Source organism: Phaseolus vulgaris, chromosome 2 (genome assembly GCF_051622355.1).
Source record: "Phaseolus vulgaris cultivar YP4 chromosome 2, ASM5162235v1, whole genome shotgun sequence".
NCBI lineage: Eukaryota > Viridiplantae > Streptophyta > Magnoliopsida > Fabales > Fabaceae > Phaseolus > Phaseolus vulgaris.
In genome coordinates, this window is record NC_143499.1 from 21,990,740 (window position 1) to 22,057,563 (window position 66,824).

Below are 66,824 nucleotides of genomic sequence, written 5' to 3' on the forward strand. Positions count from 1 at the left end.
ACTCTTGGAACTCTTTAAAGGATCAAATGCGCCTTAGGTTTGTGCCACCACACTTTAGGAAAGACCTCATGTTGAGACTCCAACGGTTTCAACAAGGCACGCTAAGTGTGGATGAATATTACAAAGAATTAGAAACGCTTTTGCTTAAAGTTGAATTAGAAGAAAGTGAGGAAGCTATGATTGCTAGGTTTGTGAGTGGTCTAAGGAAGGATATTCAAGATGTTGTTGAGTTACAAGAGTATTCATCATTGGGTTCTTTAGTTCATCTTGCAATGAAGGTGGAAGCCCAACTTGCTAAGAAAAATTCTTTCAAAAATGCTCCCAATGATGGTTACTACAACAATTCTTGGAGGAACAAAAAGTCTTTTTCTAAATTTCCTTCCAAAGATTCTTCTTTCAAACTAAAGGAATCTAAGCCTTCTACTTCTAGGCCTAAATCCCCAATTAAATCGTCTAGTAAGAAATGCTTTAAGTGTATGGGTTATGGTCACATTGCGGCTAATTGTCCTTCTAAAAGAAATATGTTTGTGCATAATGGCATTGTCATGAGTGAGCATGATTCGGATTCACCTACGCATTCTTCACCTTCTAGGGCGTCTAGTGAGAATGAGAGTGAGAGTCCACTTGAAGGAGATTTGTTAGTTGTGAGAAGACTTCTTCGACAAGTTTCACAACCTTTTGATGAAAGTCAAAGGGAAAATATTTTCCATACAAGATGTCTTATTCAAAACAACATTTGTTCTTTAATAGTGGATGGGGGTAGTTGTGCTAATGTGGCTAGTACAAGAGTAGTAGATAAACTTGGATTGCCTACTATCTCTCATACAAAGCCCTACAAATTGCAATGGCTTAGTGAAGTAGGAGAAATTGTTGTGAATAAACAAGTCGTCATCCATTTCTCTATTGGAAAATACAAAGATGAGGTATTATGTGATGTTGTGCCCATGGAAGCTACACATGTTCTTTTGGGAAGGCCTTGGCAATTTGGTAGAAAACTTTTTCATGATGGCTTTACCAACAAACTTTCTTTTGATTTCCATGGCCACAAGGTTACTTTAAAATCGCTCTCTCCTAGAGAAGTCCATGAGGACCAAATCATAATGAAAAAAAAAGAGGGAGAGTGAAAAAGATAAAAAAGATAAGAGTTCTAAGCCTACACTTCTAGTGTCTAGGCATGAGCTTCAAAAGGGAAATAGTGGCTCACCATCCTCTTTTCTTAGCCATCCCTAGAACTCTTAAGTTAGAACCACTTGTTGATAGTCCTCATTGCTTGGAAAAATTGGTAGAAGAGTTTCAAGATGTGTTTCAAGATCCTCCAAAAGGACTTCCACCTTTGAGAGGGATTGAGCACCAAATTGATTTGATACCGGGCTCTTTCTTACCAAATCGTCCAGCCTATAGGATCAATCCAAGTGAAACCAAGGAAATTTGCCAACAAATTGAGGCTTTGATTGAGAAAGGGTGGGTTCAAGATAGCATGAGTCCTTGTGCTATGACTATCATCTTAGTGCCTAAAAAAGATGGCACATGGCGAATGTGTTCGGATTGTAGGGCCATCAATAACATTACAATTAAATATAGGCATCCCATACCTAGGCTTGATGATTTGTTGGATGAATTGCATGGTTCAAAAATCTTTACAAAGATTAATCTTAAAAGCGGCTACAATCAAATCCGTATCAAACTGGGTGATGAATGGAAGACAACTTTTAAGACCAACTTTGGTTTGTATGAGTGGTTAGTTATGCCCTTTGGTTTAACTAATGCACCAAGTACTTTCATGTGCCTCATGCATCATGTTTTAAGACCTTTCATTGGTAAGTTTGTTGTTGTTTACTTTGATGATATTCTCATTTATAACTTATCTTTGAATGATCATAGGATGCATGTTAGGCAAGTCTTAGAAACCCTTAGGAAGGAACATTTGTATGTTAACCTTGCTAAATGCTTGTTTGCTCTTGATCATATAGAATTCCTAGGGTTTGTTGTGAGTAGCAAAGGGGTCCATGTGGACAAAACAAAGGTGATGGCCATTCAAAATTGGCCTACACCGAAAACTTTGAATGAAGTCTGAAGTTTCCATGGACTTGCTTCTTTCTATAGAAGATTTGTACCAAACTTTGGTACCATTGCTGCACCTCTCAATGATATAGTGAAAAAGGATGTGATTTTTCAATGGGGAGAAGCACAACAAAAAGCTTTTGAGATTTTAAAAGAAAAATTGACTAATGCTCCCATCTTAGCCCTTCCTAGTTTCATTAAAACATTTGAGATTGAGTGTGATGCTTCAAGTATAGACATTGGGGCTGTCCTCCTACAAGAGGGCCACCCCATAGCTTATTTTAGTGAGAAATTGAAGGGAAGTCATCTCAATTATTCCACTTATGATAAAGAATTATATGCACTTGTTAGGGCTTTGTTTACTTGGCAACACTATCTTTTTCCTAAAGAGTTTGTGATACATAGTGATCATGAATCTCTTAAGTATTTGAAAAGCCAAAACAAGCTTAACAAGAGGCATGCTAAGTGGGTGGAATTCATTGAGCAATTTCTTTATGTGATCAAACATAAGCAAGGCAAAGTAAACATTGTGGCGGATGCACTTTCTAGAAGATATGCTTTGCTAAATCTTTTGAGTTCTCAATATCTTGGCTTTGATCACATTAAGGAACTTTATCATGATGACCTTGATTTTTCTCTCATCTATCAAGAGTGTCTTAAGGGAGGACACAAAGATTTTTTTTATACAAGATGACTTTCTTTTTAAAGGAAAACGTCTTTGTGTACCTCAAAGCTCTATTAGATTATCTCTTGTTAGAGAAGCCCATGAGGGGGGTTTAATGGGTCACTTTGGCGTTGCTAAAACTTTGGATGTGTTGCATGAACATTTCTTTTGGCCTCATATGCATAAACATGTTCATAGTTTGTGTGATAAATGCATAGCTAATCGCAAAGCTAAATCTAAGATGCATCCCCATGGTTTATATACTCCTCTTTTTATCCCTTCAATGCCTTGGGTTGACATATCTATGGATTTCATCTTAGGATTACCCAAGACATCAAAGGGAAAGGACTCCATTTTTGTGGTAGTGGATCGTTTTTCAAAGATGGCTCACTTTATTCCTTGCCACAAAGTGGATGATGCATGTCATATTGCAAACCTCTTCTTTCAAGAAGTGGTTCGCTTGCATGGGATCCCTAGATCTATTGTGTCCGATAGAGATCCCAAGTTCTTAAGTCACTTTTGGAAGATCTTGTAGGGCAAGCTTGGAACTAAACTTTTATTTTCTACCACTTGCCACCCACAAATTGATGGTCAAACCGAGGTGGTGAATAGAACTTTGGGACAACTATTGAGATGTTTCATTTCGGGGAATCCTAGAGTGTGGGAGAATTTACTACCCCATGTTGAGTTTGCTTATAATCGTGTAGTAAATTCTACCACCTCTCACTCTCCTTTTGAGGTTGTCTATGGGTTTAACCCCTTAACACCTCTTGATCTTCTTCCTATTCCCATTCTTGATGATGTCTTGTGCAAAGATGGGGATGAAAAGGCTTCTTTTGTGAAAACTTTACATAAAGACATCAAGAGGAGAATTGAGAAGAAGGTTGGCAAGTATGCTGAACTTGCCAATAAAAGGAGAAAATCATTGTTGTTTGAGGAGGGTGATTGGGTTTGGCTTCATTTGAGGAAAGATCGTTTTCCTACACAAAGGAAGTCCAAACTAATGCCTCGTGGGGATGGACCCTTCCAAGTCCTAAAGAGGATTAATGACAATGCTTATTAGTTAGATATGCCTGATACATTCCTTGGTAGTCATACTTTTAATATCAGCGATCTAACTCCTTTTTCTGTAGGTCTCCAGAATTCGTGGTCAAATTCTCTCCAACTCGGGGAGTATGATGGAGATCAAGCTCAAGTAGACATGGAGGCCAATCATCAAGAGCAAGAAGAGGTTGAGGCTCAAATGGAGGACGCTCATGGATTTAATAGCCCACCTCAAAGGCTTACAAGGAGCATGTTCAAGACTTTAGGAGCTAATGGACGTTTGTATTCTCTTTTTGTAATTTCTTTGTTTGAAGGTGCTTAGAGGGAAACATAAGAAACCTCTTTTGTAAAAGCATCTTTAGGTCTTTAGTTTAGGAAACTTAGGGGAGTGTGCGTTTAGTAGAGAGGTGTAGACGTAATAGGGAGGTGCCAAACTAAGAGAGGAAGTCACACCTTCCTAATGCTATAGTTGGCGCCAACTTTCATGTCATTTGGGGGGGAATTTGCATTTGTTTTAGCTTTACATTTCAGCACCTCTTATCCTATAAATTAAGGTGCTTCCTTTTTATTTTTCAGATTGGAAATTAGTATTAGTGAAACTCTACTCAATTTGAGAGAGAATCGGAGAGCTTTGTGCCTTCCTCATTTAGTCTTATCTTGAGTGTTCTTGGTTACCTCAAGTGGCGGCATAGCACACTCATCTTGGAGTCTTCATCCTCTAAGTGGCGTGATCATCCAACCAATCCATCCATCTTCATGAGCTTTTTCTTCTCCTTCCTTCCTTCTCCTTTTATGTTCATGTCTTAGCTTGTGTTCTTTGCATTTTCAGTTCGGTATTCTAGTTTCCTTTGCTGTTTTGCTTCGGTTCCTTTTACATTTGTTGTTCCTCTTTGCTTCTTCTTCATTTCTAGTTGCTGTTTTGATTCAATTAACAATACATGGATCTTCCATGTGAGTTTGGGTTTTGGTACTAGTCTTGGTGAGTTCTTGAACATAGAACCTTGATCCAATTCTATCAAAAAGTGCCTATCTCATATCCAACTCAAGTTGATTCCTAAGAATGTCAAGAATCATTCATATTGTGCTATTCGAATCACATCAGATGTTGTTGGCCAAGGAATTGGGCGCTTGAAGTTTGTTGGTGAAAAGTGACTCGCTGCTAGTAATCGGGCAAGTCACAGGTGAGTACCAGGCTAAAGATCCACAAATGGCTTCGTACCTGAGATACGTTACATTCCTGGGAGAAGCTTTTCCCATGTTCAAACTGGTGCATGTCCCAAGGGAGCAAAATTCCCGAGCAGACCTGCTGGCTAAATTGGCGAGCTCAGGCAAGGGAGGACGACAGAGGTCAGTTATTCAGGAGACCCTCAAGTCACCCAAGACCTCTGTAGATGGGGCAGCAGAGGTCAGACATGTGGAGGTCGGCTCAGTAAAAAGAAGAGGGCACAAATCGTTGACAAAAGAAACGTTGAAGGTGCCTAGGATAAGTGTTTATGGCTTGTCGGGAGAAGACTCGTTGGACCTTGATGGGGTAGCAGAGGTCAGACATGTGGAGGTCGGCTCAGTAAAAAGAAGAGGGCACAAATCATTGATAAAAGAAACGTTGAAGGTGCCTAGGATAAGTGTTTATCGCTTGTCGGGAGAAGACTCGTTGGACCTTGATGACACCATACCAATGTTATCTTTCTATGGGGATGCTCCCGGCAGAGCCTGTAGAAGCGAAGGCGGTCAAAAGAAATGCAGGAAAATATACCCTGATCAATGGAATGATGTTTCGTCACGGCTACACTCATCCTGTCCTCACCTGTGTAAGTGGGGATCATTGTACCCGTATCATGGCAGAGCTCCATGATAGCATTTATGGAAGCCATGTTGGAGGGAGATCACTCTCTTTGAAGGTCACTTACGCAGGGTACTATTGACCGACTATGAGGGAAGACTACATGAAGTATGCACAGCGATGCGAACAATGTCAAAAGCATGTTGATTGACATCATGCACCCCCCGAAAAGTTGCCATCAATACATAGCCCCTAACCTTTCCATACTTGGGGAATAGACATCCTAGGCTCATTCCCTTTGGCGATTCTTCAGATGAAATACCTTGTGGTGGCAATTTTGTATTTCACCAAGTGGATAGAAGTTGAACCAATTGCGCAGATAACCGCCCATAAGGTTCAACACTTCGTGTGGAGAAACATCATTTGTCGTTTTGGGGTTCCGAGACACTTGGTGTCAGACAAAGGTACCTAGTTTGCAAGTCATCAGTTGAGCAAGTTGTGCACAGAGCTTGGGATCAAACATGTGTTTGCCTCGGTGGAGCATCCCCAAACGAACGGCCAGGTCAAGTCCGCCAACAAAATCTTGCTAAGGGGCTTGAATAGCATGTTAGAGAAAGCTAAGGGGACCTGGGCATAAGAGGTGCCACGAATCTAGTGGGTCTACCAGACCACTCCCCAGTCCACCACGAAGGAGACACCCTTTAGTTTGGTGTACGGGTCAGACGCCATGATCCCTATAGAGATCCAGGAGAGCTCGCCAGGATTCCAGAACTTCTTGATGGAAGAATCTAACGAAGGGAGGAAGGCAAACCTAGACCTACTCGACAAGGTGTGAGAGCAAGCACGCGTCAAAGCCAAAGCCTTGAAGAGAAGGGTGGAGCTGAAGTAAAAGACCAAGCTGAGACCCCGACAGTTCCAGGTGGTCGACTTGGTAATGCGAAAGGCTCACCCTTACCAGTTGGAGAATAAGTTGTCTCCCAAATGGACTGGCCCATTCCGCGTGGTGGAGGTACTAAAAAACGGAGCCTACAGGCTCCAGACTCTGGAGGGTGGAGCCATACCCCGAACATGGAATGGGGCCAACCTCAAGTTTTATTTTAGTTGATATATTGTGTCTTTATGAAAAATTTGAATAATTATGGGGACACTATTTTTCCCTTACGAGGGTTTTTTAATGAGGTCGCCCAATGAAAAATTGTTCTTGAAAGATGATTTGCCAGGATTCTTTGTTAACACACGATATGGCGACTTGACATGTGATTTATCTGAGTAAGCGTAAAGTGTGCATGATTGATTATTAAACGAGGCAACTTATTCCCCTGGTAAGATTCTAGGTCTAGGTGACATGATGCTCGTACAATTCAGTAGGATTATGAGTCCAGACACCCTTAATTGGCTTAAGATTGTTTGGCCGAGGGCAGGTAGGCTAACCTACCTCGATGTTGAAGAGTAGACTTGGCGTGAAAGCCAACACCCAAGTCAGATACTCCAACCAAAGTCATTAAAAGAGTAGACTTGGCGTATGAGCCAACACCCAAGTCAGATACTCTAAGCGCAAGAAGAAATCATACCCTTGGGAAGATCCCAAGTTTAGGCGTTCTGAAATTGTGCCAGGTAAGGCGACCTGCCTTGGTAGAATAATCGAGCAGGCATTCTGGGCGGATTGTTTACAAATAAGGTGACCTTTTCTTGGTAAGATTCCAAGTCCAGGTGTTCTGAAGTTCATGGTGATCCTGATGGGACGACTTTTTCTCAGTAAGAATCTGAGTTCAGGTGCCCAGAATCATGTTTAGCCATAACTAAGATTGTTTGGCTTAAGTCAGGAAGTCAACCTGTCTCGGTAAGACTTTGAGTTCAGGCACCCTAAGTATCCACCATGACGTAGTATGCTCTCCTCTCAGTAAGATTCTGAGTCCAGAAGTATTAGGCCACGATTAGCTACAACTAAGAGTGTGTAGCTAAAGACAGGAAATGCGACCCACCTCGGCATCGTTGAAACCACTTGAGCTTGGGCGCTCTGAAGGCAGAGCTAAGGTTAACCCTGCGGGGTAGCAGTGCACCACGAATGTGTAAAGAGTACATTTGGTATGTAATTCAACACTCAAGTTAGATACTCCAAGCGAAGAAAGGCTATTACTTAAGAGTAGACATGGTTCAGAGATTGACACCCAAGTCAGATACTCAAGTCACCTACAATGTTGGGGTACGGTGCATGCAGAAAACGAACAACCCTTCCAAGCACACAAGTCCTATTCGAAGGATCGAAGGACCAAATTCTTGCTCATGTGATCAGTGAACACCCGAGCAAGCAAGACATTATTCGCAATCAATGGGTATGACTCATGCACAGGTTAGCTCTACAAGAGCATTGTGATTTCCCATATTCGATTGATGCATTATGTTGTTAAGTTAATTAGTTATATTACCACTTGATATTAATTGTATGCTAGTCGTTTTTACCAAGACATGCATCACTAATATACTAGTCGAGGTGAGCCAAATCTAGAACAAGATTAAATAAGTAAATTAATATACATGCAAGAGTTCAGAAAGTTAAAGTTGTTCTGAAGACTATAAAAGGCAATTGGCTACAAAGATGTGCTACTCATCCAAAAGTTGCCCATCCACCACCGTCTTGCCCAAGCCAAGTTGGGCGAAATCCATCTCAGGGTAGATCCCTGAGGCTTGGGCGACGACGTCTTCAAAGCCGGCCATGTAAGAGTTTGTGGCATCATCTGTAAGGGTTTCCCTTTCTTTCACCATCTCCTCTCCCTTCTGGATCAAATCCCAATTCTTCTTGGCCAGCTCCTCCTTCAGCCTCTCCACCTCGGCTTGAAGCTCCGCATTCTTGTTAGATAGTTTTAAGGCCTCCTTGGGCCTTTCATTCAGGAGAGCCTTAGCCTCTTGTTGCGATCACTAGAGCTCTTCGTGAAGCTTTCATGTTTCTGTTGAAGATGGGAAGCTTTGATGTTTCAAATCCTCATGGAGCCTGAAGCTGTGTTGTGTTTTAGGTTTGGGTTTAGTTAAGGTGTTTAGAATCTTTTTAAGATCAGTCTTGATTCTCAAACAAAGCTTATTTCAATTTGTTTTAAAAGATTAAAGTGTTTTTCCATTCAAAGGGAAAAACAACCGATTAAAGTTTCAAGACAATCGGTTTTTGTCACTTAGCTGGCAAAGGAGTTTTTGAAACTGTTTTTTGAATCCGTTGTATAACTGTTGAAACCATTCAACCAGTTAAATCATAGTTTCAACCGATTAAATGTAAGCTTTCTTAACATCTTTTTGAAAACTTGTTTTAACTGTTTCAATTACTTAAATCTGCCTTAAACGGTAGTTTTTCAAAGGTTATAAATATATCCTTTTTTCAAATGTTTGATATACGAAAGAGATAAAATTTTACACTCTGATTTGAGATCAATTTGAGATATTATCAACTGTTTGTGAAAAGGTGTTTTTCCAAGTTTAGCAAGATTGCCTTTGGGCTTTGCTGTGATTCAAGAATTGATCAATAGGGTTTCTGGTGTACTGTAATTCCAGGTGTTTTCTACCCTTGCTTAGTTTCTTGTAATTGTTCATATTACACTCTATAAAACTATTTGTAAAATCTTGTAAAGTCAGTGTGATTCTAGCTTGAGGTGTTGGCTGTGTGCAAAGAAGGTGAGTAGGCTTTGTGGGATTCAAAGTCACCTTTTTGTGGTGTGTGTGTTTGTAACCTGTGATTGGTTACATAGTGGAATACTTAGTGGAATACTTAGTGGTTTGACTGAGGACTGGATGTAGCTCAAGGATTGGGTGAACCAATATAAACCTTGTGTGTAAATCTCTCTATCTCTTCTCTCCATAATTGTTTGATATTTTTGCTATCATAAACAACTGGTTAAATCGTTCTTTTAACCAATTAAAATTCTAATACCAGTTTGTGTTTGACTATTTGATTGGCTTTCTGAATTGCTTATCTGAATTGATTGCTAAAGATTCATTCTAAGGAAAGTATTTGTGAAAATCTTTTATAAACAATTCACCCCCCTCTTGTTCTAGCCATCAATCCTAACAGTTTCCTGCTTGAGACCCCCAACCTGCTGCAAGAGCTCGGTGACCTCGTGAGACTTCCTCTTGGCCAATCCTTTCCACTCCCTCAGCTTGGAAATTGCTAGGCTGTTTGTGGCTAAGGCTTGTGATGAGCATATATTTATTCAAACTCATTAGCCTTATTCATAGATTATTGGATTATAATAATAAATAAATCTATTGTTTTAATTAATATTCTTATAATTGGATTTATTTGGGCCTTAACTATTATTATTGTTAATTTTATGTTTTTAGAGTAAATTATCCGGAGAAAGCATCTACCTTTGTGAATGGGCCAAATATGCAAAAGTCCAAGTTGCTTCTTGAACCAAAACAGGAAACAAATTATGAGGAGAAGAAAGAGAAAATAAAATCTACAATATCCCAGAAACAGAATTGGAAGCAAATCTTCTGCAAAATACAAGAATTTTGGAAAGATGGAAATTTGGAAACTGTTAACAAAATATAAACTACAATATTTTCCCAAGATCTTGGAGCCGAAAAACCTATAAAAGGACACAAGCATCAAGGAGAAAAGAGAGAGCTTCATAGGGTTTTCTTAGTTTTTTCTTCTTAGTAATTCTTTTGTTTTGCCTCTGCATGGAAGGATAAACCTTTTTGGTTGATTCCTTTGTAATTTCACATTGAGTTCTGACGTTTTGTTCAATAAAAGTTTCGATTTTCAATTCTCTATAACAGTTGTTTTTATTGTCTAATCTCTTGAAAAACTAGTTTTTGTGAGAGGTTGTACTTGAACAGATGATTGAGAGTCTTCCTTGTCTTAAACTTTGGTTTCTTAGTTAGTTCGCATCGTTCTAATTAATTTTTTGGGCGCATGATTCAAGAGAGAGGAGGTAAGCATTCCCATGGAGTATACGCATGGAACAAAGTGGGTATTGATTAAACCAGTAGACGCATGTTTTACTGGTGAGTTACAGTTGAATTAGATTGACGCATGTTCAATCTGGTTTAACTCTGTTGGAGGATTGAGAAAAGATTAATCTTTAGAGAACTTGTGAAGAATTCAATGGTGAAAGAACTTGGGGATCAACTTCTTTTTATTTTTTATTTCATTCTCTTTTATATTTTCTGCATAACTATCTTAACCCCCTTTATATTATTATTGTTATTACTAACTTTTCATTACTTGTAGACAGATTTTGAATTCGGTTAACTGAAACACTATTGGATTCGTTGGGAGACGACATGGGGTCATCTGGCCACAATTATACTATCATTTCTCTAGTGTTAGACAAGTCTACGCTAGATTCATATTAATTTGACAGCAAAACGACAACTATCAGCTTGTCCCAACCGCCTCACAGCCTGCTCCACCAAGTCGTCTTCCTCCAGGCCCTTCAGATTCTCCTTGGTCTTGGTGGGCAGCAGGATCTTCTCAAGGTAGAAAGTAGTATCCAAGTTGGGATCCCACAGTCCTTTCTCTGAAGCACTCGTGCCCTCACACTCTTGCACCACCACCATGTCATGAGGAGGAGGTGGGCTTGGCGGAGCAGCCTGCGGTGAAGGTGAACGCCCGTCTGAGATTGAGAGCTCGGAGGGTTCAACGATGGCTTTTCGCCTCCTTTTGAAGATCGATTCAGAGTAGGTCTCCTCATTGTCAGTACAAACAAGGGTGACCTCAACAACAACTTTTAGCTTCAGGTCTTTAGCAGGAAGAGCTTGGGCGGCTACCTTCATCTTCTTGGTTATAGCTGCCAAGTCTTTCTTGTTGAGCCTACCCAACATACTGTCTGCAAGAAAACAGAAGAAGTTCAACAAGCATATAAGTAAGTCAGCATCAGTAAGAGTAAAGGAAGAAAAGATACCAATATATGTTTTTAGTTCCCCTGGGATAACTCTTTGCTTATGAGGGTGGTTGTATCAAAAACCACCTTTAAACTGGAGAAGAAGAGGCACACTTCCTGGTCCCGCTGTGGCATGCCCTCTAGGCATCGAGCACCTTGGAAGCTTGGTTTCTGGGGCTAGTACAAAGGGAACCCATCTAAAAGAGTTGGGTCCCACTTGTTGCAACGTATTTTAAAAAATTTACCCTTGAAACCCTTATAAAAATGCTGGAAGAGCGATAACAATGCTCTCCCAGCCACCCCGTTGAAAGAAACCCAGAATTGGCGGCCCAAACATTTGGCCTCAAAGAAATACAAGAAGACCTCTACATATGACAAATGGCCGAAATGGGTACAAAGGATGGAAAAACCCCCGAACAAATGCCCAGCTATTTGGATGTAGTTGAGTGGGGCGACATTAATCTCGGTAAGGAGCTCTTTTTTGAAATTATACAAGGATAGACGAAGAAGAACTTTCTTGAAAATAGTGGTCTAAAAGTAACAAAAATGACCATCAGGGTCCAAGGACTCGTCACATTAAACAAGTTCGTCCTCCTCGCATGGCACTAACTTAAGACCACTATCGTTTTCCCTACCCAAGATACACTTTTTGGGGCGTTCGCTTTTCATATAAAGCACTATCTGCTCAGAAGAGGTGTATATAGAGGTTTCCTCCAAGAGGTTCTCAGGAGCCCAAGGGTACATGGTTCGGTAATCCATCACAACAGAGTATCTAAAACCAAAAACAAAAAACAAATACATAGACACATTTAGGCAATGAAAGCAACACGCATCTCAGATTCAAGAAAAATGACAAAGCTAAACAAAGATAACAATCAGTATTATCATAACAAAATGCATACAGAGCAGTCCCAACACAGGTAATATGATCATAATGAAAACATCAGGTGATGCTAGTGCATATTCATGTGTTGGAAGAGGTACCTTGATTCAAAAAGCGAGTGGAGGCAAGGAGATTTCACAGGTTGAGGAAGGACGAGCAGAGAGTCTGAGAAAAGGCGCGAGAGCTTCAAAGGGGAGAAATGAAATAGTGTGAAGTGTTGAAAGGTTTCGAACGTTAAGACACACAATATTGGGAAGGGTAAGCGACAATGCCTTCTAGTTGTTGATAAGGGTCACGTGTACGCTCACGGTGGAGTATGGTGAGATGTCCCCTTAGAAACGCTTCGTGCGTCGCGCCACTACCCGCAAGACACGTAAGCCACCAAGAGCGAGCAAGTAGCCTCTTCACTTAAGCAAGCTCAACTCGAGCCTGGGGGCTTGTGTACTAGACTAGAGCGCTCAGAGTTCAGCGCTCGATGGTCGGACCTCAGCACCTGCCATAGACAGGTCAGCTCGGCTCTTGGTCCAAGTTGGTGGGCCATATGATTAGGCCCAGATGTATGTATTAGTTCTTTTTTCGTATAACCCTTAGTGCATAAGACCTAGGCGGCTAGTGAGGGGTAGCTTTAGACCTCTGGGTGTGCTTAGTGCACAGGGGGTCCAGCTTAAGTAAACATTTTCTTTTAAAACCTAAGCCCATGTGTGCTAGAGCACGTAAAGGTTAGGTTGCATGTATTCAGAAGAGGAACGTAGCGCCATGCTGAGGGTGGCTACGTAAACATATTGGACCCCTGATGCTGGTACATGAGTTGGTACCCAGATGGTTATTTTGTTATTATTTTATGCACTCCATGAAGGAAAGATTTCGTTCTATTGCAACATCGTGAGGGTGTGCCCTTGAGCAGAATATTTTTCTGTTGAGTATGCTTTCAATTGAGATTATATTCTCGTGATAGAAAGTTGTTACTGTTGAAGATGTGAAGCTTTGATGTATCAAATCCTATTTGAAGCCTGAAGTTGTGTTGTGTTTTAGGTTTAGGTTTTGGTTTGGGGTTTAGAATCTTTGTAAGACCAGTCTTGATTCTCAACAAAGGTTATTCCAATCAGTTTTAAAGATTTAAGTGTTTTTCCATGCAAAGGGGAAAACAACCGATTAAAGTTTCGAGATAATCGGTATTTTTGTCACTTAGCTGGCAAAGATGTTTCGAATTTTTTTTTTTTGAATCAGTTATATAACTATCAAAACCATTCAACTGGTTAAATCTAAGTTTTAACCGATTAAATGTGTGTTTTCATAAAAGTTTTTTGAAAACCAGTTTTAACTGATTTGGTTGTTCAAATCTGCCTTCAACGGTAGCTTCTCAAGTAATATAAAACAAGTCTTCTTTTAAACGTGAAAAGATTGATGAAACAGAAAAGTTTGATACTCTGATTTGAGATTGTTTTGAGAGATTACCAACTCTTTGTGAAAAGGTTTTTACCAAGTTTTAGCAAGATTGCTTTTGAGCTTTGCTGTGATTCAAAGAACTGATCAATAGGGTTTCTAGTGTACTGTGATTCCAGGTGTTTTCTATCCATGTTTAGGTTCTTGTAATTGTTCATATTACTCTCTGAAAACTGTTGTAAACTCCTGTAAAGTCAGTGTGATTTTGGCTTGAGGTGTTGGTTGTGTGCAAAGAGGGTGAGTAGGCTTTGTGGGATTCAAAGTCACCTCTTTGTGTGGTGTGTGTAATCTGTAATTGGTTGCATAATGAAATACTCAGTGGTTTGACTGAGGACTGGATGTAGCTCTTGGATAGAGTGAACCAGTATAAACCTTGTGTGCATTCTCTCTATCTCTTCTCTCCATATCTGTTTGTTATTTTCCGTTGTCATAAACAACCAGTTGAATCGTAATTTTAACCGATTATATTTCTGTTATCTGTTTCTGTTTGGAAATTTGATTGGCTTTCTGAATTGCTTTTTTGAGTTGATTGTTAAAGTTTCATTCTAAGCCAAGTAATTGTGAAAATATTTTGTGAACAATTCACCCCTTTTATTATAGCCATCGATCATAACAATTACAAGAGGTAAACTATAAAAGGGACTTGAGATCCCAAGTTAAGGTATGTTATTTCTAAGACTGAAACTTACTACTTCTTGTTTCTTATAATCTTTGTACTTACTTGATTGTCAGAGTGCAATCAACAGGTAGAGCCCCCTCTGATGGCAGAGCCTCCAACCACACACAATCACATAATAAGGATGATGAAGACCTAGAAGTTGTTTATTGATTTAATTGCAAATATGGGTCTAATTGGGCTTTTGCTTATTTTTGTAGGCTCAATCAAAAGAAAAACTCTAGAGTGAAGGAATGTACAAACATATCCAAAAAGACCTTCAACTTATCAAAACATAAACTAGAGCGTTGGCCAGAAGAATACAAGAAGACTGAGTTTCTGCTAACTAGTCAACATTATTTGTGGGTCAAGCTTTAGCTTAAATAAATTGTATAAAGTAGTTTAGGATTTCTTGGGCTATGTATTGGGCCTATTAGCATAAAATAATTGGACCAAATATTTGGGCCAAGTAGAATAGGTTTTTGGGCCTGTATTTGGGCCAATAGTAAAATAGGTCCAATTAGTGTTAAAAGTGACTAGTTATGGTGGTAACAATTGGGCTTCTTTGAGCCCAATGTAACCCTAAAACGTCTAGGGTATATTGGAGGACGAAAATCACCTTGGCACGGAGCACATGGACGTCCACATGGCAACCTAGTAGTGGAGAGGTTTTAGCATGGAAGGTGTGAGCTAAACATGGAAAGCATGACTCCTCGTGGCACCTTCTCATTGGAGAGTTTTATTTTGAATTTTCAAATTTTTGCTCCAAAATGTTCAACCCTCTCTTCTATAAATTAAGGTTCTTGACTCATTTTTTTGGTAAGATTAACGAATGAGTGAATTTCTGCCAAAATTGCTAGCCATCTCACTCCCTTGTGATGAGAATCAAATAAAGGAGGCTTTTATTAATGGAGGAAAAGGACATCCACCCTCACATTTGAAGTTCTTCCTTCTAGTCTTCTCAAAATTAAAAGAAGACATAAAATAAAGATGAGGCCCAAGCCCAAAGCCCAAGCCCAAGCCCAAGAAGGCCAAAGCCCAAAGAGCCCAAGTCCATCCCATGAGGGGCAAGGCCAAGCTTTGAAATACTCTTGTATAGTTTTAGGAGGTGTGGTTATTAAATAAAGGTGTGTGAAAATGTAAAATAAAGTCACATTGTCCATGTGACTTAGGAGAGTGGTGTAGGTGTAGTTTTTGGGAGGTGTCATAGTAGAAAAAGGTCACACCTCCCATGTGACTTGTTTTTGGTGGGAATTTCAAATGAGTTTATTTGAAATTTCCCACTTATTTTTCAGCACCTTAGGCTATAAATAGAGGTGCTTCCTTTGTAAAATTCAGATTTGAATTTTATCTAAAGAAACTATACTCAAAATTGGAGTGAGCATTTGGAGAGCTTTGAGCTTCTTCTCTAGTCTTATCTTGAAGGACCATGGTTTCCTCAAGTGGCGGCTTCCACACTCATCTAGGAGCATCCATTCTTCTAGTGGCGTGATCATCCAACCATTCCTCCATCTTCATGAGCATTCTCTTCTCCTTCCTTTCTTCTTCTTCAATTGTTCATGTTACCTTGTGTTTTTGAGTTGTCTAGCTTTCGGTTTTTTCTATTTTCAGCACCTATATTCTGTTTTGTTTTTAAATTCTGTTCGGTTCTTTTGTTTAGTAGCTTAATTCTGTTCGGTTGATCTAGTTACTATTTCTTTGTTGATTCAATTTGATAATATTTGGTTCATCCAAATGAGTTTGGGATTTGGTACTTGTTATTGGTGAGTTCTTGATCTTAGAACCATGATCCAACTTCTAAGAAAGTGCCTCTACATTTTCCAGCTCAAGGTGATTCCTCAAAGTGTCAAGAATCTTGTTCTATGTGGCTATTGGAATCACATCATGTGGTATCATGAGTCTTAGGTTCATTCTTGTTTAATTGTTGAGTTGTGTGCACTTTATTTCAAGAGCTCTTTTTAATTTCTTGCAATTTAAGTTTCTGTTTTAGAATTTTAATTGAGTATTCTTGCTGTTTTTTTTTCTTTTGCTCCAAGTGTTTGTGGAAAGGTTTATGGCACTCATAATTCTTATGAGTATGGTTGCTCTTTTGGAATGGCATTATCCTTCCTAGAGTTTACCTTAAGCTTCCTTTCACTTGTTACAATTTGTGTTGTGTCTTTTAATTTTTGAATCATGTCAAGTTGTGTCTTAGTCATGTTATTCCATATATGTCATTACTTCTAGTAGTACTTTTATTGTTTTGATTGTTTCTTGCTTTGGTGTCATATAATTTTCTGAATTGATGTTGATCCTTTGTGCATTTTCTTTTTAGAATTGAGTTCATACTTGTATTCTAGACCTATACAAGTTCCACTACATCATTTTCTATTATGTCTTTGCTAGTTCATCATCCTGTTTTTTATTCCTATTAGGATTCCTCTGTTTCTGAAAAAAGTGCTTACTGTTTTTCCTTATTGCAACTGATTTACGTACTGTAAAATTCTGAAATTCTGGATTTGAGATATTCAAAGTGTTAGAAAAGAATAGAAAAAAGAATCATTCAAAAATATGAAGTACACAAAAAATGATAAATAAAATAAAAAAAGTGTACATTTCTGCCGAAAAAAATACGGTAATCTGGCAGCGATTTTGAAAAATTTATTTCTCTCAATTGGCTTACTGTTTTTAATTGATTCCAGTGCCATTTTTGAGTTAACATCTTGAAGTTTCTGTGGTATAAATTTCATAATCCAGTTCGCTCTATAACGTTCCAGTTAAATCAGTGAATATCAAACACAGTTTGCATTAAAAAAAAATTTCCAGTAGCTAAATTTTTTTGTTTTCTTCATCTACTCTAGTGCTTTTCCTTAGGTATTCTTTTGTGTGCCTACTTTTCTCATTGAGTTCTTTATTTTCTTGATTGTCTTTCATTCTTACTCTTTGAGTTTGTCTTACATATAGTATTCCTTTTGCAATTACCTTTTCCTTGCTTATACCTTTTCTTGTTTGTCTTTATTGTTTCTTTGGTTTTGTGGTGGTTTGCTCTTAAGATTGGTGTGCTTGCTTTGACATATTTCATTTGAGGATTCCAAGGCCTCAAGATCAGATTGGAGCAAGAACATTATTTCTTTGAGAGTGATATCTTTTTCAGCCTTAGTTCACTTCGGCAGTTTCATTACAGCTCACTGTTTTTGCTAATTTTTAACTTGTTTGCTGTTTTTGTGTGTTTGCTGTTTTTTATTTGCAAAATGGCTGGCTATTCAAGTGGTGCATCTTACAAACAGCATTCTCCTTCCAAAGCTTCAGTCCTTGGTGAAGAAGAACATAGAAGAAGGAGGCATCACCATCATTCTCATGAAGAGAGCTATAATCGTGACCAAAGATATCACCAAGTGTTCAACATTGCTTGTAAAAAAGTCCCTAGTTTTAATGGTGATAGTGATCCTAATGTGTATTTAGAATGGGAGACTAAGGTTGACCATTATTTTCATGTGTATAAGGTCCAAGATGACCAAAAACTTAGATTAGTTTCTTTATCCTTTTTGGGCTATGCCAAAGAATGGTGGCATAAAATTGTAATGGACATTATATATCGCAAGAAACCTCCCGTGGTTTCTTGGAATGCTTTGAAAGAGTGTATGCGCGCGAGGTTTGTTCCTCCTTCTAGGAAGGAACACTTGTTGAAGTTCCAAAGGCTTCCTCAAGGACATAGGATGGTAGATGAATACTTTAAAGATTTTGAAACAACTTTGACTAAAATGAATATGCATGCTAATGAAGAGTCAAAGATTAAATGGTTTGTACGTGGTTTGAAAAGAGATATTAGAGATTTTGTAGAATTAAAAGAATATTCTTCTTTAAAGAGCGTGTTTCGCAAAGCCATCAAGGTAGAATCATATCTTTTGAACAAAACTTTCAAAAATACTCATGATGATGATTTCTACAACTCTTCTAGGAAGGATGCAAACAAAATTTCTCCTTCCAATTTTTCCAAACAAACCATGTTTCCAAACAAAGTTTCTACTACAAATCTTTCTACTCCTAAGTCACCTACCAAAACTTCAAATATCAAATGTTTTAAATGTTTAGGTTTTGGGCACATAGCTCTTCATTGTCCACAAAAGCAAATCTTAAAGATCAACAAGGTAAAACAAGACCTAACTCACCCACCTACCACAAGTAAACAAGAAAAAGACAAAGAAGGCCAAGTTGACATGGGTCTTATCCTTTCACCTCCAAGGTGTTTTCCTTCCTTATCTTTTTCATTACCCAAGGTTCCTATTTCACCACCATCTTGGTTACAAAATGTTAGGGATGATTTGTTCATACCTCCTAATGGTTGTCACCATTTAAGATGTCTTTTTCCAAAACATCACATCATTCCCAAACAAATTTTTCCAACTTGGTCGATTTATAGAACCTCCTTTTTTGAAATCCCATTATTTACAAATGCTAAGTCATGTTTACATTTTTCTTCCACTTTTAATTGTAAAACTAAACTGACTTTGTTATATGCAGGGATTCAGAATTCGTGGACGAATTCTCTCCAACTCGAGGAGTATGATGAGAATCAAATAAAGGAGGCTTTTATTAATGGAGGAAAAGGACATCCACCCTCACATTTGAAGTTCTTCCTTCTAGTCTTCTCAAAATTAAAAGAAGACATAAAATAAAGATGAGGCCCAAGCCCAAAGCCCAAGCCCAAGCCCAAGAAGGCCAAAGCCCAAAGAGCCCAAGTCCATCCCATGAGGGGCAAGGCCAAGCTTTGAAATACTCTTGTATAGTTTTAGGAGGTGTGGTTATTAAATAAAGGTGTGTGAAAATGTAAAATAAAGTCACATTGTCCATGTGACTTAGGAGAGTGGTGTAGGTGTAGTTTTTGGGAGGTGTCATAGTAGAAAAAGGTCACACCTCCCATGTGACTTGTTTTTGGTGGGAATTTCAAATGAGTTTATTTGAAATTTCCCACTTATTTTTCAGCACCTTAGGCTATAAATAGAGGTGCTTCCTTTGTAAAATTCAGATTTGAATTTTATCTAAAGAAACTATACTCAAAATTGGAGTGAGCATTTGGAGAGCTTTGAGCTTCTTCTCTAGTCTTATCTTGAAGGACCATGGTTTCCTCAAGTGGCGGCTTCCACACTCATCTAGGAGCATCCATTCTTCTAGTGGCGTGATCATCCAACCATTCCTCCATCTTCATGAGCATTCTCTTCTCCTTCCTTTCTTCTTCTTCAATTGTTCATGTTACCTTGTGTTTTTGAGTTGTCTAGCTTTCGGTTTTTTCTATTTTCAGCACCTATATTCTGTTTTGTTTTTAAATTCTGTTCGGTTCTTTTGTTTAGTAGCTTAATTCTGTTCGGTTGATCTAGTTTCTATTTCTTTGTTGATTCAATTTGACAATATTTGGTTCATCCAAATGAGTTTGGGATTTGGTACTTGTTATTGGTGAGTTCTTGATCTTAGAACCATGATCCAACTTCTAAGAAAGTGCCTCTACATTTTCCAGCTCAAGGTGATTCCTCAAAGTGTCAAGAATCTTGTTCTATGTGGCTATTGGAATCACATCACCTTGTCTTGCCACTAGGATAGACACTTTAATCTTCTTATTCACCTACCTAAAGTGATTTGGCCCAACCAATCAATCTCCCTACCTATCATGATGGAAGAGTGCCTTCATTCTTGGAGGATTGTCGGTGAACTTTGCGGAAGCTTAATGGAGGATTACGGTCAAGGCCCTCCTAGAAGGTGTGGTTGCCTTGGAGGTGCATGCTAGGTGTGAAAAGAGAGTGGTAAGGCCATCTCTCTTTGGTAAAATGGAAATTGAAGATCAATAGTCTAACCTTGAGAGATTTTTGACAAGTAGTGATATTGGCTCAAATTTGGAAACTATTCACTATTATATTAATCTTCCAAATACATGAGACAAACCCTCTTATTTATAGTGTTTAGAGGGCTGAAAATTCAAAATAAAGTGGAGGGAAATTCAAATGAATTCCCTTCCAAAAGTGGCGCCTAAATGAGCACACGGGGGGGTGTCTAGTTTGTATGCTCACCCCCTCCATGGGCCTTCTAGACCGGCCTTGGTAAATTTAGAGGTTTTTAGAAACTCTAAGTTTACCTAGATTGGTGTTTTAGGTGCCCACATTTAATTCCAAGAAAATTACAAATAAAGTTCCTATGTTAATTTTGACAAGAATTTAAAGTCTACTCTACACTAGAGCTTATGACATTTGAACATGTATAAGAAGGTTTCTTTGCCATCAGTAGCAGCATTCCAGTCTTCTTGGATCCTCTTGGCCATATCTCTAATGGTTGGCCCAAATCTACCCTTTGGTGGGCTTGCATGTGGGTTTGTGCTTGGGCCTCTTCCATCATCCCCTCCCTCTTGAAAAGGATTTGTCCTCAAATCCAATGCTTCTTCTTCTTCATTGTAGGGGGATATTTGTGGCTGGATGGTGTCCATCATCCCCTCATTCTTTAGAGGTTTTGTCCTCAGATCTACAGGGTTGATCTCGAACATCAGTCTTGTTCTTGTTTTGACAACTATGCTCGTCCTCCTGGATCAAATGTCCATCTATAGGAGTCATCAAACAAATCAAATGAATTAGTTTCAACAGTTGTATAAAAATCAGTTTTATTAAGTTGTCATTCTTCTTGTTTTTCTATTGTTTTTGGCAACTTCTCATAATATTTCTTTTTTTGTCGTTGTATTTGTTCTTTAATCCTATCATGCAGTTTTTTTAACAAATTCAGTTTTTGTTATTCCTTCCTTATGAACAAATTCTTGTGGATTAGGAAGTGATAACAACTTAAAAGGAAAAAGAGGATTAAACTCATATACAACCTCAAATGGTGAAATATTAGTAGTTTTATGAACTACCCTATTGTATTCAAACTCGATATGGAAAAGATACTCTTTCCTAGAGTTGTAGTTGTTTCTCATGATTACCCTAGGCATAGTAGAATGAGCTATACTTCCAACTTCATTTTGACCATTCGTTTGAGGATGATAAGAAATTGAAAATTTCAACTTAGTTCTAAGTGTTTCCAAAAGAATCCTCAAAAAATGATCTTCAAATTTTGGATCTCTATCTAAAACTATGCTTGGAGATAAACCATGAAGTCTTACCACTTCTCTAGAGAAGAGCCTATCCACAACCATAAAAATTGAATCAAAACCTTTTGTTGTCCTAGGAAGTTCTAATATAAAATCTATGCTTATGTCTTCCCATGGAGCACTTGCAAAAGGTAAAGGACTATAGAATCCATGAGGCATTGCTTTAGACTTAGCTTTTAAACATGATATACATCTAAAACAATGTCTTTGGACGTCTCTTCTCATATGTGGCCAAAAGAATTTCCCTTTTAAAAGCTCAAGAGTCTTATCAACTCCAAAATGGCCCATGAGACCTCTTTCTTGAGATTCCTTTACAAGGAGTTTTCTATGTGTTCCTTGAGGTATACAATGTTTTCCTTCTTTAAAAAGATACCCCTCAGACATATAAAATCCTCCTTGTGCTCTATGTTCACACTTAGCAAAGATGGATGCAAAATCATGATCTTCTTTGTAAAGTTCTCTTATGTTGTCAAACCCAAGAATTTGGCCTCCCAATTTCGAAAAGAGGGCATGTCTCCTTGAGAGAGCATTAGCCACAATGTTTGTACTACCCTTCTTGTCCTTGATAACATAAGGAAATTGTTCAAGGAATTCCATCTATTTTGCACGGCGTTTGTTCAACTTATGTTCACCTTTCAAATATTTTAAAGACTCGTGATCACTATGAATGACAAATTTTTTAGAAAATAGATAGTGCTCCCAAGTCTTTAAGGCCCTCACAAGTGCATAGAGATCTTTGTCATAGGTGGGATAGTTGAGGGTGGCTCCATGAAGTTTTTCACTACAATAAGCAATTGGGTGTCCACCTTGCAAAAATACAACAACTATGCCCATTCCCGATACATCACACTCTAGCTCAAAAGTTTTTGCAAAATTTGGTAAAGCTAGAATGGGTGCATTAGTGAGTTGAGCTTTTAGCCTCTTGAAGGCTTGATCTTACTTCTTCTCGGTCCAACAAAATGGAGTGTCCTTCTTCACTAACTCATTGAGTGGTGAAGCTAGACTTGAGAAGTTAGGCACAAATCTTCTATAAAAGCTTGCTAAACCATGAAAGCTCCTAACATCTCCTACATTTTGATTTGTTGACCATTCTTGGATGGCTTTGATTCTCTCGGGGTAATCATGTACCCCATTTTTGTTAACTATAAAACCCAAAAACACTACACTATCAACACAAAAAGTACATTTAACACTATTAGCAAACAAACTATTAACTCTAAGCACTAAGAAAACTTCCCTAAGGTGTCTTAGGTGGTCTTCTAGGCTTTGACTATAGACTAATATATCATCAAAATAAACTAATACATATTTACCTATGCAATCCCCCTCTAAGGATTCTTTTTTCAATATGCTTGTAGGGGGTGTTGTGAGATACTCTTCATTCTTTCTAGATTCCACTTCTTTTTTTTCAAACAACCCCTCACTTGGTTTTTCTATTTCTCTCTCTTTTTTTTTCTCATTTTCTTCACTCTCACTAGTTTCTTCTTCTTGGCTACTATATTCATCTTTGTCCCTTAAGATCATAGATCTTTCATTGGAACACTGAGATGCTAAATGACCCTTACCAAGACATTTCACGCATTGAATTTCTCTAGCTTAAGTGTGTGAGATATTCTCGTTTTTGGGTAGGTTTTGGGAAGGTTCTAAAGATGTTTCTTTTATATGCTCTTCCCCTTTTTGGACCTCTTCCTTGTCATAAGATACAAAGTATGAACTTTGTTTTTGACTTGCTTGTTTTCTCAAAATTTGTTTTTCAACTTTAATGTTAAGTTGAATAAAGTCATTTAAATCTTTATATGGTAAAAGTTCAACTTTGTTTCTTATCTCAAGTTTGAGACCACTTAAAAACCTAGATATGGCGGTATGCTTGTCTTCATTAATCCCTGCCCTTATTATATATAACACCATCTTTTGCCAATATTCTTCTACACTTCGATTTTTTTGATGAAGTCCTTGGAGTTTGTCCATTGACTTCCTATTGTAGTAGGGGGGAATATGGCAGCGTCTTAAGGCTCCCCTAAGGTCATTCCAACATGTAATGGGAGGGTCCTTATGAAGGCGTCTTTCTCTCTCAAGGGCAGTCCACCAATATATAGCATTATCTTGGAAACTTAGAGTGGCTAAGGGTACTTTTCTTTCCTCACTTACTCTATGGCAAACAAACAATTGTTCTACCTTCATTTCCCAATCTAGGTAAGCTTCTACGTTTTCTTTTCCATGGAAATAAGGTAGATCTACCCTAACCTCTCTTGGGCTCTCTTTTCTTTCCTTTCTAGCTTTCCTAGGGGGTGGTTGATAGTGTTCATTAATTCTAAAACTTTGTTCCCCAAAAAATTCATTACCCCTAGAGTTAGATGCATGAGAACTCTTTTTAGATTTGGTGAATTCATCTCTTTCTTTAACCATTTTCCACTTATCTTGTATCAAAGCAAATTGAGCATCCCTTTCTTTGAGTTGGGTCTCATGTTGCAATTGTCTATATGAAAGTGCTAGAACGTCTTGTGCTATTTTTTTCAAAAGAGATTTGATAGACTTTCCTTCACTTTCATTAGAATGACAAGAATGAGAAAACATGGTTAAAGCTATGTGTTGTAAGTAATTTACCCAAAAAAAGACAAGGAGAGTAATGAATGGTAGCTTTCCAGGAAAGAGAGGTGGATCACTAGGATCTCTTAAGTACCAAGTCTTTCCTTGCCAAAATCTATCCCTCAAGACTTTTCACAAATCTTTTTCTAAGTAATTTACTTAGATCACAATTAAGAATGAAAAACACAATTTTTATGCAAAAAGAATGCAAAGCAATTAAACAAAACAAAGCAAGTAAACAATGCAAAACAATTAACTAAAACATAATTAAAGTTTACTAACTAGAACCACTTCGTTAAGTTAATGTCCAATGGAGATTTTCCTTAAGTTTTCACTATTAATTGTATAATAATCTCAATCATAAATCTAAAGTGTCACCTAAATGAAAAATCCTAAAATCAACTCACATCAGTTAGATCATACAAGTTTGTATACATCAATTCCATTGTGTCTTTGAAGTTTTTCAATTCTGTGTTTTTATTCCAGTGTAGGTTTCCTCTATTTCACTAAATCTGTGTTGGCTGAAAACGTTTGTGAAAATTAATTTCGTTGGTCAAAAATTCTGAGATTATGTATTTAAATAGTTTGAAGTGTTAAAAAAAGGTGAAAAAAAATAAGTGTAGCAAAATTCAAAATAAAAAAAAATGATAAATGAAATACGCACAAAGTGCAAAATTATGATTTTGAAAAAAAAAAGTGAAGCGACAGTGATTTTGAAATATTTATCACAATTAATTGGCGCACTATTTTGGTACAATTCCAGCGCCTATATTGAGCTAAGACAATGAATTTTCTGTGGTTTAAATTTCACATTCATATTTGAAGTATTTGGCTCAACATAAATTTTGAAAGTCACGCAAAATTTTACACAAAATTCCAGTAGTGCTATTTTTGTTTTTTTTTTCATCCAATTTTAATACCATTCTCTAGGTTTCAATTTGATTACTACCTTTTCTTGTGACCTTAATTTCTTTTTTGTCAAATTTATTGAATACTCTTTCAAGTCTTGTCATATATCAATTCCCTTTGTTGTGGTCCTATTTTTTTAAATTGAGTTTTGTTGCTTTAAACTTGTTTGACCTCTTTTTGGTGGAAGCAACTTAAAAAGTGTTTTGGTGAGTAGTGGAACTAAAATTTTTGGTGAGAGCTATATCACTAAAGAGGTGCAGATTTGAACATTCAAAGTTGAATATCCTAAAGAGGTATAACAAGGGACAACAACAAGCTAGCACAAAAAAATAAAATACACAAAGGAGCTACACAGTTAAGGAGTGCATAGAATAAGACTTTAATTTTGTGCATCCAAATTTGTTGACCTAATTTCTTTGTATTTCTTTGAGTTGTAATTTGCATTACTTTGATTAATTAGTGGATTAATATGTCTTACACGGTGAGTGTGTCTTCAAGGTTCAAAGTGCCAAGAAGCCTCAGGATTCGACTAGTTTTAGAGCTTACTGGTTAACAATTTTCAATTGTGTGTTTTATTACTCTGCATTTTTTTCTTGCATAAAAAATTGTTTTCATCTTTGATTGTGCTCTAAATGAATTACTTAGAGAAGGATTTGTGAAAGTATTGTGGAATAGAATCTGGTTAGGAAAGGCTTGGTACTTAAGTGATCCAAGTGATCCACCTCCCTTTCCTTGGAATCTACCTACGGTACTCCACCTATCTTTCTTTTGGTAAATTGTTTCTAACACATAACTTTCAACATGTCTTCTCATTCTTCTAATCCAACTAAAAATGATAGAAAGTCTATAAAATCTCTTTTAAAACAATTAGCCAAAGACTTTCAATCACTATCACATAGACAATTGCAACATGAGTCCCAAATAATAGAAGATAAAAAAGAAAGGGATGCTCATCTTGCTATTTTAGAATAGGAGTTGAATTGTGAAAGAAAATGATGAATACATAAGAAAAACAAAAAGATCTTCACATGCATCTAGTTCTAGGTTGAGTGACTCCTATGCTGAGGAGAGTCTGAGAATGAATGAATATTATCAACCTCAACCTAAGAGAACTAGAAAGGAAAACCCAAAGGAGACTAGGATAGACTTACCTCATTTCTATGGAAAAGAAAATGTTGAAACATATCTAGAATGGGAGATGAAAGTAGAACAACTTTTTGCTTACCACCGTGTTAGTGAGGAGAGGAAAGTACCCTTAGCTACCTTAAGTTTCCAAGGAAATGCTATGTATTGGTGGACTATCCTAAAAGGAGAAAGACATCTCCACAAGGACCCTCTCATTACATATTGGAATGACCTTAGGGGAGCCTTGAGATGTCGCCATATTCCCTCTTACTACAATAGGAAGTTTATAGACAAGCTCCAAAGACTTCATAAAAAAATCTTAATATAAAAGAATATTGACAAAATATAGTGTTATATATAATAAAAGTATTCTTAATGATGTAAAAAATAGATTATATGCGTCACTACTTCAAGTAATAACAAATCCATTGTAAAAGTATTTATAATAACATGTTAACTAGAATGATGATTAAGTTCCAAAAATAATATATAAGTAAAAATAAGTTAATGTTGTATGATTTTGAATTAAAAAAAATCATCAAACCAGGAAGTTATAAATTTTTACCAATTTACATTTTCCAAAGAACAAATCATCTAAATTAGAAAAAAGAAGTTGAAAGGAAAATTTAGTTTAACTCTAGACAAATTTTGATAAAACCAAAAAAAAAAATTACTTTAACAACTCCATGACTAAGTTACCAATTTTCTTTTAACAATGTTAATAAATCAATTCAATGTAGAACTCAAACCTCGAGTCTTGACTTGTACCATTCATACCAAAGGGTCGAGTCGAACCGCAGGCGATCCTTCCCTGCGGTTGGTGAAATTACAGTTCATTCAGTGCGAAAGGAAACTTGGTCGGTCTTATTCCATCCCCTCCTCACCATTTTCACCAACAATTTTCACTGTTAACACCAACACGCCCAAAACCTCAATCTTGTTGAGATCCCTCGCACCCTTTTCCATTCAAAACTAGGGTAAAATCGAACCATCCACCACTTTGCACTGATGCAGTTTCTATTGTTTCTAATTTCCAATTTCCACTTTTGATTTCTTCCTCTTTTTGACAAAGGGTGTGGCAAGATGAGTGAGGTCTTCGAAGGGTACGAGCGCCAGTACTGTGACCTATCTGCTAATCTCTCCCGCAAATGTAGTTCAACCTCGCTTATTTCTGATCAAGGTGCCTTCAAAATCCTAATTTTGTTGTGTTTTAATCCACCCCTTTTGTCGTTTACAACTTTTTTTCTGTGTTGTGTTTTGTTATCTGAAGTGCCCCTGTTGTTTTCTTGCTCTGATTGGCACGGAACGCATCATAGGATGCATATCAAGAGTTTGTGTGTTGGGAAATGGATTTTCTCATAGCTGAACCCTTCATAAATCATGGCTATGAGAAAAGAAACTAGGGTTTATAATCCAAATTTTGTTGTACTAGATTATTCGAGTGTCAAGATTTGGTCAAAGCTAGTAAAAGTCGTTATTTTATCTTGTTCAATGATTTTGTGCTAATACTATGTGATTTGATCTATATGATTCGATGAGGTTTGCTATATTGTTGATCAGTTAGGTTGATTGTGCTACCGGGACTAGTCTTTTTCTTCGATTTCTCAGATGTTCGCTGGTTTCTGGTGACATGGATGATGCGTTTCTTTTGTTGATAATAGTGTTTACTTGTGGAAAGTGAAAACTTAGATAAATTTGTGGAGGAGCTGGAGGATTTTATTTACCGTGGTTCGTGCCAGATGTTTTCTGGAGTCTGCTGATGTAACATGAAGATGGCTTATTGTTTAATGTTAAATTTTATTTACTGATTTTTTAATCAACACTATTTCAGAACAGAAGCTGGAGAAGTTTTCCGAGATCAAAGCAGGACTAGATGACGCTGATGTTCTGGTAGTAACATGAATGTTTTCTTACATGTTCGTGCTTTGTTTTTATTGGTATTATCTTCTATTCATTTTTTATATCTATCACTTATTTCCCTGTCCAGATTCGGAAAATGGACCTTGAGGCAAGAAGTTTGCAGCCAAGTGTAAAGGCTATGCTCCTCGCAAAGTTGAGGGAGTACAAATCTGATCTAAGCAACTTGAAAAAGGAATTTAGAAGGCTAACATCACCTAATTCTGATGAGTCTGCCCGTCAAGAATTGTTGGAGGCTGGAACGGCAGATACTCATTTGGTATTTTTTTGGGACCCTAGATTGTATTACTTGGCATCCTTTTCTTAAAAAAAAAATAGCGAAAAGAGTTTGTGGCTTTGTTGGTTAGAGATATGAAATATCTTCATGTAACAGCTAAAACGTTTTGGATAGTTAGTCCTTCCTTGACATGGTATCCAAGCTTTTATGACCAAGTGGTCTCGAGTTTGATAAAAAGTTTAATTACAGCATGAGATAGTTGCATTATCTTTGCTTGAAGCCCAAAGGGAACATGTTAGAAGTATAATGTAAAATTACTGGATTACATTGACCAGAGATATGTCCAAATTTGCAGGATTGAGTTAGGTGTAATAAACTTTCTAAGAAAAACCATTTGTGTGTCTTCGCATGGCAGCTGAAGCCTTTGGAATAGTTCATTCATGATAGAAACTACCATTAAAGCTTTTCAAATAGCAATGTTTTGTTTAGATGTTTGATATAATTAGAGAATTTTTGTCCATTAATGTTGGAGATTCCATTGAGCTATAGCCTTTTTAATTTGTTATACAATTTATGGTTCTAGTTCCTGGACACCATTGATGTTTGAAGAAATAGGTGTCAGTGAATGTGGGTTTGATCTGTTACCTTTCCCAGTTTAATTGCAGCCTACTATCACTTGAGTATTTATCGTAGAATTCTTGTAGCTTGCCATTGTTTAACAGCCTGTGAATTAGGACATATTAATAATGTATTATAGCATGCTATATATGTCTGATCATTAGGAGTGGCAAATTGGATGGATCGGGGATGAAAAAACATCCATTAATTCATATTGATCCGTTAAAAATTTAATTTAATTCTGATCCATTTAATAAAAATCGAATTCATCCATCCATACATAAAAGTAAATTTTTAAAAAATTTCAAATTTTTTTTTGTAAAACAATTTAAAAAATTATTTTTGAATACTTTTTTCAAAAGTTAGTTTAAGATATATTTAATTATGAAAAAAAGTTAGTTGAATTGATTTTGATCCGTTAAGTATTTATAGAGATTGATCCTTAATCATCTATAAAATTAATTTGATCTTTTTATAATTTTGTAATGGATGAATTTGATGGATTTTCTTGTGGATGGATGGGATGAATGATGGATAAATGGATTGTTTTGTCACCCTAATAATCATTGAGAGTGTTATGCCTGTGATGAGAATAAGGTTGCTTGTTTCTTGCAAATAAGGTTGCAGACGTGTGCATATGCATATTGGGCTCTGTTTTATACATATTGAGAGTGCAGTTTAGATGCATATTATCTAGTGCTCTGTTTGGCCTTTTACCATATTTTTGTTTTCTGAATTTTGAAATTAGTAGGTTTTTGAAGTTGGTTGCACTTGTTGTAAGCCAAGTAGTGAAGCAGTTCTGATGTTGTTAATCTATTGTTTGGTTGGAAAATATGGATAACATTGCAGGCTTCTGCTGATCAGAGAGAAAGATTAACGATGTCTGTGGAGAGATTAAATCACTCCAGTGACAGAATAAGGGAGAGCCATAGAACCTTGCTGGAGACCGAAGAACTTGGTGTCTCCATCCTCCAAGATTTGCACAGTCAGAGAGAGACTCTACTGAACTCCCATAAAAGGGTATGTTGATATGTGAAAGCTATTTTTTTAAAATTGAATTCTGATTGTGGGAACTTGGGGTTTTAGTCCTTTTTTCATGCACTAGGAAAGAATCATGAGATGATCTTTATTCTGAGGAGAAGTAATTAAAACCAATTATAACACTTCTTTCTTGGGGAATAAGATTGTGAACCTCCTTTCAACATAATAACAAGTGCAATGTAGAAGTTGTGATGATTATTGGTTGCTGGTGATGTTTCCTTGCGTTGCAGCTTCATGGGATAGATGATGCTATTGACAAGAGCAAGAAGGTTTTAACTACCATGTCACGGAGAATAACTAGAAACAAATGGATCGTTTCATCTGTGATTGGAGCGCTTGTTTTTGCAATAGCTGTTATTCTTTTTTACAAGCTATCTCATTAGCTTATATATGCATACAATATATGAGAGGATGGAGGCAATGTTTAATGCTTTTATGTTCTTGGTTGTATATAGGAAACATATAGACATATGTGGCGTTATCATATATCCCTGCAATTATTTCGCCGCTGTTATTTTTAAGATTGAAAAGTTTTCAATGATATATACCTTGCTTTTCATGCTCTTAATTATGTTTTTCTATTGAACTGCAAGAACAATTAGTTTAATGCAAGTAATTCTTTTCGAGTATATTCTTTTTATGACATGATGCTTTTCTACTAGCATTTCTGAAGTTCATGAGTTCTAAATCTTTGTGCTAATGCTGTTTGCGAGACCCTTGTTCATTGCCTTTAGCTTCAGTTTGATGCCGTTGAAGAGTGTTTAGGTGAAAAGAAAGCAAAAAGAAACTTTGCTGAAAATGCAACTTCTATTATTTTCTCTAAAATGTTTATGGTGATAATTCTTTGGTGAAATTTATTAAAATAAGTTAGAAGGAATTTATAGAAAAGGTCAAAAATTTACTTCCCGTAAGTTTAAATAAAATTAGTACAAACTGAACTAAATGTCTCTTAACTCTACTCACTATTGTTATTTTGCTCAATTTACTTGAAGTCGTATTTGTCGGAAATAACCCCATTAACAATCTTACTTTTAGTTTCACTTTTATTAAACTTCATTTTCTTCAAGAAAAATGAACTTCAATAAGATCATTTTTGTCAAAATTATAACACAATCATTTTATCTGTATGTTGATTTTCTTATAAGTTCTGTCACTTAATTTCATTTCATAAAGCAAAGAAATTAATATTTGTAACAACTATTATTTATTAAAAATCACTCATTTTGTTCAAATATAAACAGAATTACTACTTTTTATACTAATAATCATATTTAAAAATAAAATTTCTCTAAAGGGTCATTTATTAAACTTGATAAAAGAAAATAACAGAGAGTAATTAAGATTCTATTTTTATGGAATCATTAAATTAAATTAAATAAAAAATAGTTAGAATTTGTTTATGTTTAAGTTTATTGAAAATTTTGGTCTATATAATTGAGTAAGGGGAGAATATTTGATTTCGAAACTAAATATAAACAAAATTAACAAAAGTTAACACTAATTAAGAAGATTGCTAATATTATTTAATTTTTTAAGTTAAATTTTATTTTTATTAAAATGATTTTCAGTTAAAAATTGGAATCGATAATAACAAGATTTGAGTAAGAGTTTTGATTAATTAAAAAGTATTTTTTTTTATAATTATGTGATTAACTGAATCATAATTGTGGGGAGGAAGAAAAATAAAATAACGTGGATCTTAAAATAGCGTGTAATAGTTGTAGTGTATGTGTAGAGTACAAAATGATTAGGAAAAGAAGTAGGAAGTGAAGTTGGAACAAGTAAGATCGAGGTGGACCCCACTTAACAAAAAATCTCCTTTCCCAATTTCACAAACTCAACTCCAACTTTTTCTCTTCCTTCCCAACTTCTCTTCTCTTCTCTCTTCTTCAACTCCAAATCCATTTGAATTCTCATGGATTCCCTTCCTTCCGTATCGCCCTCCATGGTGCTCCCTCCCTCCCACCCTTTCCGACGTCTCCCTCCGCGCCTCCTCTCTGCCGGAACCCGAAGCCGCCGTCGCCGCCATGTCTCCCTCTCCTGCACCCTCGCCGGTGACGGCACAGATGACGACCTAGACAGGGCTCTCCACATGGACGGCGCCATTCCCGGCACCTCCAACGAGTTCGTCAAACGCGTCTCTTCACGCGCCTATGACATGCGCCGCAACCTCCAGCAGTCCTTTGATTCCAGCAGCTACGACGGTACCACACACACCTTCCCTTTCCTTTTCTTGCATAATCATAGACACTTTTCTTTTTATATGTAGTAATTAAAATATATTTCAATCATAACAGCTAAAATGTATATATTTTTTTTATGTAGGGGACTAACCGTAGTGATCTAGTGGATAATTCATCCTTATTCTTGTAATTCATCCAAAGTGTAGGGATTAGAATTTACAGTTCTTGTATAAAAGGACTAGAACTTAAAATAAAGATCATCATAATGACTAAGTGTTCTATGTTATTGTTGTTGTACCTTCAAAAGTTAAAGGGAGAAAGAAATTTGTTGTTAATGTGTTGTTTATAGTTCCCTTAATTTCTATTCAGTTTTAGATGCCAACCCTTGGAGAGAGACTTCGAAGCCCGTGTATGTACTCACGCAAAAGGAAAATCAATTGTGCACAATGAAGACCCGCAGAAATAGAAGGTTGGGTTGATTAGTGATTCGACATATTCTCTGGTTTTTTTATCTTAGGTAGTGTTTGGCATTGCTCCTAGCTGAGTGTGTTTTTATCTGTGACAGTGAGGTTGAAAGAGAGCTTGGATTGTTGTTTTCTAAAGGAGGCAAGTGGGGATCTGGAATTGGAAATCAGTCCAAACAGGCGAGGGGAGAGGCTACTAAGTTTCAAATGCTTGTGGAGGATGTTAGAGAGGGAGTACTGGTATGTGTTCTATTACACATGATGTTGTGACTTAGTTAATATTCATTAAGCATGTGGGGAACATTTTGTAATCTGAAATTCATGTGAAAATGTCGAAATATTATGATATATGTGCTTACCTTTTGTTTGAATTCAATTATATGGTTACTTCAATTTGAAACCAATTTTTATATGGTACTTCAATCACTTTGGTTAGAGCAAACCAGGATGCACGTAAAAATTGCGGTTCTTTATGTACTTTTGGGACTATTCTCCTATAAAAGGATCTGCAACTGAAAAGCCACAACCTCAATGTTTTGAGGTATCCACTGTTGCAATTGTGACTGCATCAGCTGCATTTACTTGTAATTTCTCACGATTTCAAGAAATTAAACCTTGACCAAAATTTAAAATCTTAAATTGGAGTTTCCACCTTGAAAACTTACATAGATCTCTCATCTCATGCAACTTTTCCTATACATATTATAAAGTTGAAACTCCAATTTTGATTGAAGAACAACAGAAACAGTATCTGAAGAAGTACACCTAAGTTCTGACCCCAAATGCAATGAAACAGTCTTGTGTTACATATTGCCTGGTTTATTGTAATATTCAATATATTCGAACATAATTTAATCACTTACAATATAATTGCAGGTATTTGAAGATGAAAATGAGGCTGTAAAGTATTGTGACTTGCTAGAAGGAGGTGGTCAGGGTTGTGAGGGTGTTGCCGAGATAGAAGCCTCATCGGTATAAATAACTAACCAATTATCTTTTGTCACTATTCTTTCCGTTGCTTGTAAACAATGTACCACCACACCTGCTTTGTTCTTGCAGATATTTGATCTTTGCCAGAAAATGAGGGCTCTTGCAGTTCTATTCCGCAGAGGGAGGACTCCTCCTCTTCCTGAAAGTCTTAAACTCAATCTGCGAGCTCGTAAAAGGTCCCTTGAAGATCAAGATGATCTGATGTGAAATTCATAATCCCTTTCGATAAGAGGGAAGCATCTGTGCTAACTGTTAATATTCTTAACCCCCCAAAGGAACGAAATATGTATATTGATAGAAATTCATTCATCATATAATTGAAAATAATATAGCATGCATACGATTGGCCAATGTATATGGTAACCAGAAAAATGTGTACGGTTGTCCAATGCTTGTCCTCAAAATTACGTGTGCTTGCTTCAAAAATTAAAGTGCTTTAATAATTGATTATTGATAAATTAATTTTGTTTGGAAAAGTTATGAAAAGATGTTTTAAAATAATTAATTAACATAAATATTTGGAATATGTATGGACCCGAATGAAAAAGTTGATAAAGAATAATTATACATTATAAATTTTTAAATTTATGAAAATAATTTATTTTATAAGAAAGTCTGTTAAGTCTTGGTTGATATTTTAAACTTCTAATTTATTCTATAAACAGTTTATTTTTCATAAAGCAGCTAAAATTAAATCAAAGTTTTCTTAAGCATGTTGGTAGAGATTACCTTGTATGGATTATGGATCCAAGATTAAATCCGCATTGTGTGCATAAAAGGTCTTGGATGTTATGAATAAATCTCTTGAATATTGCCTACCTGTAGGAACATCAAATACTATTGTTTTTTTTTACCAAAGAAACTCTAAACAATATTACATAAGGGTTCTCCATAATACTTTTATTATGAGAATAAAAATTTAGAGAGATGAATGCACCATATTATCTAAATCTATTTAGAGCGGTCATCTTAATATCTCCTAGTACGACTTGGAACATAGATATAGATTTATAGAATTGCAAATTATGCTACGTCATTTACATGAACATTAATAAAAACCTTAACTTTCTCATCACACTTAGATGCACCAATCATTTTGGAAGGATTGATAGTTTTTACATTTTTTTACTTCTTCTACTACTCAAACTAATATCTTAAAAACATGTTTCCACAATTCTTTATTTATTTATATATATATATATATATAATTGATTAAAAATAATAAAATAAAATAAAAAGAGAAATCACATCACTAGTTGATATCTAATTTTAAGAACAAAATCGTTTTATGGTATTTAGTATTTTTCTCTTATTTAAAGGAAAATATTAAATTAAAAAGATGACAACTTAATTAAAAAAGTGAACCTGACGTGAATCGAACACGCAACCTTCTGATCTGGAGTCAGACGCGCTACCATTGCGCCACAGATCCAACTATGAACGTCTTCTGTTATTATAAATATACATAGAAAGAAAGAGTATAACAAGTTTTCAGATCACTACACCTAAACCCTAAACTTATTTAGCCCTTAAATAAGAATAACAAGTCTTTAAAATAGCTTTTATATACATTCATAAATAAAAATAGGTGTTATCGAAAAAGTACATTGAGTTTACAAAATAAAATAATATGCAATTTATGTTTCTTAATACATAAAAAGTAAATATCCTATGTAGATTTTCGTATTCATCCTGTACTTAGAAAATTGTTAGTTCATGTCTTAACAATACGTAAACATATAATATATAAACAGAGGGTAACCAAATATAATTTAATCCAAAATATATACAAAAGACATGCAACACAAAAGTATTTGAATATCAAATAACACCCTCTAATCCTAATTTCATGTATCACAAATAAGTTCTTCATTCGTATTCCTACTTTACTTAGATCCCAAAAATTAAATGAATTCAACTTAATTAATGACTCGATAACTTCCACATAATAAATATTGGATATGTTTATCATAGATTAATATTTTTTAGATCATAATTTTGAAGACTCTTTTATTTTGTTTTGATTATGTCCTTAAAACAACAAAGTAAAAAGCATTAGGTCTTGTCAAACAAAAACATCCAATTTAATCTAAGTGACATAAGTTGTGTGATTGAACAAACACAATGTTTGTTCTTATGTTTGTAATTTTCTCATTGAGTTATGAGGTTTTGGTCAATAAAAGTTTCATTTTTTAATTCTCTATAACAGTTGTTTTAATATTCTAATCTCCTAGAAAACTGTTTTTTGTGAGAGGTTGTACTTGAACGCATGATTGAGAGTCTTCCTTATCTTAAACTTTGATTTCTTAGTTAGTTTGCATTGTTCTAATTAATTTATTGGGCGCATGATTCAAGAGAGGAGATAAGCATTCTCATGGAGTATACGCATGGAATAAAGTGGGTACTGATTAAACCAGTAGACGCATGCTTTACTGGTGAGCTTCAGTTGAATCAAATTGGCGCATGTTCAATTTGGTTTAGCTCTGTTTGAGGATTGAGAAAAGAATAATCTTTAGAGAACCTGTGAGGAATTCATTTGTAGAAGAACTTGGGAGTCAACCTGCATTCTTTATTGATTTAAATCATCATCTATATTTTCCTGCTTAACGATCACAACCCCTTTTGCTTTACTGTTATTGCTAATTTTCATTGTTTGCAGATAGATTTTGAATATTCACTAGAATCACTATTGGATTCATTCGGAGACGACTTGGGGTCATTTGACCACTTCTATACTATCATCATTCTAGCATTAGACAAATCTATGCTAGAATCGTCGTAATTTGATATTATCACTTATATTTCATTAGAAACAAAAGCATGAAGATAATGCAAAGAAGGGTCTGTTGTTTTTAAGCCACAACAACATGAATATTATCGAAGTCGTTTTTAAGCCACAACAACATGAATATTATCGAAGTCAAACATGTTCCAACTCTTGAGAACCAACTTCAGTGGCTGCAACTTCTTTTGAAGATTCACCATAGGCAGCCACTAGTAGGTTTAGTCAGGATTGCCATCTTGAAACAACTAGGGTTGCAACCACATTTTGAGAAACTTGAAGCAAGAAAACCTATGGCTAGTGATGGAGGCGAGTTTAAAATCATTTTCTCAGCAAGTGGACCAAGTCAACTATAGTACAACTAAGGGTTTATAATGAGGACATCCAAGCCCAAGGGCATGGTGTGGAGGAACTTGACCAAGACATAATTTCAAACTTAAGTGGACCCATGAACCAATTATTAAAATAAAATAATATTAATATTTTGCATGGAGTTAGGATGTGAACCCAAAACCAATTAGAAGGAGTCAACTTAACCAATGGGTCAAATGAACCTTTCTTGAAATATAGAGATTGTATTTTTATTTTATTTACTTACAAACGAGTCAAGACCTATAATTAAATTTGTATTTATATACTTTTGGAATTCAAAATGAGGATGAATGTTTTGACAATTTAATAAAGAGAACATATCTTTGCTAGGGTTCTTCCCTACATCTTGCGATCTTATCAAGAATTCACCAATTCTTATAGCGATAATCCTTAGGCTTATCAAAATTTGTTTGTGGCACCTCCCTCTATCCAAGTTTTCATTGTTACTAATTTTAATTCATTCCATTTCGGAACCCTAAATTCCTAATTCTACTGTTAGTTCTATTTGGAATCACATCAGTTGTCGTATCTACATGTAATTAAAGTTTACCAAAATAATAATAACTTTCAACATGAAGTGAGATAAGGATAAACATTAATTTTGTAAATAATTATAAGTGTACCTGTATAGGCAAAGAGGGCCTAGATAGTACCTGAGGTTAGTCGTACAATTGTTGATGTGTTGGTGATCCTCTGGTTCCTTCCTTCGAGATTGACCTGAAAAAGGTACTCTAACGATCAAGTAATTACTCTGTGTGAAGAGTGTATACTGGTAATTGATAAAAGCGTACCTTACACCTCCGCATAGGGTTTATTTATAGTGTTGGTCATGGGCCCTTGTTATGATGGTCAGATTTCAATTATTCACTGATGTGTATCGTGATCCCTGATTAATAGGGAGATATATTGGTAAGTATGTTGGAATATCTGAAGAATATTTGTGCCATCTTTCAGTTAATCAGTTTTTAGCTGATTTGTCGAAGATACGTCTCGCGTATTCCAGGATACGAATTATGACTCATATATTGTAATTGTCGTTACTGCCATTGATGGTTTTGCCTTCATGACAAATTAGTTTCTTGGATTGTTGAGATGATTGGCGAAAGCTAATGGATAAAACAGACAAGGATGGCTCCCATGGAGTTATGGTTTCCTTGAAGGTGCATGAAGAGTAGGGAGAGTGATTGGTTGGGCCATATCACTTGGAGAGGTGAAGAAGATCAAGGTGTCTATCCTAGAGAGGTATAGACAAGGGAGTGAGAAAGCTTACAAACTTGCCAACAATTCACTCATATATTTGATCTTAGAAAAATAAGAGCCAAACACCCTAATATATAATGATGAGTTCCGTCCAATGTACAAAGAAATGGGTGGGAAAATTCAAAAGAATTAGGTTTGAAATTGGCACCTATTTTGGAGTCACAAGGCAATCATGACCAAGGTGTGCTTCATGTAACTCTTTTTAGGTTAATGGTTGGCCTAGGTTAAATTAAGAGTCTTATAGAAACCCTAATTTAACCTATGTTCGTTTTAAAGTGCCTAATTCAACCCTAATTACAATTAAGAAAAATTACAAGTAAAATTCATATTTTACTTTTAGCAAGAAAATAAATTCTACTATAAAATTCTACACTAGGTTATGATATTTTTTAACATATGTAAAGGAGGGTGTCTTTGCCATCAGTAGTAGAGTCCCAAACTTCTTCCATCTTCCTTGCCATGGACCTAGTGGTTAGGCCTGAGCTTGACATTCTTCCATCAGCCATTTATTGCATGTCTTGAGGTGTCCTTTGACTCGGGCGCTCAATCACCTAGGTCGAGACTAGCTCGTCCGATACCGACTGGTACACTTGCCCCCTAGGCTCGAAGAAATTAATTTCTAAAGAGTCGTAAAATGATCGTTGGGCTTCCCGAGGGGAGATGTAACTGTTGGGCGTAATTAATACTTGTCAGAGATGTGACGCATGCTTTTTCGAAAAGTCGTCGTTTGGAAGTATTATTTCATCAAATAAATCTAACGGTTGAGAATTAGTGACGTTTCAGATGCCGAGTGGCATGAACCCTTGGATGATTATTGATCTAACGGTGCCGAGTAGGGTATGCTTCAATCTCTCTCCTATTTGGTTTTCTATAAATAGAAACGCATTTGAATGTAATAAGGTTTACTACTCATTCATTGTGCCATAGAGTTCACGTAGCTTGCTCTGAGTGTGGAGTAAACAAGTCTTCTTTCACATGTCTTTAAAAAGGTTAGTAATGTCTACCTGTGCCAAGTTTTCTAACATTATTTTGAATATAGAGTCTTCTTAGCCTACTCGCACCACATCTAGTGGTGCGAGAGACGTGAGTGGCTTGGACCATGCGGTCGACCCTACGTCAGACTGTCCGAGCTACGAGTGGATTAATGCACTCATCTTGGATGTCCTTGCTTGCTTCAGGGGTCCAACTACTTTAGATGGTTTATTTGTATCTAAAGTATCAATTTTGAAACCTGATTCTACTTTGGTCGCAGTGGCTACCGATAGTTTCAACCACACCGACCGGGTTTACCACGATCGGGAAGGTGCACCCCAAGATTTCTTTTTTGTATATAACACATTTTCAATGACTTGCATGTTACACTTCCCTTCAACGAATTTACGATGGGGGACCTTCGGATCCTTAACGCAGCGCCGACTCAATTACATCCTAACTCGTGGACGACTCTCTAAGCGTTTAGGATACTTTGTAATATTTTTAGGTTACAACCCATTCCTCAATCCTTATTCTATTATAATTCCTGACTGAGTGCTCCAATGAGTTGGTTGTCTTTGACAAGTCGACCAGGGAGTATTCGTTTTGCACCTTATACCTTGTCTTATAAATATTTTAAAGAAAAATACTTTAAAATTTTTGTGGAGCCAGACAGTAAACCATTTTTTTATGATGTGAAACGGAAAACCAAATTTCCTTTTCATTGGACTCGAACACCAACCAGATATGTCTCCTAGCCGAGTTCTTCAATGACTCCCTAGGATAAGGAAATTTTTTGCGTGCTTGACCAGCTCCCGAATAGGCTACCTACGCGGGAGTTGGTAGGATTGTACAAGTCGTCCAAGAGGTGGATGGATCTGATTGGTATGTGAATTTCCTTTGCACACGACTTTATTCATTATGTTGAGGGGATGTTTAATTCATTTATGTTTTGCAGCAATTATGTCTCGGGTAGATCCAGAATCAGCTAACTATTTAAAACAATTAAGACGACAAGCGACAACGAGGAAACATAGCAGTTTTGAGCCGGTTGGTACGAGAAACTAGATCCCTCTTGTTGACGTGGTGCCTCCAAAAACTATTGTGCCTCCAATGAATCCCAAGAAAAGAGGTCGGTTGACAAAATCCGCGCAACAAAGGACTGAGGCGAGGTCATCCTATCGTCATCCTTCCATGCTCGACCAACATCTTCAATTGGCCCAAGGTATCCAAGTTGCAATGACTCTCGAAGAGGAGAGCATCTTAGTGGTCTTCCCAACAAACGACTTGGTGGCGGAGCTGGCTGTGTTGCACAGTCGTGCGTTGGTTGGCGGTCGAACACTAGGGGAGGAGTTGGAGAGAAATTTGGCCATTATGGTAGCCAAGCAGAAGGCCGAGCTGAATGAGTCCTCTAGCTCTCTAAAGGCTAGATTGGAAGCGATGGGATCGCTTGATGAGAAAATGCGCCAAGTTATTACTAAAGCTGACAAGGCTAAAAAGGAGGTGGCGGCCCTGAAGGTCGAGCTAGAGGTGGAAAAGGTCGACCGTGCGAGGGTGTAGAGCGAAGTGGCCAACAAAGAGAAAGCGCCGATTAGAGAATTGGAAGAATGTCAATCATTCGTTCTTCGGATCAACAAAAACTTTTTTTACCAAGGTCTCTGTCAGGCGGCATACCTTCATGGCATTCCGCTTGAAGACGATCGATATGACATGAACAATATGGAGAACGCTGAGGGCCAAGGGGATAACATCGGAGGTACCCAAGGCGAGGCCGAGCCCTCCTTGGAGGAGTTATGAAAAAATTGTAAATTTCAAATATTGAAGTTATTTGAAATTTTATCTTGGGCCCAAGATGTGGGCATTGAAAATTTTTAACTTCTGCACTTTTACGTTATGCTTGAACGCTTTAAATATTTGCAATATTTAATCCTTGCCGAACGATAAAATTTCGATATTTGACTCTTTGATTTCTTTGTGGTAATATCTTGAACTTGGCTTACCGAGCCTTTTGCAATATTGATCGTGCCTTTAATAAGTTGTAGATAGAAGAACTCTAACAATGTTTTTCAGTTAGCGAAATAGATGGTATGGTTTTGACAAAGTGTGATGGAATAATTTGGTCGAATTCGTAATCGAAAATCAATGTAACTAGTAATGGTTGACCAAGCCTTGAAGTATTTTGCAATTAATAACATTTGCCAAATACCGAAATAGATGGCATTGTCGTTGCCAAGTAGAATAAAAATAATCTGGCCGAAGCCGTAAATAAGTTTATTGATGCATTGAAGACGTTCTAATGACTCCACCTAACGGATGAGTCTTAATAAACTGGTCAAGGTAGAAGACTTCACCTGTGTGATTGTAGTTGGTATTTGGATTCATAAATGATTTATTTAGGATTTAGGGTTTAGGATTTATTGATCGGGCCTTTAATAAGTTGTAGATAGAAGAACTCTAGCAATGCTTTTTAGTCACTAAAATAAATTGTATGGTTTTGAGAAAGTGTAATGGAATAATTTGGTCGAATCCGTAATCATGAATCAATGTAACTAGTAATGGCTAACCAAGCCTTGAAGTATTTTGCAATTAATAACATTTTCCAAATACCAAAATAGATGGCATTGTCGTTGCTAAGTAGAATAAAAATAATTTGCCCGAAGTCGTAAATAACTTGATTGATGCATTGAACTTGATAATTCGAGTGACGTTGTAATGACTCCACCTAATCGATGAGTCTTAATAAGCTGGTCAAGGTATAAGACTTCACCTGTGTGAATGTAGTTGGTATTTGGATTCATAGATGACTTATTTATGGCCACCAATGGCGAATTGAGTAGGCCTGGCTGACTGAGCCTTTGAGTATTTACTTCTCTTAAGTTGTTAAAAGTTTATCGATGCCATAATTAAGAATACAACTTCATTTAATGACGAACGTTTAATTTATTCAATGGCCTTGATGAATTCGGTTGAAGAGAAAACTTTTATTTCATTTTGATTGCGTGAGGCGATAGTGGTTAACATGTCATAATTTCTATTGGTCGAGGAGTTCCCTCGATAAATTCAGTTTGAATGAAGACTCCTATTTTATTCTGGTTGTGTGAGGTGATAGTGGGTGAAATTTCATAATTTCAATTGGTCGAGGATTTGACCTTGATGAATTTAGTTGGAGTGAAGACTCCTTGAGTGAGGTCGTGTAAACAAATTTTATGTTTAACATTCACATTTGACTAGGCACGATCATAAAAGTTGTTCGGTCGCTGGTAACCGTGCAATCAGTAAGGGTCGTTAGTATCTGAGCGGCTACCGTTACTGAGTAATCCCTGTTGAACAGTGTGTAAATATGCAAGATAAGAATATATAATTTTAAAGTACCTCGTCGGTCGAAAAACAACCGAGCGAGGAAAGAGTACACTATTTTTATTGAAATTTGTTAATTGTAATAAAATTTGAGATGCGTGACATTCCACATTCTCGGTACAGATTTACCTAATAAAAATTCTAGACAATAGGCTCCGCTGACCACCGTGTCTGATATGCAGAAAGGTCCTTCCCAATTGTTTGAGAACTTGCCTTCATTTTTTCAGGCGTCGTTGTACATTCGCTAGACCAAATCTCCCTTTTGAAAACTTCGTGGAATGACTTTAGAATTATATCGCCTTCTCTTAATCTACTTTTTTCCCTGAGCTCGTTGATCAAGTCGAGGCCGACCAACAAGCTTTCTTTGTTACGATTCAGATCTAGAGTTTGTTATTGTAGAGAGGGCTCTTTGACTTCAACTAGGATCATAACTTATGTTTCGTACGTCAATCTGTACAGGGTCTCTTGTGTGGTGGACAATGGCGTACACCAGTAAGCCCATAAGACCTCGAGAAGCTCTTCGGTCCATTTACCCTTAACTGGGTTAAGTCTCTTCTTTAATTCGTTAAGAACGACCTTATTGGTAGCTTCGACTTGGCCGTTCATTTGAGGGTGCTCTACAGAACTTGTAATATGCTTAATATCGAGTTTTTCATAAAATTCAGCCAATCCTCGGTCGATGAATTTCCAACCTTTTTCGGTAATGATCATATGTGGGATCCCGAAACGAACACAATATTTTTCCATACAAAGTTTTGAACATTCTCGGCTATGATGTCTGCCAAGGGTTCGACCTCTATCCACTCAGTGAAGTAGTATATTCCGACTAGAAGAAATTTACATTGCCTCTTCCCTGGAGTAAAAGTCTGATGATATCCATTCCCCATTTCACAAATGGCCATGGGGAAAGAATGTAGTGAAGGTTCTCGGGCCTTTGATGATATAAACTGTCATATTCCTAGCACTTGACACATTTTCGAACAAAATCTGTACAACCGCCTTGCATGGTCGGCCAATATTAGCGTGCCCTTAACACCTTAGCGGACATTGTTCTCGCTCTCAAGTGAGTACCACATACTCCATCATGTATCTCCCGCATGACATAATCAGCCTGACTAGGAGTGATACATTTTAAAAGTGGTAGAATATATCCTCTGCGATAGAGATCCTGGTCAATAAGAAGAAATCTAGCGACTGTTGACTCATCGTCTTTTCGGATTGTGCTCTATAATCCCCATTTGTTAAAAACTGTTTGATGGGTGTCATCTAATTTGGTTGTACATCAGTCGTCATGTATTCGTATGAACCAATGTTGGGATTCTTCAAGGTAACTGATGACTTTTTACGGCAAGTGCACCGCCTTTGTCAGAAGTAATAATTGTCCTTAAGGACGGATATCGATCCACAAGGAACAGTGAATTATCGAGTACAATATTCGCTAAATATAACAAAAGAACAATATAAAAAGAGTTTAGAAGTGATTGTGTTGGCACTGATCAATAAGAAAACAAACAAAGAATTAGTTGTTTCAATTGGAAAAATAGGGATTAGGTTTCATCTCTCCCACTCTCATGTATTTTGATTAGCATGTTAATATTGAGTTCTTTGATTGAAATTGATGCCCGTAGAAAATTCATTTATATTGATCTCTCGCATATAAAATCCTTAAGAATGTTTCCTAAATATCGATCCCTCGCATATTTATAAAAACAACTTAGAATCACACTCAGACGTTAATGGCAATTAACATTTCAAGTCTATCCCTAGCACTCAAATATGCTAAGTATTGATGTTTAGGTCCAAACCCTAAAAATACCTCTCAGTCAGATTTAAGATTCTCAATTTGTCACGGAAAGTTAAAAGTAAAACAACAATACCAATAATCAATCAAGAATTGAATATTAATATATAAGATATCACCTTAATACATAAGAGTTTGAACAGATTACTCCCAATCCCAAAGGGTAGAATTAGCTACGCATACTTCTAGCACCTTCCATTCTCCCAATTGGTTACAATTCACTCTATGGTTTTTTCCTCTCAATCTAGCACCCTAGGGTTGAGCCTCTAGCCCCCTATTTATCCTAGTTTTATAGGGTTAGGTTGCTTCCTATGTCGGGCTAATGGGCTAAATAATAAAACATAAAAAGGCCCAATCTTTCTTTGCATCTTTTTCCATTCTGGGACCTTCCATCTTGATCTTCTTTTTAGCTCAAATCATTCATCTTTAATCCAAATCTTCAATATTCCCTAGAAATCTGCAATTAACACCAAATTTGTAAATAAAATGCTCTTATTCAAATAAAGATTATAAAAAATGTAAAAAAGGTATAAATTCATAAATTAGGGATTATTTTATATGTAAATTAGCAATAAATCCTTATAAGTGTGTATATTTTAATATGAAATATTACTGAAATTAGACACTTATCAGTAACGTATATGACCGACCGATGAAGCCCCTTCTTCTTGGCCATGGCTAAACATGAAAGCATATCAGCCCGAGTATTGTGTTCCTGTCAGATGTGCTGGATTGTTACCTCAATAAATCTGGTAATCAAATTCTGAACAAAATGATAGTATCTCTGGAGCAAAGATTCCTTGACTTCGAATTCCCCCTTGAGCTGACCGACAACAAGTTGGGAGTCACTTCTGCAGATAAGCTTTTCAACCTCCAAATCTAAAGCTAGATTGAGACCGGCTACAATGGCTTCATACTCAACCTGGTTGATTGATGTTTTTAATTCAAACTCCAATTATTGCTCGAGAAGAATTCGAGAAGAACGTCACCTGGTCCTTCGAGCACCACCCCTGCACCGCATGGTCTACTATTGGAGGGCCCATCAACATGCAAGATCCATTGGGAGCCCTCCTCTTCGGTCTGACAATGGCTGAGCTCGACTGCAAAATCGACTAAAGCTTCTGATTTAATTCCCCCCTTATTAGTACTGAATTTGAAATTCAGATAAGTCAACAACCCATCTGATCATCCGACCGGCTAAGTCTGGCTTTGCTAATATCTTCATTATCGGATAGTCGTTTTCGATTATGCGATGATTATGAAAATACATGTGCAATCTTTGTGCTATTATGACCAAGGCCAAGACAACCTTCTCGATCTTCTGGTATCAGACCTTAATGTGAATAAAAAATACATGAAGATGACCAAGGATGTTGTACTTGAAGGGTCATCTCAAGAAGCAAAGAAAGACTTCATCACAAGGAGGAATGGACAAGGGCCAAAGCATTTGAAGTTCTTCCTATTAGTTTTCTTAAAATAATTAGCAAAATATTGTAAATAAGTTGGGCTCAATTGTAGGGGTCCAAATAGTAAAGAATAAACGAAAGTAGAGTAGGTTTTTATGTAGAACATAAAAGGAAGGTGTAGTTATAGATATAAGGGGTGCTAATGTACAAAGATAAGTCACACCTTCCATGTGACATAAAAAGAAGGTTTAGGTGTAGTTTTAGGAGGTGTCACTTTCTTGTCTTGTCATTTGACATAAGATTGCTTCTTCTTCATCACTTGAAGAGGAGCTTGATGAGTCATGATTATACGCTCTTCTTGATTTTCCTTTCTTCTCATGCTTCTTGAAGTTTTTCCTCTTTTTGTTGGGACATTCAGTTTTAATATGACCCTGTTCACCACATCCAAAGAATGTATATTTGTTAGTGTTAAACTCAGTAGGTTTCTTGTTATCATACCTGTTGAATGAGTCACTTTTGTTGTTTCTCTTCTTTAGGGACTTGCTGAATTTCTTAAACTGCAACCTAAATGTTTCCTCTTCACTCTCATCACTTGAGTATTGATAGTTTTTGTTCCCTGCAGCTTGACTTGATCCAGATTCTTCTTTTGTCATAAGACAAACCTCTTTTCTGGATTCTGAAGAGAAAGATTCAACAAAAGATTCTTCTTTGTCCATCAAGGCACTCTCCTTGGATTCTTATGATACTCTTCAAGGGTATTCCACATTTCTTTGGCAGAACTACATTCTGAAACCTTGAGCAATTCATTAGAATCAAGTGCAGATACAATGATGTTCATAGCTACACAATCAAGATGTTCTCTTTCAGAAAAAACATTTTCAGATATAGGCATGAGATAGTTATTTGTAATAACATTCCAGATTTTTCTATCTATAGATTGAACAAAGAATTTCATTCTTATGCACCACAATTCATATTTCATACCACAAAACAAAGGTGGTTTGCTTAAACATGCACCTTCCCCAAAAGAAAAATTTTCAGCCATTTAAAAAAGATTTAGGATCAAAACTTGAATAACTTTCAAGAACCAAGCTCTTGATGCCAATTGTTAGAATATATGGCCTTAAACAAAAGGGGGGTGAATTGTTTAAGAGGGATTTTTGCAATCTTTGAAGGTATAATGAAAATCAATGCTGAATTACAGAGAAAGAAATCAAAGAAACAAAGAACCAAAACTGTTTCAAGATGATACCAGAAAAACAATCGGTTGTTTTTATCAGCAGTTTATAAAAACAACTTAAAAACAGAATTTAAAGAGTTAAGGGTAAGAGATAAGCACGCAAGCAATTTATACTGGTTCACTCTTACACCAAGAGCTACATCCAGTCCCTAGAAACCACTGGGTATTCCACTATGCAATCAAAACCATATTACAAGCACCACACACCAAAGTAGTGACCTTGAACCCCTCAAGAAACACACTACCTTTGGCAAACCACACCAAGAATGTTGATCTTGAACCCGTCAAGAACACACAACACTCCTTCGCAACACAACTACAGAAATACAGTAATCAAGGAAGAAGGAAATAGAATACACCTGGGTATTACAAAGCTTATAGTTCAGAAATACAACCCAATCATATTCCACACACTTAAGAATGATCCAAAGCTCTTTCAAATCTTGGAAACACTATTTTGATAAAATCTTTCTGTTACTTTAAGATTAGGAGCGTAAAACCACCTTTATATAGACCCACCAAGTGGTCAAAAGCATTTAATAAAGGAACCAAGTTAGTTAGGATCATTTAAAACATATTAAAACCGATTAACAGAATTATGTTAAGGTTTTTAGGAAAACAATCGGTTGTTTTGTCAAAACAATCGATTGTTTTGGTTTGACAGCAAAGTCAACCATATTTTTCAAAAACAGCTAAGGTAAAACAACCTGTTGTTAGGTAAAACAACCTGTTGAATTTTTGACAGCTTTTTAGAAAACACATCTTTTCAAAAGGTTAAAGATTCAAATGAACTTGGATCATCATAAGAAGTGAATTAACAAGTTTCAAACAACTAGACAACACACACACCCAGCAGCAAGGTCTTCAAGCTTTCCTCTTGGATTTGGAGACATCAAAGCATCTTGTTCAACAGTGGAGTACCCGACTGATAAAGTAAACTGGTCGTTCCTCTTTTTCAACTTCTTAAACCAATGTTGCACTGATCGTGTCCTCTAAGACAACGAGGTAAACAATTATGAGCTCTGTGGCATTCGATTTTTCAATAGTTGGGGGAGACGCCAAGAAAACTTTCAATTGGAGGAAAATCCGTTCACACTCGTTCGTCCATTGGAACTTAGCTGCCTTGCATAGTAATTGCACGATGGGCTTGATTCTCTTTGTTAACCTTGGTATGAATCTAGAGAGGGTTGTAAGCCGCCCGAGCAGTCTTTGAATTTTCTTGACATTCTTAGGGCTTCGAATCTCAGTGATCGCCATACATTTCTTAGGGTTTGCTTCTATGCCCCAAAGCCCCAAAGAGTGAGCATAAAACCCAAAAAATTCCTCCTTCAACCATGAATGCACACTTGTCAGGATTGAGCCTCATGCCATAATCGTGAAGGGCTTGAAACACTCCCTGTAGATCTTTGATGTGTTGTTGGCATGAGTTGGATTTGACACAATGTCGTCCCCTTGAAAATGTAGTTCATCAGTCGTTGATAGGTGGCTCCTGCATTTTTAAGGCCAAACAACATGACTTCATAATAGAAGTTGTTACAGCAGTCATGAACGCTGTCTTTTCTTTGTCTCTCGGGTGCATCTAAATTTGGTTATATCTAGAATATGCATCTAAAAACTTAAAATGGTATGCCCGACTGTCCCATTGACCAAACGGTTAATGCTCGGTAGAGGATAAGAATATTTGGGACAAGTTTTGTTGAGATCGGTATAGTTAGTGCACATCCTCTTCTTGCCATTCGATTTTTTGACCATGATCACATTGGCCAACCATGTAGTGTAGTGTGCTTTTTTGATGAAGTCGGCTTTCACCAACTTCCCAGCCTCTTGTCATGCAACAACACATTTTTCTTCGCCCATTTTTTTTTTGGGCTACGGGTTTGGCTTCTTTGTAAATGGAGAGACAATGTGTCAAAACATCCGAGCTCACCCTAGGCATGTCGACAATTGTCCAAGAAAAAAAATCAACATTATCAATCAAACTTTGGCTTACCAGCTTACTGTCGTCTGGTTTTAGAAAGGTTTTCATGTGTCGTATGCTCATCATCACGGAGGGGTAGAGGGCAAAAGTCCTCGTCAGGCTCAATACGAGCTTCATCGAGTTGAGGGTCAAGATCGACGAGGGCGACCATATCCTCTTTTGTCCTACTATCTCGGGATCGTTCCCTGTTGTTTCCCTGCACTTTGGACAACATCCCCTTCTTACCATAGACCGTCCGTGCGGTGAGCTCTTGTATAACCGACTGATCGATTCAACCTTCAATTTTGTGACATAACATTCACAAGTCATCTTTTGATCGACATGAACCATTACGATGTCACCGACTACCGATGGAAACTTCATCGCAAGGTGGGGAGTGGACACTATTGGCTGCATGCGGTTTATGGCCAAGCAATATACTATAAGAGGTATTTGCATTTACCAGAAGATACCTGATTTTTATTGTCTTGCAAATATACCTCTCTTCCCTGAACGTAGTGTACAAATCAATGAATCCTCTTATGTCCACTGCTCCCCGGAAAATCCAAGAATCTGTTCATCGTAAGGTTGGATTTCTGATTCTGGAATTCTCATTTTCTTGAAAGTCTTCCAGTACAAAATATCGACCGAGCTTCTCAGATCAACCAAAACCTTGGTGATGGAAAATTTTGTTGAACAAGATGCTTTGATGCTTCAAATCTGTGTGGAAAGCTTGAAGACCATATTGTTATGTGTGAGTGTTATCTAGAATATTTTGACTTGTTAATTCACTCCTTGTATTGATCCAAGCTCATTTGAATCTTTATCACTTTTAAATTTTCTTAAAAGCTGAGAAATTTTAATGTTATTTTTCAAATCAACCAGATGAAAAAGATGTTACTCAAAGGGATGGAAACTAAGACCAGTTTTTCAACCTGTTGAATTGTCGAAACAAATGGTTGTTTGAAACATAGTGATTTTCAAAATGATATGGAAAAGTTTTTCTTTATTTTGTCTTTATTGTTAAACTGAAACAACCGGTTATGATAAAACAACTGGTTATTTTTGTGAAAACCTTAATTAAAAATTTATTTCAATCTGTTGTTTTGGAAAACAATCTGTTGTTTTTATAACAGAATTTTATTAAGAGTTTGAAATTGTTTTTAAATGATTCCAACAGCTTTTGATTTATGATCTAACAATTTTAATCACTTGCTTAAGTCTATATAAAGGTTGTTTGATATTCTTTTCAAGAACCTAAGAAAAAGATATTATTAAAAACGTTTTTCATGAGATCAAGAGCTTTGGATCATCACTTCTGTGTGGAATAGGATTGAGTCTTTGTACACTTTTGTTCTTCTACTTTGTAAATTCTAGGTGTATTCTATTATTTCACTTTGAACACTACATTTCTACGTGATTGGTGTAAGGCAATTTCAGAAAAGGGTTTCTAAAAACTGTGGTGTTGCCAAGGAGTGGTGTGTGTTCTTAAGGGGTTCAAAATCATCACTCTTGGTGTGTGTTTGTAATATAGGTTTGATTACATAGTGAATTCCCAGTGGTTAGCTGAGGACTAGATGTAGCTCTTGGTTAAGAGTGAGCAAGTGTAAACCTCTTTGTTTTAATCATTATTCTTTCTCTGTTGGTATAAAGAACTTGTTGTTTTGAGAAAACAACTGGTTGAATTTCTGTAAAGAACATTAAAACTGAACTTTTATCTAATTGAACAGAAAAGCAATTGGTTGATTTTGCTTAAATTTTCACTCTACTTCAAAACTTTGCAAAAGTCTTGTGAAAAAAATTCACCCTTTCTTGTTTAGACCACTATTTCTAAAAAAATTATCTATTTCCACGGTGATGACCAAGGGTCGTCCTGGGCTGGGTCGATGGCAGTGAAGTCGTCATATGTGAAGGTTATTGGCGGCATCCTCGATCGGTTTTTGGTGGTTACCAAGTGCACCGACTGAATGGATCGAAGATGTTTTTTGCAGGCAGAATTGGAACATCCACCTCCAGTGAATCCTCCAACGATAGTATTCACTTGCCCCGTGGTGTATTTGAGGCCTCGGTTCTCAAGGGAAGGGCTTCTACGAATTCGTCCCTCACTCTAACCGAATTTTTTTAGTGAAAGTGGTCCTATAATAATGTTGATGACCTCTCGGACACCGCATCTCGATCGATCGTTCGTCCGAGGACTTTCGATTTGTGGTCGAGTCCTACGTACAAGGCTCTCACTCCATCTCAGCTTGGCCGGACGCTGGTCATCATCAAAACGGCGTGATCCTTCTTGCCCATGTCATGTGTACTGTTCTTTTCGATCCTTAGGAGGATATCTTTCCCTTTGGGGGATCAATATGAGTTAGCGTTTGTATGAACAAACTTGCACAGGTGACCAACTTGGATAAGTTCTTTTATTTTGTCCTTCATCTCATGACATCCCTCAGTTGTATGGTCGAAGTTGCGGTGGTATTGACAATGTTTGGACATATCAACATTCCTTGAACTCTATGACTAGTTTAGGGTCGGGATTAGTTTGGCTTGTGTGCCTCATCCAGAATTTTACCCCTTGCAACATTCAATTGGGTGTAAGTAAAAAATCGAGGTCCTCGATTTTCTCTGAACCTGTTTGACTAACTAGAGGTAGGTCAATTTCCTTTGTCCTTCTCCCTTCCTTTATCTCCTCCATTCTTAGATCGAACGCTTTTGTGGTAATCGGTCAACTCCTCTATCTGCATGAACTTAGTTGCTCGATTCCTCAATTCATCAAGATTTGTGGCTGGTCTCTTAATCAAACTTTCGGTAAACCGATCGGGTCGGATTGTTGAGACTAGGTGATGATGCATGGCTATCTCTGACATGAGATTTCAGATTCCCATACAAACTTTATTGAATCTCTCCAAGAATGTCCACAATGATTCCCCCTTTTCATGCTTTACATTAAGGAGTGCCATGGACGACATATGATGCGGTCAGTTAGTCGCATATTGAGTGGTAAATTTAGCCGCCAATGCTTTAAACCTATCCAATAAATTCGGTGGGGAGTCAGGTGAACCAACTAAGCGCCCTTTTTTGGAGAGAGGTGGGGAAAACCTTGCACCACACGACTTTATTTGTCATGTGGAGGTTCATCTACGTCTTGAAAATGTTCAGGTGCTCGTCCGGATATGTGGAACCGTCATAAAGCCTGATAGTCTGTCCCTTCCATTTGGAAGGGAATTGAGCTTCCATTATTTCATCTGTAAAAGGATGCCCTTTCGGATACTCATCGTCATCGGTCGGTTGGGATCACTCGATTTGCCTAGAACTCTGATGAGTTTGCGTTCGAGATTGCTCTTCTTGTTCAGGTCCATTGAGTCGTTCCTTCAATTCTTTAGTCTTCTCCTTGAGAAGGCACACCTCTTCTTCATTCTGTCCCTGATCTTCAATGCCTTTTTGTCGCATCTCCTCGACTTGTGCTTGAAGTGTTTGGATTAGGGTGATCTACTCCTCTATGGCCCGATCATGGTTGACAATGTTCCTTGTTGACACCATTGTTGCTAGTTTGGAATTGATGCTGAAATTGACTACCATCTCGGCCCCACGGGGGCTGCCAATTGTACATATATAGCCAAAGAGGACCTGGATAGTACCTGAGGCTGGTCGTACAATTGCTGACGTGTTGGTGATCCTCTGGTTCTTTCCTTCAAGTCTCCTAACACAAGTTGGTGCTCGATCAGGGTTGACCTGAAAAAGGTACTCTGACGATCAAGTAAGTACTCCGTGTGAAGAGTGTATATTGGTAATTGATAAAAGTGTACCTTACACCTCCACATAGGGTCTATTTATAGTGTTGATCATGGACCCTTGTTATAATGGGCCAGATTTTAGTTATTCACTGATGTGTATCGTGAACCCTGATTAATAGGGAGATATATTGGTATATAGGTATGTTGGAATATTTGAAGAATATTTGTGTCATCTTTCAGTTAATCAATTTTTAGCTAATTTGTCGGAGATACTTTTCATGTATTCCAAGATACGAATTATAACTCATTAAGTGCTATTGTAACTATCATTAGTGTCATTTATTGCATGTTTTGAGGTGTCATTTGACTTGGACTGTCAGTCACCTAAATCGAGACTGGCTCGTCTGGTACCAACTGGTACAATAAGATTTATACTATAATATTTGGCAAGAATAAAACTTTAACAAACTAATGAATCAGATGGTAACTATACATCAAAATCATTGGAATTGAAAAAACTGTTAAAACATTTTTAATAAAAATTAAAAAATGATGTATTTGAGACTGTGCATATACAATCCAAAATACGTGATTCTCCATTGCACAATCCAAAATATACTAAATATATTCTGAATTGTACTTCTAAAAATATTTTTTATATTTTATAAAATAATTTTTAAAAAAAAGATTTACAGATTATATGGAAATGACTTTTTAGATTATGAGAGTGGACAACGTAACTTCCGTCGGTATCGTTCTAAGTGGGCCTAATTTAATTTTTTATCCTAATCAAATTAATTACCCGTTTTTCTTTTGTTACTTTTTAACTCAATTTTGTGTTTCACTTTTTAAATTCTGTTTAAGACAGCCTATTTTGGACCCATTTAATTGTTCATATAATTAAACTACTGTAATTAAGAAATTATTAACTTAAAAACGAATAGAAAATAAATACTAAAACGTTCCCAGCATCCACCTTGTTACTATTCAGTAAAGGTCTCCTATAAACTCAATATTTCAGTGAGTTACAAATAAAAAATGAAAAGAATAGCTTATTTCTATAAAATATGGGGAAAATATGAAGTTGAAACAGTGCTTCCATTTACAATAGTATCAATGGCGAAGTCTAGAGAGGAGAAAAAAGCATGCTGAGGAAGTGAGAACTGAAGCAGCAAAGCAAGCAAGATCAAATCCTGTAACTAAGGGAATGTCCTTGAACTTCTCTAACACTCCAACTTGGAGAATCATCATCATTGCATGCCCAATCTTCAACTTTGCCTCCCCAATTGATTGCATCCCTAACCACCCAGGGGGTGACTGAAACTTCATTCCACCAACCATATTCATTATCAATGTCTTGTGTTTTATAGTCTCATTAAGATAATGATCAAGTTCCAAAAATGAATGCATGTGTGTTATATATATATACCTTCATAAGCAAGTTTGATCCACAAAGAGGTGCTTCTGTTTCTTTACTAGTTGTGTTTGATCTCACAAACAGGACGTACATTCCCACCCCAAATATCAGCAATGCAGTTCCCACCAGAAACGCGTCTGCACAACACTTTCAATTAATAACTGTCATAGAGAAATTGTATCTATACAACAACCTTGTATATTTCTTTTCAAGTTCATGGTGGTTGACAAACCTATGGCTTCAATGAGTAGATGCATCAGATGTGTTTGATCCAAACTTTGAGATAACATATGGAAATAATGCGCGTATGACTCCATAACAAGAAGGCAGCCCTGTAATATTGCAAAGCCATGCATGCACATTTCTTCATAAGACTTTTCTTTCTTGTCTTCAAATAACAAAAACAAAAGGAAAGAAAAACAGTGCACAAAGCTTCATATATATATATATACCTCAACAAAACACAGTACCGATCCAAGTAAAGATCCTGCAACAGCGAACAAAGTAAAGAATCTGCAATCGACTATTGCCTGCACCACGGAAAGTTGTATTAACAATAATCACATATATCTTGTGTACACACTGAACCTTTCCTTAAAAAGAAATAGAAAAATGATTCTTTAAAACAAAACACTCCCACCTTAATCAGTTGTGAAATGAGAATAATTCCATGTGATATACATAATAAAAAATAAATTTGTAATTAAATAGTATAAAAAAATATTAAAATAATAATATTAAAATTCGTAAGGTGGTTATATAAAAATCTTGGTTTTGAATGTATCATTCCCTCTTGTAATAAGGACATGCATGTGCACATAACTTAATCACAAAATTTATTCATTAGTGAGTTAATAAGAACAAAATAAATAAGGAGAAAATAATATATATTTACCTTTTCAATTTGCATCTGCGGTTGTAAATTGCTTGGTTTTGTCCTTTTGACAATAGCGCGAAAAAGAAGCAGAATGGCAGTAAGAATACTAGCGAAGAAAGCAGCAAAATCTGGGAGTCCTTGTTGAAGCAATGGTTGTGATGTGGTTATGTGGTCGGTGGTAGCCATGGTTGCTTTCATGGTTACTGGTGGTTTCCTTTCTCCTTTAGCAGGAGCCCTGTTAAGATCTCCATTCAAACTTGCCCTGCAATGGAGCCGTACACATTTGATGTACAAAGAATGAGAAGAAGGAGGAGGAGGAGGAGGAAATTGAATTGGCCTAGAGTTACGCAGCAATATTCTAGTGGTTGCCATTGAATTGAATTGAGTTTGGTGGAAAATTGGTATTAGAATTTTATGGCACACGAGAGTGTCTTAATAGATACCACCAATATATATGCATGCACGATGCACATGAATTGGAGGCGAAGATTCGAGGCATATTTTGGGTCACTTTGGACACATGCAGAACTTTTGAACGGCAGACTAAGAAACTTACTAAGCCAATACGCGCATGCCAATTTTGCGTTTCCACTTTCCAGAACGTGTGGGTCCCGTTGTGTTTTGCATCGAACACGTGTATCATTAGTTTTTTTTTAAGATATTTAATTTCTAGATGCCAAACATGATTTTAGATTAAAAAACATATCACATTTCACAGTCCATCTTTTATTAAGATCAGATATTAAAAGTAGATTTAACAGTACAAAAAAACTTTTTTAGCTATATTCTTTAAAGTCAAGTGCTTATAAACCTCATTATAATTTTGTAAGAGATTTCGAAGTATCGGCAATTTTCAAATTAAAAGCAATGATATATTCATAGTTTTTGTTATATAATCATTGTTGATTTGTTTTCTATAAAAATTGCTTTAAAAATGTACCCGTGAAAGCTGAGTGAGTCACGTAACTCGATATCAATATTGGAAGTCGACCAACCGGATAAATTGATTACATTAATAGAAAATAAAAATATACACGATAAATCAGGTAATATGTTAGAAATTCGATAAACTCGCGATAAATCAGGTAATGTTATTTTATCAAAGATACGTATTAGACGACCCATAAACGAAATAACTCACTATTAACATTATAAATAAACATTGTTATACAATAGTAAGGTACATTTTTATTAATATATCATTCACTCTACTGTAGAGCACTTACTTATCGTCGAAGAACCTTTTACAAATGTACTCCCGACCGAGTACCAGGAAACGAGTACGAGAAAGAAGATGAAGGAGGATGACCGAGGGACTAGAAGAAATTGTTCAAGCCGGTAGCAAGTACTATCCATACCCTATACAAGTACAAAAAGTAATATATAAAATTATTTTAATTGATAGATCATGTAAATTACAATAGGAAATCAGTTTAACTGTAATTGGTCCTCACCAAACAAACTTTTAAGGTGAGAATTCTTTCACTTATATATTATAAATTGGCCTTCCAATTTATATAATATAAATTGAAATTATCTCTAGTAAATATGGGATCTTTAACATACCTCTTTACATTGAATCATAAAGATCTCGTGTGTGAGACTACATATTTGGATAGTCTGATAGCAACCCAATAGCAAGTGGCACAATAAGTCCATCAAACCTTGTTAAGATACACTGTGATACCATATTAGAAAATAAGTTTAAGTCAACTTATCCTTACCAAATTGGCTTGTAAGATAATAATTCACACTTATATACTACAAATTGATCTTATGTTTAGTTAATGTAAGATTTTTAACAAATTATTTATAGTAATAATACATTAAATTGAATTCCTTATATTTTAGTGATGTTTAATAAAACTAAGAGGCAATTATATTTTCTTTCAAATAAATATTTAATCATCATATGTGTTTTTTCTCAATAATAATGATGAATATTATACTTAATTATTTGAGTAAATTGAAGAAATAACATTGTTTTGTTAAAAATAAAATATTAAAATTAAATTATTTGAACCAAAATATATAACATTTTTATGTTTATTAATTTGATATGTATTTAAAAAAATTAATTTAAATTGAGATTGATTAAATTTATGGAATAATATTTAAAATAAATAAAATAAGTGAAAGATAAGATATAAGAAACTTGGTTCCAAATTGATGTAATATAAAATAAAATAAAAAATTTCATCTATAAAAATATATTCAAATTTACATATATTCACCTACTCATTACATACGAGTTACTCTATAGGTAAATTTTTGTATATTATTATTATTATTTTATTAGTGATATTATTATTTTAATATTATTAATAATATTATTATTATTATTTATATTAATGTTATTAATAATAATATAAATATTATTATTACTGTTATTAATAATAATAATTATCATAATTATAATAATATTATTGACAATAATAATATTATTAATAATAATGTTTATAATAATAATATTAATAATAATAATAATAATAATAATATAACAGAATATAACAGCAAAGTCTGTATGGTGTAGATAAAAATTGTATGTTTATGTATATTTATGAGATATGTATTTAATTCATTTTCAAAAGAGATTGTTAATAATAATTATTAAGTGCTCATTTATTTATTAGAAGACTGACCATAATCTCCATAAAAACTTGTCTTTTGTAACTTATTTCTTGAAATATTGATATTTAAAACGTTTATCCAAATCAATTTTAGCATTAAAAAAATCCAGCAAATGTTATAATGTTTTATAACTTAAAAATTGGGAACCTTCGAGAAAAGGTAATGAATAAGTGTGTAATGTTGATGTATTAGTATAACTTATTTTATATTATTAACTAATTAAAAGTTATCTTAATTATGACTTTTAAAATGGTTATTACTATCATAAATATATGACTGTAAAAATACATTCTAATTAAATTCAACAATCAATCCTTGCATAACAAATCATGTTGAATGTAAAGATATTTTTTATGTCTTAATTTATAACTATTTAATGCTAAATTTATATTTTATAATATTATCAATTAGTTTTAATTGAGTTTTAAATTCATATAAATTTAGATATTTTTAATTGAGTTTCTATTAAAAATAATTGGTATATTGAATACTAAAAAGTTTATATTTTTTAATTGACATAAATTTGGATATTTTAATCTAGTTTTTATTATAAAAAATTGGTATACTAAGAACTAAAATATTCTATTTTTTTTTTTCAATGGAGTATACATCGTTTGACTTTTTGGAACTGGTATAACTATTATCTCCGTCCACTATCTAACTTATATTATTTTGTGTTAATATTAATTAAAGTAGTTTCATGATTAATATAATAGGTGACTTTTTATTGTTGAATGAAAATAAATAAAAATAAAAACATAAATACAAAGTTTGGAGAATGGGAAACTCCAACCCCATTGTTCTCCTAAAATAATTTTGTTTTGAATTCTTTTTAATATTCAATACATTTTCTTTTTCACTTTCTTTTCAATTTCATCCAAACAAGTTGTTCCTTGTAATTTTAAATGAAAACAAGAGTCACGTGCTTATTAGATATTTACAAATAGTTCTCATTGGATGTCCTTCATTACCTTTAAGTGTAACTCTAACTCCATGTTTGTTTTGCAATCTCCCAATATCGTATTTAGATTTTCATTTTACTTTCATGTACCCTTATCTAACAATAAAAGTCACATGTTATATTAACCACAAAAATACGTCATTTATTATTTATACACAATAATATGTGAAGACAATTAAGAAATATTTTAAGATCAAGATAAATCACCTATTTAAGAAAAAAATTATTAAAAAATATACATTTTTTTAGTATTCAATAGACAATTTCTTTTAATAAATACTCAATTAAAAATATTTAAATTTATCAAAGACTTAAAAATTAATTAAATATATTAATTATTTTGAAATATTTTTTCAATGTTACCCATGGGTGTAAATTAATTGAAGTTGTTTAGTGTTCTAAATTTGAGTAATATATTTAATCAAATATATGCCTTAAATATAGCCAAGTAGAATTATCTTTAATGGAGGATCCCTTTCTTTTATATCAAAACAAATATTTATTCAATAATAATTTTTTTCTATATCAGCTTTAATTATTTTTTTATTCTTATGTTAATATTTTCCTTTCCCTGAATTTAAGCTAATTAGAGTCACATATTAGTTTCTTTTAATTTGATATTTTACTCAATTTAAAAATTGTTTTAGTGCCTTAAATATCTTCAAAAATAGATTTAGTTCCTATAAAATACGTTTTAATCCCCAAATTTTAATAGAACACGTTTTTAATCAAAGACACGATATTAAAATTACATAACTTTTGAGAAATATAGGAATTAAAAAAATACATAAAATTTTGTAAGGACTAAAATGAAATTTAAAAATATTTGGAGGAATGAAAGTTATTAGGAGGTAGGTAGCATAGCATGAAAGCAGTCAAGCTGTATCAAAGAAGCTGTAGTTATAGAAACAAAGAAACTTGGATCGCAACTCTTAGTCATTTCTCTTTAATTTTTCATAAAAAATTTTAAAAAAAATAAAAAGGAAAAATTTGCAGCCATTAAAATCATGACGACAAGGTCAAAATGTGTGAAACCTAATAATTTTCCAAGCAAATGGAAGAGCGAAACAGCTTTTGAATGGTATAACATTTGTTGGCACGTGTTTCATCAACAAGTGTCGGCTTGGCCCATACATTGCAAACCCAACTGCAGATACTGAAAAGTAGTATTCTGAACTACTTTGATTTTCAAAATTCTCTTTTAAAATTATCTCACCAAATTATGTTTGAAACATAATTTTAACTTAGATGTTGCATACACGATTTGTATTTTATTGCTTATATCAATTGATTATTTTATGTATGACTTTAATTATTTTTTTTCAGCTACATTTTAATTTAAATATTTTTTGTTTTTTATTAATTTTTCAATCCGATTGATGATTTGTTTCAATTTTCGTAATAAACAAAGGAAATTTAGTGTTTTCATAATGCAATTTTTAGAGTATATCTTTATTTAAGATTTTTTTTATGTGTGTTAACAATTCAACGTGATGTAGTTAACATAAATTTATATCGGATTAAATTTTCAATATAAAAATTTCTATTTTACGTTGATTAGAATACAATTCTATGTAAATATACATTAAAAAAATAAGTTATGCAAATTTTGGACTTTTATTTTAGATAGTACTACTTGACTTTAAACTAAAATTTTAAATTAAAAAATTCAACTAACATAGAAGAAATGATATCGAAGAAATTCAACTAAACCCTATGAGTTTGAGAGCAAGAAAATAATGATGGAGGACTATTTATTAAATATTTGAGCTAAAAATTTTATACAAAATCATGTTTTCTAATAAAAAAATTATCAACAATAAAATAAAACTAAACTATTATGGAAAAAAAATAAAAATGATCTTATGTTTAAATGATATCTTTATTTAAGAGTCAATGATACTTGGTTCATCCTTTCCACTTGCAGATACGAAATCCACTATAATCTCGAGAAGTAATTTCACAATAATAAAAGTACGAAAATTTGTAATACGCGCACAACTATTATAGGAAAACTATGTTTTCTCATATTCTTTCATCATAATAACAAACATGTCGTCCACTTCGTTGTCCATTTCGACAAGAAGTGTTCTTGATGAGAAAGACAATGTCTCATGCATATCTATGAGTTTCGTGCATGCTTCTTCCCTTCAGGATGTTGACTACTTGTCATTAGATGAATTATTGACATAAAATATTTGTCTTTCTGATGTGCTAAAATAAATGGTTTGTATGTATAACCTACTTTGTTTTGATCCATCAAAGTAAACTCGTAGTCATTTGTCCTTACACTCGTATTGTTATTTACCAATTTACACTTGAACATTGATACTTTAAATGTCACATAACCAATTTCCCATATGTCATGTATAACTTCGAAGTAACTCAGATGTTGTAATGAGATTTTTGTTTATAAAACAAGCAAAGTGCACAACCTCAACTTGAATGATAACTCCACTATTTTGAACTCTACTCTTGTCATCTTCTAATAGAAATGGAACTTGTTAATTTATACCCACCATATGTAATGACGTCAATATTAGGCCCACGTGCAAATCTCAATAGTGTATCCAAAATACTAGGTTCACCGTAAAAAAAATTTCTTAAACCAAGCTAATAAGATATTGTTATGTTCATTCAATGACCATTTTTAATTCATTTAGGGGTGTGTTGTCTTGATTTCATTAATGTGTTGCGAAATGAAGGGGAAAACCACATTAGTGTTGTTCAATATGTACAAATGTGCTTGATCTATTTCTTTTTTTTACATACATTTCTAATCTTCACATTTCGAGTACCCTTACCTTCACATCTTTCATCTTGTAGTGTCTTAGGAATTCCTATTGATTCACAACTTGGTATATACCCCGAACAAAACTTAATGACTTCTTCTGTAATGTACCTCTCAACAATTGAAGCTTTTGGTTGATACTGATTCTTGACATATCCTTTTAATATCTTCATGTATCTCTCAACAAGGTACATCCATCTCAAATAAACTAAGCCACACATCGAATCTCCTACACCAAATGAACTATCAAATGCACCATAATATCAATGGAGATGTAAAATACATGTTCAATTGACACAAGATTGTGATTGCTTAAACGTAGGTATTATTGGCAAGTACCACAACACCTTTAAGGGGGACCCTTTATTTCTTCCTCACCACTTCTTCCCCAATTTCTTTTTAAACCGTGATAACCCACATGTTGAACACACCTTCAATGGAACAAACTCATCTTTGTAAAATACACAATCATCAAGGCATGCATGTATTTTTTTTTGTACTCCAAACCCATCTTAGTATCTTTTATGCTTCATAGTTATGATTAGGTAACATATTTTATTTTGGAAACATCTCTTTCAATAACTTCAAAAATTGAATGAAACTTCTATCAGTATATCCACCTTTTGCTTTTAAATTAAAAAAATTAATTTGTTAACATTCCCGTAAAGTTAGTGCATCCTATGTATAATTGTTTGCTTTAAATTGGACTTCAAAGAATCATACACATGAGCTTATTCAAAATTTTCTCCACCCACATCAAGTATGATATCCTCTCAATGATTATTCATCCCTTCTTCATAATTTTCTGTTTTTTCTGACACAGTAGGATTGTCTATGTTTCTCTGTGCCAAGTCCATATTGTATAACTATTCACTATACCAAAAATAATAAGTGATCACGTATTTCCCCCAAATCCTAATGTACGCAAGGACAATAACATCTCCCATTGATAGGTTTTTTTATTTTAGCGAGCAAACTATAAGAACTCACAAACTCCCTTTTCATACTTTTCACTAATGTGACATGTGTTCTTCAACTTTGCTCTGTTACTATGTATGTTACAAACTCCATCACCATCAACCATGCAATATGAAATTCTGACTTTTCTAATTAAAGGTGAAACTTTACCCATTTAAAAAAACCTTTTTCATAATTATGTAACATGTACAAAAATCTATTATCATAAATTTGTTAAAATTTAAGCAATATTTTGTATTAGTCTCTAAAGTACACAAAATGAAAGTGGTGACAAATCATCATAGTCAAGTATACATCGAGAGAACAATACAAAATAGTATGACCCAAAATTTTATCAAATTTAAGAAAAGACTTATAATGTGTACGTATTAACAAATTATAAAAAAAATAAATTTCCCAATTTTGTCAAATTGGACAATTCAAGATTTACAAATGATTAATGTTTAACTATTTGTCTAAATCTCAAACGAGAAATAAGGTTAGCTCAATATGTGCGTGAATAACACTTAATATAAATAAAATTAATACAACAAAAATATATAATATCACTCTAACATATTACAATACAATTGATATCAATTTCGAAGAACAAAGGGAGATTTATACAACTAATCTTAATGAAGAACGTTAATTAAATCTATTAAGGAAATAATAATGATCAAATTATATGCAATTATTGTATGTAATATTGTACGATATTGTACCCAATTATATGCCATTAATTTAATAATGATAGAATCTCATGATTAATATCCTACCTAATTAGATTGTAATTTGGAGAGAGAAACTCCCTATATATTTCCTATACACATAAGAGAATAAGAAACATCTCTTCTTCTTACAATTTTTTATCATTTTCTTATATGGTATCAGAGCACCATATAAGATCATGTCTGGCAAATAAGGCATCAGTAACGAGTTCGATAGAAACCTCGTACAAGGCTTTCGTGCCGAGCAAATTCAGCAATTGGCAAAGACTATTTACTCGCTCAACAATAACGGTAAAAGTGACACGTTTGTTAGCTCTGTAGGTTTGTTTGCCCATAACTCCTCTTCTAATTCTGATTTTACGGAACCATGGATTTTGAATAGCGGAGCAACCGATCATATTACATCTGATTCACAATTTTCACACACATTTCATCATCATTTATTCCAAATGTTAATCCGCCCACAAGCTTAACTGCGCCCATCTCATCTACGAGCACAATTAAATTCAATGACAAAATCACTCTCAAAGATGTTCTTTGTGTTTCTTCTTTTAATTTAAATCTCATTTCCGTTAGTAAGATAACCAGTTCACTAAATTGTTGTGTTGTTTTTACTCCACATGGTTGCATTTTGCAGGACTTGGCTACGGGGAGGATGATTGGCTCGGGTAAACAACACGCAGACTTATACTACATGTCCCCTCTTCCAAACCAAACCCACGCATCTCAAATATCGACCGACCCTGATTTATGGCACAAGCACCTCGGACATCCTTCTCCGGCGTGTCTACAACTTGCATCTTCCTTACTATCTATCCCTATCAGTAAAAATCTCATTCTCATTCATAATAATTGTAGTATTTGTCCCAAAGCTAAACAGACACGATTACCCTTTCCTTTAAGCACAATAAAATCTCATTCTCCATTTAATCTATTGCATTGTGACATTTGGGGTCCTCATAAAACCCCAACTCATTTTGGAAAATGTTTTTTTCTCACTATAGTCGATGCTTATACTAGATGTACTTGGTTATTTCTTATGAATCACAACTCTGAAACCCAACATCTCTTAGAATCATTCATTACTTTTGCACAAAATCAATTTCAGGCATCTATTAAAACCATTCACGTTGACAACGGATTGGAATTTATTTCTACGCGTAATTTTTTTCTCAAAAAAGGTATTGAATGTCAATGCACTTGTGTGTACACTCTTCAACCAAATGGAGTAGTAGAACGCAAACATAGACACATTTTAAACACAACACGAGCCCTCCTATTTCAGTCTCATTTACCATTAGAATTTTGGGGGGAATGCGTTTTAACCGCCATATATATCATTAATCGCTTGCCAACACCTTTACTAAAAAATAAATCACCTTTTGAGATGCTATATAATCTCCCACCTTCACTTTCTCACTTAAAAACTTTTGGTTGCCTATGTTATGCAACTCTTGTTTCACCTAAGTAAAAATTTGATACGCGCTCTCGACAATGCATCTTCATTGGTTATCCTCTAAATCAAAAAGCATACAAATTATTTGATATAGATGCAGACACTTTTTTTACAAGTCAGGATGTCATCTTCCATGAAAGTGTTTTCTCATTCTGCCAACAGTCACAGACACAATCCTCACCTCCATTACAAGGTATTTTGCCCACTATTGACATTGACTTACCCATTCCTGTCCAACATTCACTCGATCAACCTTCTTCTCTTATTCATCACAATGCACCTGAACCTTCATCAAACCAACCTTCTTCTCCTACTCGTCACAATACACCTGAACCTCCATCAAACCACCCTCTTCTCCTACTCGTCACAATGCACCTGAACCTGCATCAAACCAACCTTCTTCTCCTACCCGTCATAATACACTTGAACCTCCAGTAGACCAACCTTCTTCTCCCATGCTAAGAAGTTTAGCACCCAAGACCGACCGAATGGAACCAAGTATCCTATGCATCATTTTCTTTCTAATTCACGATTTTCTTCTACACATAGTGCATATCTTGCTAACATCACAGCCACCAAAGAACCTCACACTTATGCTCAAGCTATCCTTGATCCAAATTGGCAAAAAGCAATGGACGAAGAGCTTTCCGCCTTGCAGCTAAATCAAACGTGGACCTTGACATCGTTACCCGCTGGGCAGAAACCCATCAGATGCAAATGGGTCTATAAAATAAAGTACAACTCAGATGGTGGCGTCGACAGATATAAGGCGTGCCTTGTCACAAAGGGGTACACTCAAATTGAAGGTGTCGACTATTCTGAAACTTTTTCACCAACAACAAAATTAACAAGGTGTATCCTCACCATTGCAGCAGCCAGAAATTGGTTTACTCACTAGCTAGATGTGCAAAATGGCTTCTTACATGGCACATTGCATGAAATTATTTACATGGACTTGCCACCCGGGCATCATCGACAGGGGGAGAACAATGTAAGTCGACTCAACAAATCTCTTTATGGTCTCATACAAGCATCTCGGACATGGTTTCAACATTTTCTCATGTGATTAAATCTGTAGGATTTCGACAGTCCAAGACAGATTACTCTCTATTCACAAGACAGAATAATTCAGCATTTACTGCCTTTTGATTTATGTGGATGATATTCTTTTGACAGGAAATGATTTGACAGAAATTCAGCGTGTTAAAGATTGTCTATTACAACAATTTCGCATTAAAGATCTTGGAGACCTAAAATATTTTCTAGGGATTGAATTTTCCCGTTCCAAAGCTGGTATTTACATGTCCCAAAGAAAATATGCACTTGATATTTTGCAGGATACGAGACTCACAGGTGCTCGTCTAGACAAATTTCCAATGGAACAATACCTAAAACTCACACCAGACGATGGAGAGTTATTAAAGGATCCAGTCAAATACAGGCGACTCGTGGGACGACTGATTACGCGGCCTGACATAGCATTTTCGGTTCGGACCTTAAGTCAATATATATGGATCCACGGAAACCTCATTGGGATGCCGCAATTCGAGTCCTAAAGTACATCAAAGGATCATCAGGACAAAGATTGCTATTGTCATCCGAAAACAATTTGACATTGACAGCTTATTGCGACTCAGACTGGGGAGGTTGTCAGACAACTCGGAGATCAGTATTTGGGTATTGCATTTTTCTTGGTTCTTCTATTATCTCATGGAAGTAAAAAAAAAACAGACAAACGTATCAAGATCATTGGCGGAAGCAAAATACCGCGCGATGACCAATACTTGTTTGGAGATAGTTTGATTGTGATATCTGTTGTAGGATTTAAAGGTGCCATGTAACTTGCCAGCTCAACTTTTTTGTGACAATCAAGCGACATTACATATAACAGCAAACCCAGTATTTCATGAACGCACAAAACACATTGAGATAGACTGCCACATTGTGCGAGAAAAATTACAAGCTGGGATAATCAGTCCTTCATATGTGCCGACACAGTATCAACTCGCAGATATTTTTTATGAAAGCACTGGGCAAGGAACGGTTTTTGACGCTACGACACAAGTTGGGGGTTCATGATCTTCACCTACCAACTTGAGGGGAGTATTAAGGAAATAATAATTATCAAATTATATACAATTCTTGTATGCAATATTATACGATATTGTACCCAATTATATGCAATTAATTTAATAATGATAGAATCTCATGATTAGTATCTTATTTAATTAGATTGTAATTTGGAGAGAGAAACTTCCTATATATTTCTTATACATAAAGTGATGTAACCATACACATAAGAGAATAAGAAACATCTCTTCTTACCATTTTTTATCATTTTCTTATAAAATCCAATAAGATAGAAACTTCCATCATGCTACAAAGCAATCATAGAGATAGAAGAAAAACAAATTTGGGTCACCAAAGGAGGTAGAAACAAGCTCTCGAAGTTGTTCAGAGAAAAATTGTAAGAAATATCATTTATGAGAGAAAGAAGTGGGGAAGAAGAAGCTCGCACTAAGGTTTTAAAGAGTTTTGGGTTGAACCATATATGATCCAATGTAAAATTCAAAATT

General features: G+C 35.5%; 3 protein-coding genes and 1 non-coding gene across 4 annotated transcripts; 2 read left to right on the forward strand and 2 right to left on the reverse strand.

Moving 5' to 3' along the window:
• Positions 1 to 26,836: 26,836 nt before the first annotated feature.
• On the forward strand, positions 26,837 to 30,486 carry LOC137810909 (vesicle transport v-SNARE 12). The gene is made up of 6 exons (XM_068612404.2): positions 26,837 to 27,102; positions 27,198 to 27,305; positions 27,957 to 28,015; positions 28,113 to 28,301; positions 29,727 to 29,897; positions 30,149 to 30,486. The coding sequence occupies exons 2-6, from the start codon at positions 27,209 to 27,211 to the stop codon at positions 30,299 to 30,301; spliced, it is 669 nt and encodes a 222-aa protein (XP_068468505.1). The 5' UTR covers positions 26,837 to 27,102; positions 27,198 to 27,208; the 3' UTR covers positions 30,302 to 30,486.
• Positions 30,487 to 31,629: 1,143 nt separating this feature from the next.
• Positions 31,630 to 33,910, forward strand: LOC137810910 (plant/protein). The gene is made up of 5 exons (XM_068612405.2): positions 31,630 to 32,122; positions 32,471 to 32,570; positions 32,667 to 32,805; positions 33,442 to 33,537; positions 33,625 to 33,910. Exons 1-5 carry the CDS (start codon positions 31,834 to 31,836, stop codon positions 33,760 to 33,762), a joined length of 762 nt encoding a protein of 253 aa, XP_068468506.2. The 5' UTR covers positions 31,630 to 31,833; the 3' UTR covers positions 33,763 to 33,910.
• Positions 33,911 to 34,915: 1,005 nt separating this feature from the next.
• TRNAW-CCA (transfer RNA tryptophan (anticodon CCA)) lies at positions 34,916 to 34,987 on the reverse strand. Its single transcript has one exon. It is a non-coding gene; the product is annotated as a tRNA-Trp (tRNA).
• An 18,388-nt stretch (positions 34,988 to 53,375) lies between these two features.
• Positions 53,376 to 55,129, reverse strand: LOC137810911 (uncharacterized). The gene is made up of 5 exons (XM_068612406.2): positions 54,740 to 55,129; positions 54,297 to 54,374; positions 54,077 to 54,176; positions 53,857 to 53,981; positions 53,376 to 53,750 (listed from the first exon to the last, which is right to left on the reverse strand). Exons 1-5 carry the CDS (start codon positions 55,091 to 55,093, stop codon positions 53,541 to 53,543), a joined length of 867 nt encoding a protein of 288 aa, XP_068468507.1. The 5' UTR covers positions 55,094 to 55,129; the 3' UTR covers positions 53,376 to 53,540.
• Positions 55,130 to 66,824: the final 11,695 nt, after the last annotated feature.

Bases quoted from the DNA above. Each gene is read 5' to 3' on its own strand.
- LOC137810909 (XM_068612404.2), top strand. From the start codon at position 27,209: ATGAGTGAGGTCTTCGAAGGGTACGAGCGCCAGTACTGTGACCTATCT. The intron at 27,306-27,956 runs GTGCCTTCAAAA...ACACTATTTCAG, and splicing joins CTCGCTTATTTCTGATCAAG to AACAGAAGCTGGAGAAGTTT. The intron at 29,898-30,148 runs GTATGTTGATAT...CTTGCGTTGCAG, and splicing joins TACTGAACTCCCATAAAAGG to CTTCATGGGATAGATGATGC.
- LOC137810910 (XM_068612405.2), top strand. From the start codon at position 31,834: ATGGATTCCCTTCCTTCCGTATCGCCCTCCATGGTGCTCCCTCCCTCC. The intron at 32,123-32,470 runs GTACCACACACA...ATTTCTATTCAG, and splicing joins TGATTCCAGCAGCTACGACG to TTTTAGATGCCAACCCTTGG. The intron at 32,571-32,666 runs GTTGGGTTGATT...TATCTGTGACAG, and splicing joins AAGACCCGCAGAAATAGAAG to TGAGGTTGAAAGAGAGCTTG.
- LOC137810911 (XM_068612406.2), bottom strand. From the start codon at position 55,093: ATGGCAACCACTAGAATATTGCTGCGTAACTCTAGGCCAATTCAATTT. The intron at 54,177-54,296 runs GTATATATATAT...GCAATATTACAG, and splicing joins CGGTACTGTGTTTTGTTGAG to GGCTGCCTTCTTGTTATGGA. The intron at 53,982-54,076 runs GTTTGTCAACCA...AGTGTTGTGCAG, and splicing joins TCTACTCATTGAAGCCATAG to ACGCGTTTCTGGTGGGAACT.